General features: G+C 37.9%; 1 protein-coding gene across 5 annotated transcripts; it reads left to right on the forward strand.

The window, feature by feature from the left end:
- Window positions 1-2,586: 2,586 nt before the first annotated feature.
- RRAGB (Ras related GTP binding B) lies at window positions 2,587-53,396 on the forward strand. Of its 5 annotated transcripts, none has more exons than XM_082681663.1 (11): window positions 2,587-2,638; window positions 4,054-4,087; window positions 7,127-7,226; window positions 11,576-11,659; window positions 13,583-13,649; window positions 39,100-39,322; window positions 42,024-42,119; window positions 44,286-44,408; window positions 50,752-50,843; window positions 51,900-52,015; window positions 52,921-53,396. In XM_082681663.1, the coding sequence occupies exons 2-11, from the start codon at window positions 4,076-4,078 to the stop codon at window positions 53,016-53,018; spliced, it is 1,011 nt and encodes a 336-aa protein (XP_082537789.1). In that variant the 5' UTR covers window positions 2,587-2,638; window positions 4,054-4,075; the 3' UTR covers window positions 53,019-53,396. The 5 variants fall into 5 exon arrangements, with proteins under 5 accessions (XP_082537789.1, XP_082537786.1, XP_082537788.1 ...); XM_082681660.1 differs by having other exon boundaries at window positions 2,602-3,231; XM_082681662.1 differs by having other exon boundaries at window positions 2,602-2,748.
- The last annotated feature ends 18,693 nt before the right edge of the window (window positions 53,397-72,089 follow it).

A 72,089-nucleotide genomic window follows, 5' to 3' on the forward strand; every position in this document is an offset into this window, starting at 1 on the left:
CCACATCCTCTTTTTTCCTACATCAACCACTTCACCAAGCAAGAACTCTTGAAGTCATCATAAAATACTTCTATCCCTAGGCCAGAGACTTCCAATTGGTTACTGAGTCCTGCCAGTTCTATTGTTGACATGGCTCCATCTCCAGTGGTAATACCTCAGTAGGACCCTTGTTATTACCATGTAGACCAGCGTTCCCCAACCTTTTTGGCACCAGGGGTTGGGGACCCCTGATGTAGACCACTGCAGCTACCTTTGATGTCATCATCCTTTTTACCCATTTTACCCAGTCTTGAAACTCCTGCAGATTTATCTCTTTAATATGTGAATCTGATCATTGCTGTCTACTTAAAACCTTTTTGTGTTTTTCTATCCCCTTCAGTATTAAAATCTAATGTCAACAATATTTAGTGGGTTTCTGGCCCCTGACTTCTAGATATGTTACCATATTCCTATACACTATGCTCTACTAATACTAAATTATTTGCAACACCTAAATAATAGCATATTAATTTATGTTTCTTTGCTTTTGCAAATACTCCTTCTTTTGCTTGTAATATTCCTTTTTCTTTCTTAAATGGTTGATCCATATTTTCTTCAAAGAAGCCAATCACAGGAATCATCTATTTTCGAGAATCTTCCCAACTATTTTTTACGTTTCTCATGAAACCTCCTTTCCCCCTTTTCCATTCCTACCGTACTTATCACACTATAGTTTAATTTTCTTTTTATTTATTTTTTCCTATCTAGACTGAAAGCTCCTTGAAAGAAGGGATCATTGCTTGATCCCTGTGTTCACAGTGCCTAGCATATGCACTCAATGAAGATTTGTTGAATAAGTGACAAATGAATATAAAGTAGAATATGAAAGCATATGTACTAGTATACATATGTACACTCAAAATTTTGAAAGTGATTCTGTTTTGACTAAATATGAGATAATTTTTCCTTTTAGTACCCTCCTTAGTTTGTATTTCGAGAAATAATGTGTACATATGCAGTTCTTAAGGTAGAAAAATCATTAATATAAAAATTCACTGTTGAATGAGTTAAACAAACAAACTCAGCAAAAGAGATCAGATTTGTGGTTACAGAGGCCAGGCGAGGCGGGAAGTGGGGGGAGGAGGAATTGGATGAAGGCTGTCAAAATGTACAAACTTCCAGTTATAAGACAAGTAAGTACTAAGGATGTAATGTACAACATGATAAATATAATTGACACTGCTGTCATACTTGAAAGTTGTTAAGAGAGTAAATTTTAAGAGTTCTCATCAAAAGAAAAAATTTCTTTTCTATTTCTTTAATTTGGTATCTATATGAGATGAAGGATGTTCACTAAACTTATTGTGATAATCATTTCACGGTGTATGTAAGTCAAATCATTATGCTGTACACCTTAAACTTATACAGTGCTGTGTGCCAATTACATCTCAATAAAACGGGAAGAAAAAAAATAATAAAATGACTTCCTGGTTTGGGACTCAGGGTCTTTCACTACACAGGAAAAATTAGAACAGGAGCTGGTTTGGCATCGGGTGGTAGAGAGGAGGAAGAAGATTTAGCAAGTGATAGGGCTAAGGTATCATGGTCAGAATACAATGAATTTTTCTTGAGGCATATCAGTTGTGGTAAGAAAGGATCATATAGGAGGGTAAATGGGGACGTCTGGGGGCAAGACAGCACCCCATTTTTGTCCAGTTTCCCTTTCCTTCCTACTTTCCTTCCTTCTCTCCCTCCAGTCCTTCTTTCCTTTCTTTTCAAGGAATATGTACATGTGGTTTAAATACATAAATATATAAATATATATATGTGGTTTAAATATATATATATATCACAAAAGAGAATAAGATGAAAAGCAACAGTCCCCTCACTTCCTATCTTCTGCCCCTCTCCAGAAGCAACCCCTTTAAACTACTTCAGCCGTTTTTTCTTGTAGTCTCTGTATCTAAATACAGTATGTATATGCCTACCAGTAGTCCTTCAATCATCAACTCTAGATTTTGTCTATTGACTTTTACTATGGTGTATGATAATTCATTTCCCTTTCAGTTTTAAAGTGGGGAGATAAGTAAGTCCTAAATTTCCTGATGAATCCCTGATTCCAGCAATAATTACCTTTATTGAGCACTACGTGAAAGACAGTTGTAATCACTTTGGATATATTAACTCATTTAATTACAAGCTCAGTTACAAGGACGGGGCTAATAACAAAACCAGGAAAACAAAGATTTAAAAAACAGGGAGAAAAAAAGACAATGCTAGGCCTTCCCCACTGAAAAACGTTAAGGGTGAATGAAATAGCAGTTAGAAAAAAAAAAAAAAGGCCAGCTTTGAGGCACTAAAATTGCAACCGGCTCCTTTAATTCCCCGCGGCAGGCGGGGCGTGGCGCCAGGTGGCCTACAATGAATGCCTCTTCAAGCTGGCAGCGCCCTACCAAGCCTGTGGCTTTGTTAAGAGCCCGGGCCACGTGACGGAGACAGGCGGCGCTCTTTCTCCGCGCAATCTCTATGGTATTCTTCTCAGCCCACCCGCCCCTAGGGAAGCGGCAGTCACGTGACAAGCTCCGGGTTTACGGCAGGTGTCCACGTGACCCTGGCCTGCAGTAGGGTGGCTGCGGTGAGGTACCTGCGCTCGTGAAGGGTGGGTGGTTAGGTCGTAGCCACCGCAACCTCCGGCGGACTCTCCCGGGCGGCCAGGCTCGGGAAAAACGAGCCGACTGAGGCATTCATCGCTTAGTGCCTACGGCACGGGTCTGTTCTTTATGCCACCTCCGCCTTCCTCGTCCCCACCTCTTTTCGGGTGAAGTCCCCTTTGGGTTTCGAGACCTTGGGGCCTGAGGCCCAAACTCGAAACGAACCCCCCACCCATCCCTCTTTCCTTCTCATCCTCCATCTCTCCCTTTGCATCACCGAATCACTTAGCCGTTGAGCTGGCCAGCTCGGCGGTGCCTTGAGGCCAAGTTCGAGGCGGTAAAGGTAACGGTGGGGAAAGCAGCCCCCCAGTGGACAAAGGTGGAGGCAAGACTAGAGCAGGCCTAAGGGCCGCAGGCAAGGAGAATAGGCGGCTGAGGGGGTGAACAGGAAAAAAAAAAGAGAGAGAGTACTGCGGATTTAGAAGGGACTGGAAAGGACTTGTTGCACAATGGAAGAATCTGACTCTGAGAAAAAGATGGAGAAAGAGAATCTGGGGACGAGAATGGATCCTCCCATAGGGGAACCGGAAGGATCGCTTGGGTGGGTGAAGGGTATTAAGTCAAACCTGGAAGGGAGGGGGCAGGGGGGACGTTCTAACTGAAGAGAGTATTGTGAATTAGAATACCCCACCTATGATAAATTCTTTCGATTTACCAATAAGGTTGCTTTTGGTGATTGGATAAACTAGTAAGAGGTCTGGTTGCTAACTGGGGAGAAACAATCCTTAGGACAGGCCTGATATCACTCTGGGGAGGGGCAAGTGTTCTAATTGAGGAGGCAGTTCTGAATTGCTTTGAATTGTCAATAAAGGAGATTTTATGTCTTCATGTTGACGATAAGAAGACTAGGAAGAGGGTTGGCTTTTCCTGGGCAGAGATCAGTGGCTTGAGAGTGCTTTCTGTGCCAGTTTATACCTGAATTTGAGAATTTATATACTTTGTGCCTGTGATGAGTAAAATACTTGGAAGGACAGCTGAAGGACTTAAGATTTTTAGAAATATGCTGACTTTGAAAAACAGGATATTCAAATATGACAATATTGTTTGATTTATTAAAGCATTTGTAAATATTGCTTTGATAAATTTTTTAAGGAGGTAAAAAATTGAATCTTGAATTTTAATGGCTCATTTATATTCCTAAATAAATCTTCCTAGGAGCTATTTCCTGAGCACATAATTAGGCGAGAGGGAGCATAAGCCCAGTTTTATAATTTAGGAAAATGAGGGCCTCTACCTAACTGAGGTCCCCCACACAGCTGTACTCAGCTGTTGTACTAAATGTGCTCTTTTGCACCTCTACGTTAATTCCAATTTCTAAGGCAACTGGATCATGGAAACTCTGTCTTTTGGTTTATATCTGCAGGTGGGTGCTACCAAATACAGCCATGAAGAAAAAGGTAAGACATGTTAGGTACATCAAAAACATGAAGGTAAAGGTAAGAAGTTACTGTTCAGGAAGCATATTTGTGGTCATATCTGCCATCTTTCCTTGACTGTTGTAGGAACCTTCTACATGTTCTCCCTGACTCTTGTCCCCTTCTTTGCTATCAGATTTAATTTTTCTAATATAGAAATCTAAGTAAGTCATTCACATACTTAAGAACTTTTTGTAACTTCCTGAAGCCCATAGAATACAATCCAAAAGATTTCATCTCATAGAATGCCCTTTAAAAATCTATTCCTGGGAGGGGGAAGGGTGAGCTGTGACAGGGCGAGAGAGAGTCATGGGCATATACACACTAACAAACGTAGTAAGGTAGATAGCTAGTGGGAAGCAGCCGCATGGCACAGGGATATTGGCTCGGTGCTTTGTGACAGCCTGGAGGGGTGGGATAGGGAGGGTGGGAGGGAGGGAGACGCAAGAGGGAAGAGATATGGGAACATATGTATATGTATGACTGATTCACTTTGTTATAAAGCAGAAACTAACACACCATTGTAAAGCAATTATACCCCAATAAAGATGTTAAAAAAAAAATCTATTCCTGACTAAACCATCAGCCATACCTTTGCACCCTATCATAGCCATGCAGAATCTGTTTTTCTCCAAGTTTACAAATTAATTTGCATTTTGTGCAAGCCATACACACACACTACACAGGCCTCTGCTTGCACATTTATGTTGAACCCAACTCAAATGTTATCACTATTAGGTTTCATGTGAGTTCTCCAAATGGAATTGAACACTCCTTCCCTTGTGCTCTTATGGTACTGTGCCTCACCTTGGGGTTTAAGAAGAATCGATAAGGGCACAGTTCTAGAGTAAGTTTCTGAATCTTTTGGGCTTTCAGTTTCTCCATTTATAAAATGGTGATAATAAGGTTACCTGTCTCATAGAATTATTATGAAGTTTTTAAACAAGCAAATGCAGGTAGAGCACTTAGATTAGTACTTAATACAGTTAGCCTTGATAAGTCTTTCATAAGCTATTAAAGTAAGATTTCTTAAACAACAAAAGCTCATAAAAAAGAATGAAATATTGCCATTTGCAGCAATATGGATGGACCTAGAGAATGTTATGCTTGGTCAAGTCAGAGAAAGACAAATGCTATATGATATCACTTATATATGGAATCTAAAAAATAATACACATGAATCTATATACACAATAGAAACAGACTCACAGACATAGAAAACAAACTAGTGGTTACAAAGGGGAGAGAGACAAATTAGAGGTATGAGAGTAACAGACACAAACTACTATACACAAAATACATAAGCAACAAAGATTTACTGTATAGCACAGGCAATTATATCCAATATCTTGTAATAACCTATAATGGAATATAATCTGCAAAAAGAATGAATCACTGTGCTGTATACCTGAAACTAACACAATATTGTAAATCAACTATACTTCAATTAACAAAAAAAAGAAATACACTGTATTTAGCCTTAACTTTATCTAATAAGTCAGTTATGTAACTTCAGTTTGCTAAGGAAATGTTCTTGATGAGCCGGTCTAAAGTTACTATCAACAAGGATGCCTAAAAATACCAGAAATTTGTAAATGATAAAGAATAAAAGCAAAAGGTTTCTCTAACAACTTTAGACTATCTCCTCAGTAACGTTTCCTTAGTGAGATAAAGTTATCTAGCTAAATAGACTAAGCCTGAGTGCAGTACCCTTTTATTAATACTCCCTATATTTGTAATTAAAAATTTTTATAAAATGTCTTGGAATTGAAGTTAGAACATGTATCCTCTCATTTGAAAATCAAGGTAATTGGAATTATATTTCATAAATTTTGAGTTAGAAAAGACTCTTAAAAGTTACCTCACCAAAAAAAAAAAAAAAAGTTACCTCACCCAATTTCCCCCCTAGTGCAAGAATCTACAGCATCTTTGATAGGTGTTTTTCTGTCTTCGTTAAATGCTGTCATTGACAAGAAGGTGTTTACCTTCACCCTTTCCATTGTTAAAAAATTGCTTGTTTTATATCTTTGTTTTGATAGCTTGCTCATTCTTTTGATGAACATATTTTGAGCATCTGTTATATGTTAGGCACTGAAAACTCAAAGGGGATTTTCCCTGCCATTCAGGCGCTCAGAGTCTTGTGAGAGACCAAAAAACAAATTGGAAAACTGCAGTGCATTATGGTCTTAGCAGTGTCATAAGAGTGTCATGGGAAGACAGAGGTGAAATACATCTAAGCCAGCCTAGGGCATTGGGATCAGAGAAGTTCTTGAGACGATTACTGAACCAAGACTTGAAGGGTAAGTGGAGCTTAGCTGAAGGAAGAAAAGGGAGTGGAAAGTTACTGGCAGAGAGTTCAGCATGAAAAAAGACCTGGAGCAATCAAAGGGACTACAAGCAGTTCAGTTCAGTATGGCTGGACTCGACAAATTCCAGGCTAGGAGCGTCAGAAGATGAGGGCAGAGGAGTAGATAAGCCAGATCAAGGAGGGTCTTATATGTAGTTTAAAGACTTGATCCTGTAGGCAATGGGACGCTCTTGAAAAGAAAAGAGTAATTAATGGAACAAAATCATGAAGGTAAGTAAAAGGGATGAAATTAAGGGCAGAGGTGGTCAGGTTGATCCTGAGGAGGAGAAAGAGCTTTCAGTTATACTGAAATACCCTGCCAGATAGTTCAGTGCATAAAACATTACATTATGAGAGTTCCTCTCAAGTTGATATTTTGCTAACATAGTACTGAATGCATGATAGTATATATTAATAGCATAATAAATTCACTGTGATTCTATCACCAAGAGAATGTGTGACTCATGACAGGCAAGTGGCTGGCCTCTGGAATTCTCGGTACCTCTGCATTCACCACGGGTCAGAGAACTAGTCAGTTATAAGTATCCACTCTATGTTATTAGTACTGTCACTTCAGTGAAACACCAAGTGCAAGAGAGAAATAGATCCCTTTAGACTTGATTTGCTCTTGATCGCTGACTTCTTTCCTTTCTTTTTTTCCATTTTGTCCTTAGGTGCTGTTGATGGGTAAAAGTGGGTCTGGTAAGACCAGCATGAGGTCTATTATCTTTGCAAATTATATTGCAAGAGACACACGTCGCCTTGGTGCAACAAGTAAGATGTTTTATCTTATTGTAAAGTCAGGTGATCTTAATAATTCGCATAACACACTTGGTTGCAGTAACTTGGGGATGCAGAGATTGACAGATTTGTTTTTGAGCATGTTTCCTTTTTTTTCATTCCTTCTCAGAAGGATGTAACCTAATTCTGGTTACTACTGCTTGCTCTCTTGGGGAGGTTCTTTCCTTTCTAGGTTGCTTACCAAATGGGATAACCTTGTCCAACTTCGTTTTTATCCTGCTCTTTCTCAACAAGCATAGGGGTCCTTTTGTTTGTTCACTTTTTAGAAGGGGGAGGGTGTTTGTTTTTAACAGTTATTATATAAACAGAAATTAATTTATAGGCATTAACAAGCATAACATTAAAATCTAAGATTTTATAAAGCAGTAGTCCTAGTCTTCATTAAAAGGTAAATTGTTGGGTTTGGGAGGCTGTCAGAGGGAGGTTACCCAGATCTGTACTCTGCTACTTCTCTTCCTGGATACATATAGATGTTTTCTTTGGAGTTACAGCTTTGACTTGAGAAATGTTTCCTTGCCCTTTATGGTTTGAATGTTAAATCTGGTTTCTTAGTATAGGCTAGTTGGGCTGCCATGGCTGCCAGTTCAGTGGATCTATGCTCCTGGGAGACCCTTTCAGTCTTTAGGCTATAACGCCTTTTCATTTTGTAGCACCTAAGGATTTCTGGATTCTTCCTTGGTCCTTGGCCTCTAGGTGATGAAACCATTGCCCTACCTGGCTTTCAAATTTTCCTGATCTGGGTTGCTAGCATCTTGGACACTTTTAGGGACAAGCCACCCACTACTTCATAAGGTATCTCTGGTTTCAAGAACAACAAACATTTTTAAAACACCCTATGTTCCAGAACCTAGGATACAAAAGAGAAGGGAACCTCATTTCTGTTCTTAACGTGCTTGGAGTGTAGAATAGACTCATAATTAGGGAAGCTTTAATGATTAGAAAGTTATTTCTTAGAGCCCTGAATCTATTTCCATTTATTATTGTTAGCTGGTACCCTTTCTGTTCTCTTGAGCCTATGCAAATATTTTAGTATGATTAATGTCTCAATCTATCCTAGCCATTCCTTGCCTCCCAAATCTTATCTTCCTTAAGTTAAATATCTCCAGCTCCTTCATCTATTCCTCGTTTGACATCATTTTGAAGCATTTTTAAGGACTTGTTAGAATATGTCTATATTTTTTTAGTGATGAGACTTAAATGAAGATGTGGTCTAATCAGAGCAGAGTAGGACTGCTACATCTCTTGTTCTATAGGCATCACACTACTGTTAGCACAGTCTAGCCCCTACTCTCCTGTGGAGCAGCCTTCATCATACTGAGTCATACTAAAAAAAAGAAAATTCCTTTTCACATATATTTTTATTAAAACAACATATCCTCCTTCTGATTCTTGTGAAGTTAATATTTTGAACCTAAGAATAAATGCTTATCTCTATTAAGTTGTTCAGTTTTGATTGTTTTAGCCCATGAAAGGTTAACTTAATTCCAGAACAAGTTACTATCTCACTGGGCCTCAGTTTCCTTATCCATAGAAAAGGGGTTGGATCCTATTTTCATTTTAGCTACTTATTCTCTCATTTGATATGTTAGCTATCCTTCCTAGCTTTGTGCAGTTTGTACACTTGATAAGCATCTCATCTAGTTTTCATCTAAGTCATTTATCAAAAATTTTGGTCAGGACAGGGTCCTATGGCCTGTTGTGCCTCAAGAGACTTCCTTCTAGAAAGTACCTGTCCAAACTTCTCCCTGTTTTGTATTTTAATTTTTTTCTATTTTTCCAAGTTTAATATCTAGACCTAATAATCACATGGTTTCAGTAGATCAGAGGAAGCTAATGTTTATTGTATGGTGTTTTATTTACTTTAGTTCTCATATTAACTTCATTTTAATAGGTGAAGAAAGTATGACTTAGAAGTTAAGGTCACGCAACTCATAAGTGTTAGAGCTAGAATGTCAATCTATGCTCCTGCTTTATTCATTGTTCTACAGCCACAATTCCTGGCAGACTTCTTTCTGTTTATGTTTTAAATTCTGCACATTTCATTGATGTACTTTTTTCTAGTCCAATTAATATTTTTGTTTTTAGCTAATCAGCAGAGTGGATTGACTACCTAAGTCTGGTGAATAGTCTTAAAACCCAAATTTCAGAGCTAGTCAAGCTATTTAATAGTTTTGAAATAATCTAGCAGATTTGTTAAAAAGTTCTGAACAGAATGTTGCAAGTTATATGAACCCTGTACATGAAGCAGGCCATTTGTTTTAACAAGTGTTTTTCTGGAGCCTCCTGTGGATGGGACAAGGCTCTTGACCTTAAGAATATCTCAAGTGGACCTTTATCAATAATACTTTGTTAGCAAGTGCTGTATTTCTTAAAGGTGATAAAAGTATACTTCAAAATATTATGTTGGCCTGATGCTTTAGTGTATCACTAGCTAGTTTGTCATTGCTGAAGAAAGGTCTTGGTTCTACTTGCTAAACTTATAGACTAATTAAAAATACATATAGTGTATTGATTTTTACTTACTATTTTTGTGAAGTTGCTGATTTTCTTTAAAAGTAGTGAAAGAGTACTTATTCTAAAATATTATATCACCTTGAAGGTTTTAGTGTTTCTCTAGTTTGTCATTGCTGAAAAAAGTCCAGGTTCATTTTGTTAAACTTAGAGTGTACTGTGTTTTGAAATTTGAAGTAAGGATACAGAATGGTGGTATTCATTTATCAGGGGGCTGTTAAAATGTGTTTGTTGGAATAGTAAACTTGTCGATAAAAATGTGATTATGAAGTATTTTAGTCTCAAACACTGTTGACGGCTCCAAGATTTCCTGCCTTCTCAAAATTCTCTGATCCCTTGGCTTTTATTTAATGCTTTATTACCCTGGTTTTATTCCTTTATCTTTAACCATCCCTTCCTTTTAAAAAAATGAATATTTTCTTCTTTCTGCCCCGTAAGTGTATGTGATTTCCCAAAGCTCTGTTCTTGGTTCTTTTCAGTTGCTGTTGTGATAGCAGGGCAGGAAGATTAGGAGAGCCGGAGGGCCCTACAGGAGACCTGAGACTAAAGAGGGAGGCAGAAATTGGGGGTTAGATCATAAAATGCCCTGTAAGCCAAGTCAGGTTGTTTAAACTGAGGGTAGAAGGCAACCCTTAGAGAGTTTCAAACAGAAAAGTAATATGGTCAGATTTCAATATTTTTAATTTTCAATTTTAATTAGAAAAGTAATACTTGTGAAAGATTCAAACATTGCAGAAGTGTAGAAAGTCTACTCTGTCCCTCATTCTCAGGCCTACTTCCTAGGGACAACCACCATTAGTAATTTGAGGTTATCCTTTTGGCCTTATGTTTTCTGGGTATATACAGTAATATATAGACAGAGACATGTTATTTTTTTTTTCTTTTTAAAGAATGAAATAAAATCTGCACTGTGGAGAGATCATTATACCTGTAATATAGAGGATAGTTTGGAGGGAGGCAAGGGAAGAAACAGATTGACAGATTAGGGAACTGTTTTTAGTAGACCAGGTAAGAGATTATAGGGGCTTAACTTGGGTTAGGGTGGTAATAGTGGATGTGGTGAAAAGTAAATGGATTTGGGATATTTAAAAGGTAGAGTCAATATGACTTGCTGGTAGGTTTGGGGGGAATGATGGGGGAAAGACTGGACTCAAGGATGAAACTTAGTGTTTGGCTTAGGCATCTGGTTAAATTCACTGAGTTAAGGAGGACTGAAAGAGGAATAGATTTTGTGGGAAGAATGGGCAGATGATGAGTTATATTTGGATACACTGAGTTTGGGATACTTGTGGTTTATGCAAGTAAAGATGTCCAGTATATGATTCAGAAAGGGAAGAGAGAAATCTGTATTATAGATACATGTTTATGGATTATCAGTATCCAAATGGTAAATGAGATGATATGAATTGATTAGCTTGCCTGGCGGAAAGAATACATAGAAGAGTAGGTGGCCAAAGATGGAATCCTGAATAACTCCAGCATTTAAGGGACAGAAAGAAGAATAGGAGCCTGTGAAAGAGGACCTGCCAGAGAGGTTATAGGTAATGCTCTCAGAGGCCAGGAGAAGAGAATTTTTTGAGAAGAGAGTAGTCAACAGTGTCATGCTGCAGAAAGTAAGACAAGGACTAAAAAGTCCATTGGATTTGGTAATGGGGCCATTGGTCACTTGATGAGAGCAATTTCTATGATATGGGAGTAGAAACCAGATTTCTATCCCATGTGCTCCATATCTAAACAGTCGCTGAATCCTGTCACTTCTTTTATTATTGTCTTTCCCTTTCTCAGTAGCACTTCTTTCCATTTTTTTTTAGTACTAGACCGTTTACATAGTCTTCAAATTAATAGCAGTTTGAGCACCTACTCTCTCGTAGACTCTGTTGGAAATACAAAGACATGTAAGATATGATTCCTTTTCCAAGGAGGGGGAAGTAAAGGGGAGAAGGGAAGTAGTTTGGGCACCTACTACGTGCCAGGCACTTGATGTATAATAATTCCTGTAATCCTCACAGTAATGTGAGGTCAATAGTATGCCTCCCACCTTTTTTTTAACAGAAGAGGAAACTAATACTCAGAGGTTAAGTGACTTACCCAAGGTCACACAGAGAGGTAGAGCTGGTATTTGAACTAAGAACTGTTTGACTCCAATGTCCATGTTTTTTTTAAGTAATGCTTTTCTGCTTATGCTCTAGTTTATGAGAAGATAAAATTGCACAAAAGTTAGATAGCAGTCAATTTAAGCAACAGCTGCAAGGTAGTCGTAGAAGAAACACCACTGTGTGATGTTTAACTGTTACATAAATTGTAAAGATGATAATTGCTAGACTTTGAGAAATTTCCAGGATAAGAATTTTCATTATTGTTCCTTGTGATTTTTAGTGCCTGGCAGAGAGTAGATGCTTAATAAATGTTTAAATGAATTCAGAGGGAGTGATGATGGTAAGTGGGGGTGGCCAGGTAGGGCTTTTAGAGGAGGTGGGATTTAAGCTGGGTCGTAGAAGATGAATCTGACTTTGGAAGAAAGGTGGGGAGGACTTTCTAGGCAGATGGACACAGTAGGCAAAGTAAAGGGTGGGGAGGGAGGTGTAAGGCAGAGGTCGCAAACAGGCAGCCCGTATGCTGGATAAGGCCTGTAGATGTGTTTTGTTTGGCCTATGTAATGTTTTAGAAAAATTGGAATTAGTTATCAATATGTAAAAGTTTCCATAAAAAATCTGGATTTCCTACTACTATTGAAAAATTTAAAGATCTGGTAATCCTGAGCCCACGTTCCTGCATGGCAAATGAGCTAGAGCTGTGTAACTGCTACCCACTCCATCGTCCCCTTGGGTGGATATTTACTCTCCATACATGATCAACTTCATTCTTGTACGTTTACCGGCCTGGCTCCTATTAGCAAGTTTGCGACCCCTGATGTAAGGTATGTTGGAGGTTGGGGTGGTAGAGGGGTTTGGGAGGACTGTGAATAAACCAAATTGGACTGGAGCGAAAGGCTTCGTTAATGTGAATCATTGGGGAACATAAAGGTAGATTGGAAGCCAAATTCTGAAGGACCTTGAATGCCCCACGTGTAGGTATGGAGGAGCCATTGAAAGTTTTTTGAATGGGGAGTGACATGTTCAAAGTAGTGTTAAGAAGATGAATCTTGCAGTAGCCTATAGGATGAAGTAAAGTGAGTAAGGCTTCCTGGTGGGAGGTAATTATGGAGCTACTGTAGTTGTATAGGCTTGCGAAGGTAAGGGCCTTCCTTAATGTTAGTAGCAGGTTGTAAAACAAAGAGTGGAATTGAGAGAGATTGCAAAGGAATAGCAATGAATTGAATGTGGACAGAGGAGTCAAAAATGACCCCCTCAAAATGGGAAAATGGTAGGGTCATTAACCAAAATAGGAAATCAATAGAGGGAGCAAGTTTGGTTATGTTTTATGTTTGTTTTGTATTTGGTTTTTGTTGTCTTTTTCTAATTTTTAAATTTTTTGTGGGGGGTGTTTATGGGTCAGAAAAGAGCTATTAAATGGTATATGTCTCTGTCTTACATGTTGAAATTTTAACAGTATTATAATTGGAGATTGTTTCTGCTCTAAGCACTAAAACAACTAAAAAGTAAAACGACTTACGTGAGAGCCAGTTCTGTAGCTCAGGGTAGTTTAGGTGCCCACCTTGCCACTAAACCACACCACTAAGCTGAAAATCACCTTCTTGTTGTAGCTTTGAGCATTTCACTCCACTTTGGTCCTTCTAAATTTCATGGGTTAGCACGTTGCTTATTTTGAGTTTCATCGCGCATGCTACAATTACTAGATTTGTCATGTTTGTCTTCCAGTTGATGTAGAACATTCTCATGTTCGATTTCTGGGAAACCTGGTATTGAACCTGTGGGACTGTGGTGGGTAAGTACCATCCGCTTAATTCTTCATGAGGCAAATGTCAATAATCATGGCATGTAGTATAATCAGCACAGAGAATACATTAAAGTAACTATCATTTGTAATAGCTACATTAGATAGAAATTACTTCAGAATTGGCACTTGATTAAATAAAGATCTCTGACTTTCATGTCATTGTGAAAATGCCCTCTGTATGTGACATGTTTAAGCAGCACTCACACAAGCTGTATCTAGGTATCTGTAGTATGGGATCGAACATTCTTCTCTTTTTCTGGTGAAGAAATTAGGTTTCTATCTCAGGTGGCCTAACATCAGTCCTGAGCTCTTAGCCATCACGCCATACTGCCTCATTCTTTGTTATTTCAGTAATTATCTCCAGGCAGTCTAAGCACTGTTGATTGGACCTCAGTTCTCCAGCTGAGTTTCCCACTGTTGGAGGAATAGGAGACAGTTTTTCCTCTCATGTCCAGGACACTTCCAGAATATCCTATCATAAATACACATTCACTGTGCATATGGTGCTCCCTTGCATCTCTGTACTGAAGCAGCAATATGTAGTGCACAGTGGTTAGGAGCCTAAGCTATGGAGTTAGATTGGGGTTTGTATCTCAGCTCTGTTAGCTATGTTATCTTGGATAGATCATTTAAACTCTCTGAGCTACAGTTTCTTCATCTGTACAATAGGAATAATGATAGTACCAACTCGTATGGTGGTTTTGATGATTAAGATTATATATATGTGTGTGTATATAATATATACATTATATACATATATATATATATATATGTATGTATATAATCTCAAGAGTACCTACAAAATAAATGAATGTTATAATTAGCTCAGTGTCTCCCAGCTCCTCGTATAGAGCCAGCCATGGAGTAGGTGCTCAATGAATATTTGTTGAAAGAATAACAAATAAGAAAATGACTTCCTTATTGCTAGCAGATGGATAACACCCAAGTAGCTTTCTCCATGTAAATCCTTCCTCAGTATCATTGCTTCCAATTCTGTAATCTGTGTCAAGAGATTAGTTCAAGTCCTTTGCTTTTAGGCACTAACGTTATTGTCATTTTTACAGATAAGGCACAGCTACTTAATACCAAAGTATAGGACTAGAAGCTAGGTTCATGATTTTTTTTAAAAGAACTGCTGTTTATTGAGAGCATGCTATATGCCAGGTTTCATGCTAGATTCTTTCCTGTAGGAAAGAAAATCTATAGATTTTCAGGATAGCCTTCAGAAATGTAGAAAATTAAATTCACCAGAAACCCCCACCCCAGTTCACTGATTATTCTGGTTTTCTAGAAATCTATTCAACACTCATTCAGCAAACATCTATTGATCACCTACCACGTACCACACAGTGAGCAAAGCATTGAAAGTTACACCATAGTAGATTAACATACACAGTATTTGGTGGCTATGACAAAAACCTTCAAAGTAAATATAATCTTTTTTCTTTCCTTTATTTATTTAGTTGTTTTATTTTTGTCTAGTTTTTAAGATTTAACTTTTGTTGAGGTAACATTGGTTTATAACATAAGTTTCATGTGTACAACATTATATTTCTACTTCTGTATATTTTACAGCATGCTCACAACCAAAAATTTAGTTTCTATCCATTCATCAGCATACAATTGACCACCTTTACCCTTTCTTCCCTCCCCGCTGCCCCTTTCCCTCTGGTAACCACTACTCTGTTCTCTGTATCTATGGGTTTGTTTTTGTTTTATTTTATTTATTGTTTGTTTGTTTTTTTATATCATGGGTGAGATCATATGGTATTTGTCTTTGTCCATCTGACTTATTTCACTTAGCATAATACCCTCAAGATCCATCCATGTTGTTGCAAATGGCAAGTTTTCATTGTTTTTATGGCTGAGTAGTAGTACATTGTATATAGATACCACATCTTTTTTTTTTTCCTAGTACAGTACTTTACTTCTTTAGAGCAGTTTTGGATTCACAACAAAATTGAAAAAAAAGTATAGATACTTCCCATTACCCCCTGTCTCCACACGTGCATAGCCTCTCCCATTATTAACATTCCCCATCAGAGTGATACATTTGTTACAAGTGATGAGCCTACATTGACACATGATTATTACCCAAAGTCTATAGTTTACATTAGGGTTCATTCTTGGTATTGCACATTCTATGTGTTTGGACAAATATGTAATGACATGAATCCACCATCATAGTATCATACACAGTAGTTTCACTGCCCTAAAAATCATATGTGCTCTGCCTATGCATCCCTCCCTCCACCCTAACTCATGGCAACCATTAATCTTCTTAAAATCTCCATAGTTTTAACTTTTTCAGAATGTCATAAAGTTGGAATCACACAGTGTGTAGCCTTTTCATATTGGCGTCTTTTTTTTTTTTCCTTATTTTCTTTTTGGCTGCACCACGCAGCATGTGGGATCTTAGTTCTCTGACCATGGATTGAACCCATGTCTGCTGCATTGGAAGCATGGAGTCTTAACCAGTGGACCACAGGGAAATCCCCATATTGGCTTCTTTCACTTACTAATGTACATTTTTTAATATCTTTATTAGAATATAATTGCTTTACAATGATGTGTCAGTTTCTGCTTTATAACACAGTGAATCAGTTATACATATACATATGTCCGCATATCTCTTCCCTCTTGCGTCCCTCCCTCCCACTCTCCCTATCCCACCCCTCTTGGTGGTCACAAAGACTGAGCTGATCTCCCTGTGCTATGCGGCTGCTTCCCACTAGCTATCTGATTTATATTTGGTAGTGTATACATGTCCATGCCACTCTTTCACTTTGTCCCAGCTTGCCCTTTCTCCTCCCCATATCCTCAAGTCCATTCTCTGGTAGGTCTGTGTCTCTATTCCTGTCTTGCCCCTAGGTTCTTCATGACCATTTTTTCCCCTTAGATTCCATATATATGTGTTAGTATACAGTATTTGTTTTTCTCTTTCTGACTTACTTCACTCTGTATGACAGAATCTAGGTCAGTCCACCTCACTACAAATAACTCAATTTCGTTTCTTTTTATGGCTGAGTAATATTCCATTGTATATATGTGCCACATCTTCTTTATCCATTCATCTGTCGATGGACACTTAGGTTGCTTCTATGTCCTGGCTATTGTAAATAGAACTGCAGTGAACATTTTGTTACATGACTCTTTTGGAATTATGGTTTTCTCAGGGTATATGCCCAGTAGTGAGATCGCTGGGTCATATGGTAGTTCTATTTTTAGTTTTTTAAGTAACCTCCATACTGTTCTCCATATTGGCTGTACCAATTTACATTCCCACCAACAGTACAAGAGGGTTCCCTTTTCTCCACACCCTCTCCAGCATTTATTGTTTCTAGATTTTTTGATGATGGCCATTCTGACTGGCGTGAGATGATATCTCATTGTAGTTTTGATTTGCATTTCTCTAATGATTAATGATGTTGAGCATTCTTTCATGTGTTTGTTGGCAATCTGTATATCTTCTTTGGAGAAATGTCTGTTTAGGTCTTCTGTCCATTTCTGGATTGGGTTGTTTGATTTTTGATATTGAGGTGTATGAGCTGGAGATTAATCCTTTTTCAGTTGCTTCATTTGCAAAAATTTTCTCGCATTCTGAGGGTTGTCTTTTGGTCTTGTTTATGGTTTCCTTTGCTGTGCAAAAGCTTTTAAGTTTCATTAGGTCCCATTTGTTTATTTTTTTTTATTTCCATTTCGCTAGGAGGTGGGTCAAAAGCATCTTGATGTGATTTATATCATAGATTGTTCTGCCTATGTTTTCCTCTAAGAGTTTTATAGCATCTGGCCTTATATTTAGGTCTTTAATCCATTTTGAGTTTATTTTTGTGTATAGTGTTAGGGAGTATTCTAATTTCATTCTTTTACATGTAGCTGTCCAGTTTTCCCAGCACCACTTACTGAAGAGACTGTATTTTCTCCACTGTATATTCTTGCCTCCTTTATCAAAGATATGGTGACCATATGTGTGTGGAGTTTTCTCTGGGCTTTCTATCCTGTTCCACTGAACTATATTTCTGTATTTGTGCCAGTACCATACTGTTTTGATTACTGTAGCTTTTTAGTATAGTCTGAAGTCCAGGAGCCTGATTCCTCCAGCTCCATTTTTCTTTCCCAAGATTGCTTTGGGTATTCGGGGTCTTTTGTGTTTCCATATAAACTGTGAAATTCTTTGTTGTAGTTCAGTGAAAAATGCCACTAGTAGTTTGATATGGATTGCATGGAATCTGTAGATTGCTTTGGGTAGTAGAGTCATTTTCACAATGTTGGTTCTTCCAATCCAGGAACATGGTATATCTCTCCATCTATTTGTATCACCTTTAATTTCTTTCATCAGTGTCTTATAATTTTCTGCATACAGGTCTTTTGTCTCTTTAGGTAGGTTTATTCCTAGATATTTTATTCTTTTTGTTGCAGTGGTAAATGGGAGTGTTTTCTTAATTTCACTTTCAGATTTTTCATCATTAGTGTATAGGAATGGAAGAGATTTCTGTGCATTAATTTTGTATCCTACTACTTTACCAAATTCATTGATTAGCTCTAGTAGGTTTCTGGTAGCCTTTAGGATTCTCTATGTATAGTATCATGTCATCTGCAAACAGTGACAGTTTTACTTCTTCTTTTCCAATTTGGATTCTTTTATTTCTTTTTCTTCTCTGATTGCTGTGGCTAAAACTTCCAAAACTATGTTGAATAAGAGTGGTGAGAGTGGGCAACCGTGTCTTGTTCCTGATCTTAGTGGAAATGGTTTCAGTTTTTCACCATTGAGGACGCTGTTGGCTGTGGGTTTGTCATATATGGCCTTTATTATGTTGAGGAAAGTTACCTCTATGCCTACTTTCTACAGGGTTTTTATCATAAATGAGTGTTGAATTTTGTCAAAAGCTTTCTCTGCCTCTGTTGGATGATCATATGGTTTTTCTCCTTCAATTTGTTAATATGGTTTATCACATTGATTGATTTGCATATATTGAAGAATCCTTGCATTCCTGGGATAAACCCCACTTGATCATGGTGTATGTTCCTTTTAATGTGCTGTTTGATTCTATTTGCCAGTATGTTGTTGAGGATTTTTGCATGTATGTTCATCAGTGATATTGGCCTGTAGTTTTCCTTTTTTGTGACATCTTTGTCTGGTTTTGGTATGAGGGTGATGGTGGCCTCATACAATGAATTTGGGAGTGTTCCTCCCTCTGCTGTATTTTGGAAGCGTTTGAGAAGGGTAGGTTTTAGCTCTTCTCTAAATATTTGATAGAATTCACTTGTGAAGCCATCTGGTCCTGGACTTTTGTTTCTTGGAAGATTTTTAATCACACTTTCAGTTTCAGTGCTTGTGATTGGTCTGTTCATATTTTCTATTTCTTCCTGGTTCAGTCTCAGAAGGTTCTGCATTTCTAAGAATTTGTCCATTTCTTCCAGGTAGTCCATTTTATTGGCCTATAGTTGCTTGAAGTAATCTCTCATGATCCTTTGTATTTCTGCAGTGTCAGTTGTTACTTCTCCTTTTTCATTTCTAATTCTGTTGATTTGAGTCTTCTCCCATTTTTTCCTTGGTAATCTGGCTAATGGTTTATCTATTTTGTTTATCTTCTCAAAGAACCAGCTTTTAGTTTTATTGATCTTTGCTGTCATTTCCTTCATTTCTTTTTCATTTATTTGTGATCGGATCTTTATGATTTCTTTCCTTCTGCTATGTTTGGGGTTTTTTGTTCTTTTTTCTCTAATTGCTTTAGGTGTAAGATAACATTATTTATTTGAGCTGTTTCTTCTTTCTTGAGGTAGGAATATATTGCTATAAACTTACTTCTTAGAACTACTTCTGCTGCATCCCATAGGTTTTGGGTCATCGTGTTTTCATTGTCGCTTGTTTCTAGGTAGTTTTTGACTTCTTCTTTGATTTCTTCAGTGATCTATTGGTTATTTAGTAGTGTATTGTTTAGTCTCCATGTATTTGTATTTTTTACAGATTTTTTTCCTGTAATTGATATGTACTCTTATAGTGTTGTGGTTGGAAAAGATATTTGCTATGATTTCAATTTTCTTAAATTTACCAAGGCTTGATTTGTGACACAAGATATGATCTATCCTGGAGAATGTTCCATGAGCACTTGAGAAGAATGTGAATTCTGTTGTTTTTGGATGGAATGTCCTATAAATATCATTTAAGGCCATCTTGTTTAATGTATCATTTAAAGCTTGTGTTTCCTTATTTATTTTCATTTTGGATGATCTGTCCATTGGTGAAATGGGGTGTCGAATTCACCTACTAAGATCGTGTTACTGTCAGTTTCCCCTTTTATAGCTTTTCATAGTTGCCTTATGTATTGAGGTGCTCCTATGTTGGGTGCATAAATATTTACAATTGTTATATCTTCTTCTTGGATCGATCCCTTGATCATTATGTAGTGTCCTTCTTTGTTTCTTGTAATAGTCTTTGTTTTAAAGTCTTTTTTGTCTGATATGGGAATTGCTACTCCAGCTTTCTGTTGATGTCCACTTGCATGGAATATCATTTTCCATCCCCCGACTTTCAGTCTGTATGTGTCCCTATGTCTGACGTGGGTCTCTTGTAGACAGCATGTATATGGGTCTTGTGTTTGTATCCATTCAGCTAGTCTGTGTCTTTTGGTTGGAGCATTTAATCCATTTATATTTAAGGTAATTATTGATATGTATGTTCCTAATACCATTTTCTTAATTGTTTTGGGTTGGTTATTGTAGGTCTTTTCCTTCTCTTGTGTTTCCTGCCTAGAGAAGTTCCTTTAGCATTTGTTGTAAAGCTGGTTTGGTGGTTCAGAATTCTCTTGGCTTTTGCTTATCTGTAAAGATTTTAATTTCTCAATCAAATCTGAATGAGATCCTTGCTGGGTAGAGTAATCTTGGTTGTAGCTTTTTTCTCCTTCATCACTTTAAATATGTCCTGCCACTCCCTTCTGGCTTGGATAGTTTGTGCTGAAAGATCAGCTGTTAACCTTATGGGTATTCCTTTGTGTGTTACTTGTTGCTTTTCCCTTGCTGCTTTTATGGTGTTAGGGTCTAATTTCATTCTTTTACATGTAACTGTCCAACTTTCCTAGCACCACTTATTGAAGAGACTGTATTTCTCGATTGTGTATCCATGCCTCCTTTGTCATAGATTAGTTGACCACAGGTGCATGGGTTTATCTATGGGCATTCTATCTTGTTCCTTTTATCTATGTTTCTGTTTTTGTGCCAGTACCATATTGTCTTCATTACTTGTAGCTTTGTAGTATAGTCTGAAGTCAGGGACTCTGATTCTTCCAGCTCTGTTTTTTTCCCCACAAGACTGCTTTGGCTATTCGGGGTCTTTTCCGTCTGCATACAAATTTTAAGATTTTTTGTTCTGGTTAAGAAAAATGCCATTGGTAATTTGATAGGGATTGCATTGAACCTGTAGATTGCTATGGGTAGTAAAGTCACTTTCACAGGATTGATTCTTCCAATCCAAGAACGTGGTATATCTCTCTATCTGTTGGTATCATCTTTAATTTCTTTCATCAGTGTCTTATACTTTTCTGCATACAGGTCTTTTGTCTCCCTAGGTAGGTTTATTCCTAGGTATTTTATTCTTTTTGCAGCAGTGGTAAATGGGAGTGTTTTCTTACTTTCAATTTCAGACTTTTCATCATTAGTGGATAGGAATGCAAGAGATTTCTGTGTATTAATTTTGTATCCTGCAACTTTACCAGATTTATTGATTAGCTCTAGTAGTTTTCTGGTGGCATCTTTAGGATTCTCTATGTATACTATCATGTCATCGGCAAACAGTGACAGTTTTACTTCTTCTTTTCCAATTTGGATTCCTTTTATTTCTTTTTCTTCTCTAATTGCCGTGGCTAGGACTTCGAAAACTATGTTGAATAATAGTGGTGAGAGTGGACATGCTTGTCTTGTTCCTGATCTTAGAGGATACGCTTTCAGTTTTTCACCATTGAGAATGATATTCGCTGTAGGTTTGTCGTATATGGCCTTTGTTATGTTGAGGTAGGTTCCCTCTATGTCCAGTTTCTGGAGAGTTTTTATCATAAATGGGTGTTGAATTTTGTCAAAAGCTTTTTCTGCATCTATTGAGATGACTATATGGTTTTTCCTTCTTCAATTTGTTACTATGTTGTATATCAGTGATTGATTTGCATATATTGAAGGACCCTTGCTCCCTGGGATAAATCCCAGTTGATTATGGTGTATGATCCTTTTAACATTTTGTTTGATTCTGTTTGCTAGTATTTCATTAAGGATTTTTGCATCTATATTCATCAGTGATATTGGTCTGTAATTTTCTTTTTTTTGTAGTATCTTTGTTTGGTTTTGGTATCACGGTGATGGTTGCCTCATAGAATGAGTTTTGGAGTGTTCCTTCCTCCATAATTTTTTGGAAGTGTTTGAGAAGGATGTGTGTTATGTCATTTCTAAAAGTTTGATAGAATTCACCTGTGAAGCCATCTGGTCCTGGAGTTTTGTTTTTTGGAAGATTTTTAATCACAGTTTCAATTTCATTATTTGTGATTGGTCTGTTCATATTTTCTGTTTTTTCCTGGTTCAGTCTTGGAAGGTTATACCTTTCTAAGAATTTGTCCATTTCTTCCAGGTTGTCCATTTTATTTGCAAAGGGTTGCTTTTAGTAGTGTCAGGATGCTTTGTATTTCTGTGGTGTCTGTTGTAACTTGTCCTTTTACTTTTCTAATTTTATTGATTTGTGTCCTCTCCCTCATTCTCTTGATACATCTGGCTAATGGTTTATCAATTTTGTTTATCTTCTCAAGGAACCAGCTTTTAGTTTTATTGATTCTTGCTATTGTTTTCTTTGTTTCTATTTCATTTATTTCTGCGCTGATCTTTATGATTTCTTTCCCTCTGCTAACTTTGGGTTTTGTTTGTTCTTCTTTGTCTAGTTCCTTTAGGTGTAAGGTTAGATTGTTTATTTGAGATTTTTCTTATTTTTTGAGGTAGGCTTGTATAGATATAAACTTCATTCTTAGAACTGCTTTTGCTACATCCCATAGGTTTTGAATCATCGTGTTTTCATTGTCATATGTCTCTAGGTATTTTTAATTGCTCCTTTGATGTCTTCAGTGATCTCTTGTTTATTTAGTAACGTATTGTTTAGCCTCCATGTGTTTGTGTTTTTTACGTTTTTTCCCCTGTAATTCATTTCTAATCTCATAGCATTGTGGTCAGAAAAGATGCTTGCTATGCTTTCAGTTTTATTAAATTTACTGTGGCTTGATTTGTAACCCAAGTTGTGATCTGTCCTGGAGAATGTTTCGTGTGCACTTGAGAAGAAATTGTAATCTGCTGCTTCTGGATGGAATGTTCTATAACTGTCAATTAAATCTATCTTGTCTATTGTGTCATTTAAAGGTTTTGTTTCCTTATTTATTTTCATTTTGGTTGATCTGTCCATTGGTGTAAGTGAGGTGTTAAAGTCCCCCACTATTATTGTGTTACTGTCGATTTCCTCTTTTATAGCTGTTAGCAGTTGCCTTATGTATTGTTGTGCTCCTATGTTGGGAGCATATATATTTATAATTATCATCTCTTCTTGTTGGATTGATACCTTGATTATTATGTAGTGTCCTTCCTTGTCTGTTGTAACATCCTTTATTTTAAAGTCTATTTTATCTGATATGAGGATTGCTACTCCAGCTTTCCTTTGATTTCCATTGCATGGAATAACTTTTTTCCATCCCCTCACTTTCAGTCTGTATGTGTCCCTAGGTCTGAAGTGGTTCTCTTGTAGGCAGCATATATACGGGTCTTGTTTTTGTATCAATTCAGCCAGTCTGTGTCTTTTGGTTGGAGCATTTAATCCATTTACATTTAAGGTACTTATCGATATGTATGTTCCTGTTACCATTTTCTTAATTGTTTTGGGTTTTTTATTGTAGGTCTTTTCCTTCTCTTGTGTTTCTTGCCTAGAGAAGTTCCTTTAGCATTTGTTGTAAAGCTGGTTTGGTGGTGCTGAACTCTCTCAGCTTTTGCTTGTCTGTAAAGGTTTTAATTTCTCCATCAAATCTGAATGAGATCCTTGCTGGGTAGAGTAATCTTGTTTGCAGGTTTTTCTCCTTCATCACTTTAAATATGTCCTGCCAGTCCCTTCTGTCTTGCAGAGTTTCTGCTGAAAGATCAGCTGTGAACCTTTTGGGGATTCCCTTGTATGTTATTTGTTGTTTTTCCCTTGCTGCTTTTAATATGTTTTCTTTGGATTTAATTTTTGATAGTTTGATTAATATGTGTCTTGGCATGCTTCTCCTTGGATTTATCCTGTATGGGACTCTCTGTGTTTCCTGGACTTGATTAACTCTTCCCTTTCCCATATTAGGGAAGTTTTCAACTATAATCTCTTCAAATATTTCCTCAGTCCCTTTCTTTTTCTCTTCTTCTTCTGGGACCCCTATAATTCGAATGTTGGTACATTTAGTGGTGTTCCAGAGGTCTCTGAGACTGTCCTCAATTGTTTTCATTGTTTATTCTGCTCTGCTGTAGTTATTTCCCCTATTTTTTCTTCCAGGTCAGTTATCTGTTCTTCTGCCTCAGTTATTATGCTATTGATTCCTTCTAGAGAAATTTTAATTTCATTTATTGTGTAGTTCATCACTGTTTGTTTGCTCTTTACTTCTGGGTCCTTGTTACATATTTCTTTTATTTTCTCCTTTCTATTTCCAAGATTTTGGACCATCTTTACTATCATTACTCTGAATTCTTTTTCAGGCAGACTGTCTATTTCCTCTTCATTTGTTAAGTCTGGTGGGTTTTTGCCTTGCTCTTTCATCTGCTGTGTGTTTCTCTGTCTTCTCATTTTGCTTAAGTTACTTTGTTTGGAGTCTCCTTTTCACAGGCTGCAGGTTCGTATTTCCTGTTGTTTTTGGTGTCTGTCCCCAGTGGCTAAGGTTGGTTCAGTAGGTTGTGTAGGCTTCCTGGTCTAGGGGACTAGTGCCTGTGTTCTGGTGGATGAGGCTGGATCTTTTCTTTCTGGTGAATAGGCCTACATCTGGTGGTGTGTTTTGGGGTGTCTATGTCCTTATTATGATCTTAGGCCGCCTCTGTGCTAATAGATGGGGTTGTGTTCCTGTCTTTCTAGTTTTTTGGCATAGGGTGTCCAGCACTGTAGCTTGCTAGTCATTGAGTGGAGCTGGGTCTTGGCATTGAGATGGAGATCTCTGGAGATTTTTGCCGTTTGATATTACGTGGAGCTGGGAGGTCTCTTGTGTACCAGTGTCCTGAAGTTGGCTCTCCCACCTCAGAGGCACAGCACTGACTCCTGGCTGGAGCACCAAGAGCCTTTCATCCACACGGCTCAGAAGAAAAGGGAGAAAAAGCGGAAAGAAAAAAAGAAAGAGGATAAGGTAAAATAAAGTAAAGTAAAATAAAATAAAGTTATTAAAATAAAAAAATAATTATTAAGGAAACAATTTTGTAAAGTAAAAAAAAAATGGACGGACAGACACCTAGGACAATATCACATACAGAAGCATACAGATACACGCTCACAAAAAGTGAAAAAGGGAAAAAAATATATACATCGTTGATCCCAACGTCCACCTCCTCGATTTGGGATGATTCGTTGTGTATTCAGGTATTCCACAGATGCAGGGTACATCACGTTGATTGTGCAGATTTAATCTGCTGCTCCTGAAGCTGCTGGGAGAAATTTCTCTTTCTCTTCTTTGTTCGCACAGCTCCCAGGGTTCAGCTTTGTATTTGGACCTGCTTCTGCCTATAGGTCACCTGAAGGCCTCTGTTCTTCGCTGAGACAGGATGGGGTTAAAGGAGCAGCTGATTCGGGGTCTCTGGCTCACTGAGGCATGGGAGAGGGAGGGGAACGGAGTGCTGGTCGAGCCTGTGGCGGCAGAGGCCAGCATGACGTTGCACCAACCTAAGGCGCGCCATGTGTTCTCCTGGGATAGTTGTCCCTGCATCACGGGACCCTGGCTGTGGCAGGCTGCACAGGCTCCCAGGACGGGAGGTGAGGATAGTGACCTGTGCTTTCATGCAGGCTTCTTGGTGGCTGCAGCAGCAGCCTTAGCGTCCCATATCTGTCTCTGGGGTCCACGCTGTTAGCTGCGGCTCGCGCACATCTCTGGAGCTCCTTTAAACAGCACTCTTAATCCCCTCTCCTCGTGCACCAGGAAACAAAGAGGCAAGAAAAAGTCTCTTCCCTCTTTGGCAGCTCCAGACTTTTTCCTGGACTCCCTCCCGGCTAGCTGTGGCGCACTAGCCCCTTCAGGCTCTGTTCATGCAGCCAACCTGAGTCCTCTCCCTGGGTCCTGAGCTCTGAAGCCCAAGCCTCAGCTCCCAGCCCTCACCCGCTGGGGCGGGTGAGCAGGCAAGCCTCTCGGGCTGGTGAGTGCTGGTCAGCACCGATCCTCTGTGCGGGATCTCTCCACTTTGCCCTTCGCACCCCTGTTTCTGCGCTGTCCTCTGTGGCTCCAAAGCTTCCTCCCTCTGCTCCCCGCAGTCTCCGCCCACGAAGGGGCTTCCTAGTGTGTGGAAACCTTTCCTCCTTCACAGCTCCCTCCCATTGGTGCAGGTCCCATCTTTATTCTTTTGTCTGTTGTTTCTTTTTTTTTTTTTTTTTTTGCCCTACCCAGTTACATGGGGAGTTTCTTGCCTTTGGGGAGGTCTGAGGTCTTCTGCCAGAGTTCAGTAGGTGTTCTGTAGGAGTTGTTCCACATGTAGATGTATTTTTGATGTATTTGTGGGAAGGAAGGTGATCTCCGCATCTCACTCTTCTGCCATCTTGAAGCTCCTCCTCCGATACCGTATCTTTTTCATCCGTTCATCTCTTGATGGGCACTTAGGTGGTTTCCATATCTTGGCTATTATAAATAATGCCGCAGTGAACATAGGGGTGCATGTATCTTTTCAAATTAGTGTTTTCTTATTCTTTGGATAAATACCTGGAAGTGGGATAGCTGGATCATATGGTAGTTCTATTCTTGATGTATTTTTACATTTTATTTATGTATTTTTTTTCAGCTTTGTTGCTGCACACGGGCTTTCTCTAGTTGCATCAAGTGGGGGCTACTCTTCTTTGTGATCCATAGGCTTCTCGTTCCTGTAGCTTCTCTTGTTGCGGAACATGGGCTCTAGGCATGAGGTCTTCAGTAGTTGTGGCTCACAGGCTCTAGAGTGCAGGCTCAGTAGTTGTGGCACATGAGCTTAGTTGCTCCATGACATGTGGGATCTTCCTGTACCAGGGATCAAACCTTTGTCCCCTCCATTAGCAGGCAGATTCCTCACCACTGCACCACCAGGGAAGTCCATAATTTTTATTTTTGAGGATTCTCCATATTTCTTCCATAGTCGCTGCACCAATTTACATTCCCACAAACAACATATGAAGGTTCCCCTTTCTACACTTGTTGTTTCTACACTTGTTATTTCTTGCCTTTTTGATAATAGGCAATCTAAGGGGCGTAAGTCGGTATATTATTGTGGTTTAGATTTACATTTCCATACTAATCAGTGACATTTAACATCTTTTCATGTGCCTGTTGGCCATCTGTATATCTTTGGGAAAATTTCTATTTAGCTGCTCTTCCCAGTTTTTTTTTTTTTTTTTTTTTTTTTTTTTTTGGTACGTGGGCCTCTCACTGTTGTGGCCTCTCCTGTTGTGGAGCACAGGCTTCGGATGCGCAGGCTCAGCGGCCATGGCTCATATGCCTAGCCACTCCGCGGCGTGTGGGATCTTCCCAGACCGGGGCACAAACCCATGTCCCCTGCATCGGCAGGCGGACTCTCAACCACTGTGCCACCAGGGAAGCCCTGCTCTTCCCATTTTTTAATCAGGTTGCTTGTTTTGTTGTTGATGAGTTTGTATGAATTCTTTATGTATTTTGGATATTGACTGCTTATCAGATATATGATTTTCAAATACCTTTTTCCATTCAGTAGGTTGCCTTTTTGTTCTATTGATGGTTTCTTTTGCTATGCAGAAGCTTTTTATTTTGATGTAGTCCCATTTGTTTATTTTTGGTTTTGTTTCCTTTGTCTGAGGAGACATATCTAGAAAGACATTGCTAAGACTGATATCAAAGACCATACTGCCTATGTTTTCTTCTAGGAGTTTTATGGTTTCAAATCTTGTGTTGAAGTCCTTAAACCATTTTCAGTTATATTTTCTGTATGGTGTGATATTGGTCTAGTTTCACGTTTTTGCATGTCACTCTTCATTTTTTCCAACACCATTTATTGAAGAGACTATTCTTTCTCCACTGTGTGTTCTTGCTCCTTTGTTGTAAATTAATTGTCCATATATGCATGGGTTTATTTCTAGGCTCTCAATTCTGCTCCTTGCTCTGTGTGTGTTTTTCTGCCAATACCATTAAGTTTTGATTACTGTGGCTTTGTAGTATATTTTGAAATCAGGGAGTGATGTACCTCCAGCTTTGTTCTTTTTTTCAGGATTGCTTTGTCTGTTTGGGATCTTCTATGTTTCCATAAAAATTTCAAATTTTAGGATTATTTGATGTATTTCTGTGAAAAATGTTGTTAGAATTTTGATAGGGATTGCATTCAGTTTTTATGTTGCTTTGGGTAATAGAGACATTTTAACGATACTAATTCTTCGAATCCAAGAGCAGAGAATATCTTCTCATTTATTTGTTTCTTCAATTCCTTTCATCATTGGTTTATAGATTTCAGTGTACAGTTCTTTTTTACTTCCTTGGTTAAATTTATTCCTAGGTATTTTATTATTTTTGTCACAATTACAAATGGTATTGTTTACTTAATCTCTCTTTCTACTAGCTCATTATTGGTGTATAGAAATACAACAGATTTTTGTATATTGATTTCATATCCTGCAAATTTAATGTCTTTGTTTCTTATTTCTAATAGTTTTTTTTGGTGGAGACTTCAGGATTTTCTATATATAAAATCATGTCATCTACAAATAGTAACAGTTTTACTTCTTTCTTTCCAATTTGGATGTCTTTTATTTCCTTTTCTTGCCTAATTGCTCTGACTAGGACTTCCAATACTATGTTGAATAAAAGTGGCTAGGGTGGGCATTCTTGTCTTGTTCCTGATTTTAGAGGAATAGCTTTCAGTTTTTCACCATTGAGTATGATGTTAGCTCTGGGTTTTTCATATATGGCCTTTATTATGTTGAGGTACATTCTTTTTATAACTACTTTATTGAGAGTTTTATCATAAATGTGTGTTGAATCTTGTCAAATGATTTTTCTGCAATTACTCAGATAATCATATGATTTTTATACTTTATTTTGTTAATGTGATATATCACATGGCTTGATTTGCAGGTGTTGAACCATCCTTGTATAACTGGAATAAATCCCACCAGATCATGGTGCATGATGCTTTTAATGCATTGTATTTGGTTTGCTATTATTTTATTGAGGATTTTTGCATCTATGTGCATCAGAGATATTGGCTTGTAATTTTCTTTTTGTGTGTGTTGGCTTTGTCTGGTTTTGGTATCATGGTAATGTAGGCCTCATAAAATGAGTTAGGAAGTGTTCCCTTCTCTTCAGTTTTTTGGAGTAGTTTGGGAAGGATAGGTATTAAATCTTCCTTGAATGTTTGGTAGAATTCATCTGTGAAACCATGTGGTCCTGGACTTTTGTTTTTTGGTAGCTTTTTGATTACTGTTTTAATCTCTTTACTAGTGATCAGTCTATTCAAACTATTTCTTCATGGTTCTGTCATAGAAGGTTGTATGATTCTAAGAATTTGTCCATTTCTTCTAGGTTGTCCAATTTGTTGGAATATAGCTGTTCATAGTATTCTCTTATAATCCTTTGTATTTCTGTGGCATCTTTTGTTACTCTTCTCTTTTGTTTCTGATTTTTTAATCAGGATTTTCTCTCTTTTCTTCTTTGTGAGTCTAGCTAATGGTTTGTCAGGTTTTTTTATTCTTCAAAAGAACCCACTGTTAATTTCATTGACCTTTTCTCTAGTCCTTTTAGTCTCTATTTCATTTATATCTGCTCTGATCTTTGTTATTTACTTTCTTTTACTGATCTTGGGCTTTGTTCTTCTTTTTCTAGTTCCTTTAGGTATAAAGTTATTTATTTGAGATTTTTCTTGTTTCTTGAGGTAGACCTGTATTACTATAAACTTCCCTATTTGTGCCACTTTGCTGGATCACGTAGATTTTGATATGTCATATTTTCATTTGTCTTCAGGTAGTTTTTGATTTCTCCTTTGATTTCTTCATTGACCCAATATTGTTCAGTAACATGTTGTTCAGTCTCCACATATTTGTTATTTTTCCAGCTTTATTCTTGTGGTTGATTTGTTTCATACCATTGTCAGAAAAGATGCTTGATATGATTTCAGTCTTCTTAAATTTATTGAGCCTTGTTTTGTGTTACAACATATGGTCTATCTCTCAGAAAGTTCCATGTGCAGAAAAAGTTGTATTCTGCTGCATTTGGATGGAATGTTCTGTACAAATCTATCAAATCCATCTGGTCTGATATTTCATTTAAGGCCAGTGTTTTCTTCATTTAAGGCCATCTGTCTGGATGATCTGTCCATTGATGTAAGTGGGGTATTGGTGTTAAATTTCCCTGCTATTATCACATTGCTGTCAATTTGTTTTCTTCTGTTAATAATTGCTTTATATATTTTGGTGCTCCCATATTAATCACTGTTATATCATTTTTATCTCTTACTACCCTTTTTCGGCTTGAAGTCCATTTTGAGTGATATGAGTATGGCTACACCCACTTTCTTTTCACTGACATTTGCTTAGACAGTCACCTTCTGTCTGTTTACTTTTAGCCTATAGAGCTGAGGTGAATCTCATGGAGGCAGCACAGAGTTGAGTATTGTTTTATAACCTCTCCAGCTATTCTGTGTCTTTTGATTGGTGAATTCAGTTCATTTACATTTTGGGTGGTTATTAATGGATGAGTACTTAGTACTGCCATTTTATCTTCTGATTTCTGCTTGCTCTATATTATCATTGTTTCCTTTTTCTAACATCTTTATTGGAGTATAATTGCTTTACAATGTTGTGTTAATTTCTGCTGTACAAGATTTGATAGTGTATATATGTCAGTGCTACTCGCTCACTTCGTTCCAGCTTACCCATCACCCTCCCCATGTCCTCAAGTCCATTCTCTACGTCTGCGTCTTTATTCCTGTCCTGCCCCTAGGTTCATCAGAACCATTTTTTTAAGATCCCATATATATGTGTTAGCGTATGGTATTTGTTTTTCTCTTTCTGACTTCACTCTGTATGACAGACTAGGTCCATCCAGCTCACTAAAAATAACTCAGTTTCATTTCTTTTTATGGCTGAGTAATATTCCATTGTATATATATGCCACATCTACTCTATCCGTTAATCTGTTGATGGACACTTAGGTTGCTTCCATGTCCTGACTATTGTAAATAGTGCTGCAGTAAACATTGTGGTACGTCTCTTTTTGAATTATGGTTTTCTCCGTATATGCCCAGTAGTGGTATTGCTGGGTCATATGGTAGTTCTATTTTTAGCTTTTTAAGGAACGTCCATACTGTTCACCATAGTGGCTGTGTTAATTTACATTCCCACCACAAGTGCAAGAGGATTCCCTTTTCTCCACACCCTCGCCAGCATTTACTGTTTGTAGATTTTTTGATGTTGGCCATTCTGATGCATATGACATGATACCTCATTGTGGTTTTGATTTGCATTTCTCTAATGATTAGTGATTTAGAGCATCCTTCCATGTGTTTTTTGAAAATCTGTATATCTTTTTTGCAGAAATGTCTATTTAGGTCTTCTGCCTATTTTTGCATTCGGTTGTGTGTTTTTTCGATGTTGAGCTGCATGCACTACTTCTGTATTTTGGAGGTTAAACCTTTGTCAGCTGCTTTGTTTGCAAATATTTTCTCCCATTCGGAGTATTGTCTTTTCATCTTCTTTATGGTTTCATTTGATGTGCAAAAGCTTTTAAGTTTCATTAGGTCTCATTTGTTTATTTTTGTTTTTACTTCCACTTCTCTAGGAGGTGGGTCAAAAATGATCTTGCTGTGTTTTATGCCATAGAGTATTCTGCCTATGTTTTCCTCTAAGAGTTTTATAGTGTCTGGCCTTACATTTAGGTCTTTAATCCATTTTGAGTCTACTTTTGTGTTTGGTGTTAGGGAGTGTTCTAATTTCATTCTTTTACATGTAGCTGTCCAGTTTTCCCAGCACCACGTACTGAAGAGACTGTGTTTTCTCCACTGTATATTCGTGACTCCCTTATCAAAGATAAGGTGACCATATGTGTGTGGGTTTATCTCTGGACTTTCTGTCCTGTTCCATTGATCAGTATTTCTGTTTTTGTGCCAGTACCATACTGTCTTGATTACTGTAGCTTGGTAGTATAGTCTGAAGCTAGGGAGCCTGATTCCTCCAGCTCTGGTTTTCTTTCTCAAGAGTACTTTGGCTCTTCAGGGTCTTTTGTGTTTCCATACAAATTGTGAAATTTTTTGTTCTAACTCTGTGAAAGATGCCATTGGTAGTTTGATAGAGATTGCATTGAATTGTAGATTGCTTTGGGTAGTAAACTCATTTTCACAGTGTTGATTCTTCCAATCCAAGAACATGGTATATCTCTCCATCTCTTTGTATCATCTTTAATTTCTTTCATCAGTGTCTTATAGTTTTTTGCATACAGGTCTTTTGTCTCCTTAGATAGGTTTATTCCTAGGTATTTTATTCTTCTTGTTGCAGTGGTAAATGGGAGTATTTTTGTAATTTCTCTTTAAGATTTTTCGTTCTTAGTGTATAGGAATGCCAGAGATTTCAGTGCATTAATTTTGCATCCTGCAACTTGGCCAAATTCATTGATGAGGTCCAGCAGTTTTCTGGTAGCATCTTTAGGATTCTCTATGTATAGTATCATGCCATCTGCAAACAGTGGAAGTTTTATTTATTCTTTTCTGATTTGGATTCCTTTTATTTCCTTTTCTTCTCTGATTGCCGTGGCTAAAACTTCCAAAACAATGTTGAATAGTAGTGGTGCAGGTGGGCAGCCTTGTCTTGCTGCTGACCTTAGAGGAAATGGTTTCAGTTGTTCACCATTGAGAACGATGTTGGCTGTGGGTTTGTCATACATGGCCTTTATTATGTTGAGGTAAGTTCCCTCTATGCCTGCTTTCTGGAGAGCTTTTATAATATATGGGTGTTGAATTTTGTTGAAAGCTTTTTCTGCATCTTTTGAGATTATCATATGGTTTTTCTCCTTCAATTTGGTAATATGGTGTATCACGTTGATTGATTTGCGTATATTGAAGAATCCTTGCATTCCTGGGATAAACCCCACTTGATTATGGTGTATGGTCCTTTTAATGTGCTGTTGGATTCTGTTTGCTAGTATTTTGTTGGGAATTTTTGCATTTATGTTCATCGGTGATATTGGCCTGTAGTTTTCATTTTTTGTGACATCTTTGTCTGGTTTTGGTATCAGGGTGATGGTGGCCTCGTAGAATGAGTTTGGGAGTATTCCTCCCTCTGCTATATTTTGGAAGCATTTGAGAAGGTTAGGTGTTAGGTCTTCTCTAAATGTTTGGTAGAATTCACCTGTGAAGCCATCTGGTCCTGGACTTTTGTTTGTTGGAAGATTTTTAATCACAGTTTCAATTTCAGTGCTTGTGATTAGTCTGTTTATATCTTCTATTTCTTCCTGGTTCCATCTTGAAAGGTTGTGCATTTCTAAGAATTTGTCCATTTCTTCCAGGTTCTCCATTTTATTGGCATATAGTTGCTTGTAGTAATCAATCATGATCCTTTGTCTTTCTGCAGTGTCAGATGTTACTTCTTTTTCATTTCTAATCTTGTTGATTTGTGTCTTCTCCCTTTTTTCCGTGATGAGTCTGGCTAACGGTTTATCAATTTTGTTTATCTTCTCAACGAACCAGGCTTTAGTTTTATTGATCTTTGCTATCGTTTCCTTCATTTCTTTTTCATTTATTTCTGAGCTGATCTTTATGATTTCTTTCCTTCTGCTCACTTTGGGGTTTTTGTGTTCTTCTTTCTCTAATTGCTTTAGGTGTAACATTAGGTTCTCTATTTGAGATGTTTCTTGTTTCTTGAGGTAGGGTTGTATTGCTATAATCTTCCCTCTTAAAACTGCTTTTGCTGCATCCCATAGGTTTTGAGTCATTATGTTTTCATTGTCATTTGTTTCTAGGTATTTTTTGATTTCCTCTTTGATTTTTTTCAGTGATTTCTTGGTTATGAAGTAGTGTATTGTTTAGCCTCCATGTGTTTGTATTTTTTAGTTTCTTTTTTTTACTGTAATTGATACCTAGTCTCATAGCATTGTGGTTGGAAAAGATACTTGACACGGTTTCAATTTTTTTATATTTACCAATGCTTGATTTTTCCGAAGATATGAATCTATCCTGGAGAATGTTCCATGAGCACTTGAGAACAAAATATTCTGTTGTTTTTCGATGGAGTGTCCTATAAATATCAATTAAGTCCATCTTATCTAATGTGTCATTTAAGGCTTGTGTTTCCTAATTTATTTTCATTTTGGATGATCTGTTCATTGGTGAAAGTGTGGTGTTAAAGTCCCCTACTATTGTTGTGTTACTGTCAATTTCCCCTTCTATGCCTGTTAGTATTTGCCTTTTGTATTGAGGTGCTCTTATGTTGGGTACATAAATATTTACAGTTGTTTTCTCTTCTTCTTGGATTGATCCCTTGATCATCATGTAGTGTCCTTCTTTGTCTCTTGTCTGTATTTTAAAGTCTATTTTGTCTGACATGAGAATTCTTCCTCCAGCTTTCTTTTGATTTCCATTTGCGTGGAATATCTTTTTCCACCCCTTCAGTTTCAGTCTTTATGTGTCCCTTGGTCTGAAGTGGGTCTCTTGTAGGTAGCGTGTATATGGGTCTTGTTTTTGAATCCCTTCAGCCAGTCTCTGTGTTTTGGTTGGAGCATTGAATCCATTTACGTTTAAGGTAGCTATTGATATGTATGTTCCTATTACCATTTTCTTAATTGTTTTGGGTTTGTTATTGTAGGGCTTTTCCTTCTCTTGTCTTTCCTGCCTAGAGAAGTTCCTTTAGCATGTGTTGTAAAGCTGTTTCGGTGGTGTTGAATTCCCTTAGCTTTTGCTTATCAGTAAAGATTTTAATTTCTCCATTGAATCTGAATGAGTTCCTTACTGTGTAGAGTAATCTTGGTTGTAGGTTTTTCCCTTTCATCACTTTAAATATGTCCTACCACTCCCTTCTGGCTTGCAGAGTTTCTGCTGAAAGATCAGCTGTTAACCTTATGGGTATTCCGTTGTATTATTATTTGTGGCTTTACCCTTGCTGCTTTTAGCATTTTTTCTTTGTATTTAATTTTTGATAGTTTGATTAATATGTTTCTTTGCATGTTTCTCCTTGGATTTATCCTGTATGGGATTCTCTGTGCTTCCTGTACTTGATTGACTATTTCTTTTCCCATGTTAGAGAAGTTTTCAACTATAATCCCTTCAAATATTTTCTTAGACCCTTACTTTTTCTCTTCTTCTGGGACTCCTATAATTCGAATGTTCATGTGTTTAATGTTGTCTCAGAGGTCTGTGAGCCTGTCCTCAATTCTTTTCATTTTTTTTTCTTTATTCTGCTCTGTGGCAGTTATTTCCACTATTTTATCTTCCAGGTCACTTATCCATTTTCTGCCTCAGTTATTCTGCTGTTTATTCCTTCTAAAGAATTTTTAATTTCATTCATTGTGTTGTTGTTCATCATTGTTTGTTTGCTCTTTAATTCTTCTAGGTCCTTGTGAAAGGTTTTTTGTATTTTCTCCCTTCTGTTTCCAAGGTTTTGGATCATCTTTACTCTCATTACTTTGAATTGTTTTTCATGTAGACTGCTTATTTCCTCTTCATTTGTTTGGTCTGGTTTGTTTTTACATTGCTCCTTCATCTCATGCATTTTTCTCTGTCTTTTCATTTTTTTTTTTAACTTACTGTGTTTGGGGTCTCCTTTTTGCAGGTTGCCTGTTCGTAGTTCCCGTTGTTTTTGGTGTCTGCCCCCAGTGGGTGAGGTTGGTTCAGTGGCTTCTGTAGGCTTCCTGGTGGAGGGGACTGGTACCTGTGTTCTCGTGGGTGGGACTGGATCTTGTCTTTCTGCTGGGCAGGGCCATGCTCAGTGGTGTGGTTTGGGTTGTCTGTGAACTTTGTATGATTTTAGGCAGCCTCTCTGCTAATGGCTGTGTTTGTTTTCCTGACTTGCTTGTTGTTTAGCATAGGGTGTCCAGCACTGTATTTTGCTGGTTGTTCAGTGGAGCTGGGTCTTTGCGTTGAGATGGAGATCTCTGTGAGAGCTTTCACCGTTTGATATTAAATTGGGCTGGGAGGTCTCTGGTGGTCCAATGTCCTAGACTTGGCTCTCCCACCTCTGAGTCTCAGGCCTAACACCCAGGTGGAACACCAAGACCCTGTCAGCCACATGATCATTTCTGTGCTGCTTCCCTGCCAGGAGTGTCCCAATGTGGTGACCAACTCAGTCTCCAACTTCCCTTTCATAAGGACGGGCTCATTGTTTCTTTTTCCTTGCGTTTTTGTCTTCCATTTTTGTTTGGTGGTTTTCTATGGTATTTTTCTCAGTTTCCTCATTTTGTTTTGTGTCTCCGTTCTAGATTTATGTTTTGTACTTAACATGAAGTTTGTATCAAATGTCACATAGATAAATAGTTTTTTCTGTTGATAGCATCTTATCTTCATTTAACTGTATGGTTTTCCTCTTCCCCTTTTGTGTTTTTGTTGTCTCAAACGTTCCCTTTTTACATTGTAAGTTTGTTACCAAATTGAAATAGCTATAGTTATTTTTTTCTGCATTTTCTCCCTTTTTTAATCTTTATACTGTAATAAAGTGTTTAAGAACCTTTTCTGATAAATAGTTGCAATTTTCTGATCCTTTCTGTCTATCACCTTTCTCCAAGTTTTGTGTACTTTTGTCTTTGTTTCTGGTGTACGACCTCTGTTCAACATCTCTTGTAAGGCAGGTCTAGTGTTGATGAACTCCCTCAGTTTTTGTTTGTTTGTGAAAGTCTTTACTTCTCCTTCATATCTGAATGATAACTTTGGTGGATACAGTATTCTTGGGTGACAACTTTTATCTTTTAGTATTTTGATAATGTCATTCCATTCCCACCTGACCTATAGAGTTTCTGCTTAGAAATCTGCTGATAGCCTAATTTAGGTTCCTTTGTAGTTTACCGTTTTTTTCTCCCTGGCTGCCTACAAAATTGTTTGTCATAGACTTTTGGCAGTTTTAATATGTGTCTTGGAGAAGGTCTTTTTGCGTTGAGGTAATTACGTGTTCTTTTAGCTTCATGGAGTTGTCTATCCAGTTCCTTCCACAGTTTAGGAAATTCTCAGCTATTATTTGTTTAAATAAACTCTCTGCTCCCTTCTCCCTCTTTTCTCTTTCGGTGATGTCCATTATCCTAATGTTGCCCTACTTAAGAGTCAGATAGTTCTTGTAGAATTTCCTCATTTTTTTGCATCTTATTTTTCTTTCCTCTTCTACTTGTATCTTTTCTAGATTTCTGTCTTCACACTCACTGATTCTTCCATATGGTCTGCCTTATTTCCAGTGCTTTTTAATGCATTCTTTATCTCATTTATTGAGTTTTTCAGCTCCAGAATTTTAGTTCTTTTTTTTAGTTTCAACCTTTTTGGTAAAGCATTCCTGTTTATTAATTTTATTCTTGAGCTAATTGATGTGCCTTTCTGAGTTTTCATGTAGCTTGTTGAATTTCTTCATGACAGCTATTTTAAATTCTCTATCAGATCACATTATTATGTGACTTTAACTTTGGTTTCTGGAGAATTGTCATTTTCTTTTTGTGGTGCGGTGTTACTGTGCTTCTTCATGGTACTTCCTTCTGCCAGAGCATGTGAAGTGAGACAAGTTAGAAATTAGGGGTCTTTTCTTTTTCCATAGGTGGTACGATAGCACAAGTTTTTGGTTTCTCTTACCTGAGCTGCCTCTGTCAGAGGTGTGCCCCCTGTCCCAACTCTCATTATCACTTCTGGTGTTTTCTTGGTCATTGGCACCTTGCTTCTGCCTTTGTCACTGGCAGAAGCTGCCTGGTTCACCTGGATGGTGGGTTCTTCCCTTGCTTCCAGGATCCTCTGAGTCACAGGCTCACAGGCTCAGGCACCGCAGGGGGAAGGGGTGGGGGAAGCCAGGGTCATACCAGTGCCTCTTCCCTATCTGGTTTTCTAAGGTTCTTAGGCTCTGCCACTGCTGGTGGGAGAGCATAGGAACGGGAGACTTGGGCACCTCAGTGGCTGGAGGGACAGGGCCGCAGGCCCCATTCCCACGGATGTACAGTTAGATGTGGCCATGGGTGCCACTGCAGCCAGGAGGCTGGTGTTGTGTGTGCTGTCTGCTCTGCTGCTACCAGGTTCTCTGGGGCTACAGGCTTAGCTGCCATGGCCAGAGGGCCAGGATTATAGGCACTACCTCTACTGTTCCTTCAGTTCTGCCTCCTCTGTCTGTTCCAGTCCATCCATCTTTAGATGTACAGGTGTGTGGAATTCTCTAGCATCCTGGTGTGTTGGACAAAAGTACCTTTGTTGAGTTGTGAATGTTTTACTGGTTGTAGATTGAAGGGGAGAGACAGAGGTAGCTTTTCATTCCACCATGTTGTTGATGCCACCCCTTGATTTTTTTGTTTAGGACAGAACACTACTGTATTCATCTATCCAGCTGGCAATTGAGAATTTCTTGGGAAGCAGCACACAGCCTAAGGAGCAAAGAGCAACATTCTGCTAAAATGTTAACTTGGAGCCATTTTCATATAGTTTAGAGTGTTTGACTAGTTTTTTATTCAGTAAATATTCATTGAGCAACTACTCTGTGGCAAGCTCTGTGCTAAAAGCTGGGAAACAATGTCAAACTGTAACAGACATGGTCCTTACCTTCATGGAGCTTGCCATCTAGGGGATTGAATGCCATTAATTAAAAACTCACACAAATATGTATAATATCACACTTGTGGTGAGTGTTAAAAATAAAACCAATGTGTTAGTATAATTGCCTATGGTGACTAGATTTGCCCAAGTCAGTGAGGTCAGGGATAGTTTCTGTGAGGAAGTATGAATTGAACTGAAATCCAGTGGAACAAGTAGGAGTTAATTATGTATAAAAGTAAGGGGATAGCATGTGAGACAGAGTGAAAAGCATGTGTAAAGGCCCCTCGGTGGATAGACCATGGGCCACTAGAACTGAGGGAAGGTCAAAGTATATTTGGAACACAAGGAGAGGAGCAAAAGGTGGCACTAGATGTGCTTAAGAAGTAAGAAGGTGAGGCCATCCTAATTTGCTATCATTTTCCCTTTAATTTGAAGCTTTAGGATTATCTTTCACACTGATTAAGCCAACAAAAATAGATCGTAAATAGGAGTGATTAAGTGATGACTTGCTTATTACCTAGATTTTTTTTCCTACTAGACAGGACACCTTCATGGAAAATTATTTCACCAGCCAACGAGACAACATCTTCCGTAATGTGGAGGTTCTGATTTATGTCTTTGATGTGGAAAGCCGCGAACTGGAAAAGGACATGCACTATTACCAGTCATGCCTGGAGGCCATTCTACAGAATTCTCCAGATGCCAAAATCTTTTGCTTGGTGCATAAAATGGATCTGGTACAGGAGGATCAACGAGACCTGGTAAGAAATAGAATGGGTGGTGCACCAAATAATTGACATACTTTGTAGACTTCTGTAGAGATATAGGTAAATTTGTACTATTCTTTTTTAGGAAAAAAAAATCTCAGCATAAGCTTTCAAAATAAAGTTGACATTTGTTTTTAAAAACACTTATAAACAGGGCTTCCCTGGTGGCGCAGTGGTTAAGAGTCCGCCTGCCGATGCAGGGGACGCGGGTTCGTGCCCCGGTCCGGGAGGATCCCACATGCCGTGGAGCGGCTGGGCCTGTGAGCCATGGCCGCTGAGCCTGCGCGTCCGGAGCCTGTGCTCTGCAACGGGAGAGGCCACAGCAGTGAGAGGCCCGCGTACCGCAAAAAAAACAAAAACAAAAACAAACAAAAAAACACTTATAAACAAATGTTCCATGGTAAGGGAAATATAATGTTCATTTAGCAAATAATTTTCAAATTTAGGAAAGGATCCTGACTGTGTTATCACTAAGCAGCTTTATGTACTTTTAAAATATATTTGATACCACTGTTTTACTGTCCTTCAGAGCAGGCAGTTATTTTCAAGGCTAGAAGACCCACCGGGGTGAGATAAAGAAAGGTCATAGCTGTCACTAGGTTGACCTAGAAAACTGGTATGCACCAATTCAAATGCCAACTATACTGTTAGGCACAATGCCAAGGCCCTCATAATTGCACTGATATGGTATATTTATCTTCCTTTCTAGCATGGGAGTTAGTACACATAAATTTAAACAAGAAAAGACACAGTAGAAAGGGCAAACCCCTAGCTAGCTATGATACCCCAGGACTGGCAAGTCACAAATAGAGTCTAGCTTTAGTTTGCTCCATATAAAATAAGAGGATTGGATTTTAAAGTCTAAGCTGAAAGAGAAGATCCTCTATTTCCAAGGGTAAAGTTGAGGAAAGCAGTTTTAGAATATACTGGTGATGTAGAAGAATACAGTTCCTCTTTGGGTTGGAACCTAGGAGTCTAAGGATCCCCTGTAACTTAAGAATTTTTTGGTAATAACTGTGGGCAGGAATACTTTTTTTTCCCGTAATTAGTTACAGGATTGCCTTCAGTGTTCCAGTATTTGAGTATGTTTTGGTGTTTCTAGGTTAGCTTACAGGCTTTCAGAAACCACTTGACAGGGTTCCGTATTTGACTCTGAAAAGGACTTTTGAGTATTCTTTTTAATTCCTTCTCCCTCTCACTAAATATCAATTCTGTTTTAATTCAGCAGAAAATTCTTTATGTAGCTTGATCTTGAGCTTGTGAGGGGTTTGTTATTATTACTGTTTTTTGTTTTGTTTCCCTGGCCCAATTTGCAACAGAAAAACTTAGAGCATTCCAATAAATGACCTCCTTATGGATTTTTAAATTACTTGTCATTTTTAGTGATCGACATATTGTTTTCTAAATGCTTATGTAAATATCCCCAAAGATACATTAATGTTCTTTGTGGGATTTTAAGCTTAATTAAGAAAAGTATACTCTATTTCATTAAACTTTCAGACTTGGAGGTTTTGGAATAAAATGGCTAGGGTGCTTCCCTGAATATCAGTTTCAAGCAAGATAGGTGTTTCCCTCTATGTGTGTGTATTAGTCAGGGTTCCTCAGAGAAACAGAACCAATAAGAAGTGTGTGTTTGTGTGTGTGTGTGTGTATGTGTGTGTGTGTGTGTGTGTGTGTGTGGAGAGAGAGAGAGAGAGAGAGTGAGAATAAGAGAGAGACTGATTAATTTTAAGGAATTGACTCATATGATTGTGGAGGCTGGCAAGTCTGAAATCTGCAGGGCAGACTGATAGGCTAGATACCCTTGTTGCAGCTTGAGTCAGAAGGCAGTCTGGAAGGCAGAATTCCCTCTTCCTGGGGAATGGCAGTCTTTTTCTCTTAAGGCCTTCAACTGGTTATATAAAGCTTACCCATATTATGGAGGGGGATCTGCTTTACTAAAAATCCACTGACTTAAATATTAATCTCATCTAAAAAATACCTTCATAGCAACATCTAAATTGGTGTTTAACCAAATGGGTATTGTGGCCTAACCTAGTTGTTGCATAAAATTATCCATCACAGTGTGAACAGTGCATTCACTATAAGCCCACCCAGTCCTGGAAAATATCTGTGTATGTGTTTATATTTGTATAAATAGATATTTTTCCATGTATATATGGGCATATATATAGATAGATACATAGCCAAGAAGAATAGATATTTGTGTGTAAGGGGTTGTTATCTCTATGTAGCCAAATAAATACAGTCCATACAGAAATAATATATGTGTATGCATGTGTGTATGAGAGTAAGATATCTACAAAAAGTTGAAGTATTTTGATTTATAAAATCTTGATATTGGTATGCATATCTTAAAAATGACCCAGATTGGATTATTTGGAATGTTAGATATATTTTATTAAGATTCCTCTGTACGGTAAATTTTATTTTTCAGCATAGTATTCTCAGTGAGTACTCAAAACAAGCAGCACAGTCCTTAAGAATTCTAGTAGCCATTGTACTTTGTAGACCTGACTTGAAATCATTTCTGCCATCCTAGTCTGTAAAGTAACGTACACATTTAAAAATTCCCCTGAGGAAAAACGAAATGCCCCTGTTTAAAATATGCTAAAATATTACACCTCAGATCTTGCAGTGAGAGAGGAGAACTGTTAGTTATATGCTGATCAGTATGTTGGTCTATTTACTTCAGATTTTTAAAGAGCGAGAAGAAGATCTGAGGCGTTTGTCTCGCCCATTGGAATGTTCTTGCTTCCGAACATCTATCTGGGATGAAACTCTCTATAAGGTGTGTATGTTTCCCTGAGTTCTGTCATTTAAAGAGCATGAAAAAAAAAGCTAGAAGGGTATTATCAAAACTAAAAGATTTTAAACTCTTTCATAGCCATCTAGATGTGTTGAACCAAAAGAAGAAATAATCTACAATAAATTGTTTGAAAAATACCCAATTTAACCTTAAGAAATTTTGGTTTTGATCTTAGATTGTGTCGACATACCTACCAGATCACACTGAATTAACCCAGTTTGGTCCTGATTAATTTGATACAGATCTTCATGACAGTAGAGGTTTCACTGACCATCATCCATTTTGACCTGTTGTGGTCTCAGTGCTGACTGGAATTGTATCTAATATTCAGGTACCTCTACAGGATATAAGCTAGTCTGCCTAAGTTTGGATGGCAATAGAAGAACAATATTTAGGGGAGACATTGGAGAAGGGAGCCTTAGAATGGGATATGTTATTTCTAGAGTATGATAGCTTCAACTTTCATGCCAAATTAGAGACTAGCATTCTTTCAACCAGAGAGATTGTTCCCATTGATGGAATGGATGCCACACTGCTTGTAGTAGTTGTAGAGGTTACAAACAATAGCTGTGTTATGGATGAAGCTGAAATTACCTTATTGGTACATAGGCTCCTTATCCTGCTTCCTCCCTTTCTCCCACTGATTTAGTGATTTGAAAGACTGGCTCCTTTTGGGTCCTCCTGTGGTCAGACTGCTTCTGGTATCCATTGACAAGTCTGGGAAGGAAAGCATCCTTCTCTGTGACTTGTAGCTACAGCCTCAGTATCAACTCCATCTGACAAGTATCAACAACCAAAAGCACAGAAACCTGATTTGCCAAGGAGAAAAACAATTGGACTTTAAACATAGCCACTGATTTATTTTTTTAACTAATTCATTTTTTCCCCAATATGTTGACCCAGCCTCGCTCTAATAACAGATTATTTTGAGATACCTATCTAGGAAATACTGTTCTAGATTAATTTGGGCCGAATTTCTCTCAAAGCCTTATTCCCATAGAACAGGTAACCGTGAATAAGGATGGACATGACGCACTGATAAGAACCAACTGCGGTGTGAAGGATGGCAATACATAACACGACCAAAGACAATTGGCTAATCACAACACTGCTGTGAGTGACAATGTCTCTGCTGTGGTTAGCTTTGGTGCCTTCTCCAAGGTAAATTCAGCAGTGACATTAACACCGACCTGGGAACTTGGAACCTGAACCCCCATGCCTAAGTAATAAAACTAATTGGAACAGAGACATGGCTCTACTCTCTCTTACATCAATATTGCATAGAGCTGACATAAATTTTTATATTAAGTTTTATTCTAAAAGCACTCATTGCAATCTGCTTGATGCTGTTGGACGCACAGATGGCTAAGACCAGGTTCCTGCCCTCTAGTAGGGGAGAGAAGAACATTGTACACCTTACCAGACAAATTGGAGCAAAATTGAAAGAAATATTATAATGAAAATTCAAATAAAAGAGCCTTAAGAGAATAGAGGGAGGGTGTGGTTAATTTCAACTCCTTATTTTAGTCATACTCCTCTGGATGAAGTCAGTTTTAGGCAAACACGCAGTGGACTGTTTTTAATTCAATTGGATCAATAATTTATAAAGCTGACAATAAGCCTTTTGGAATGATAATGCCACTAATTTCTCTTGTAATTTCTATTGTATGTTATCCCATTGAGGGGAGGGGCCATTTTTCTACGTGGCTCTGATATTTTCATAAAATTGATTGTTAGATGTATGTTAAATATAGCATTATTAGGTTCTGATCTTTAGAGCAATCTACACTATTGGACTTACATATCTGTTTGAATGGCTGGATTAGAAGTTCTTTAGCCCAGTATATCAGAGTTTTCAACTTCCCTAAGGTAATATGATGGAATTAAATATTTGTTTATTTTTAATTATCAATGGAAAGAAGTATTTTACAAAAGTGTTTGAAACTTTAAAAAATCCAACTGAAGGATAAAAATCAAATATTATCTTCATTTTCTCACTTCGTTTGTGTTATACTTGTTGCCAGAATTTGTTTGGGACTCAATTATCACCATATTTTGCTGTCTGTATGTTATAGTATACTTACTCATTTGCAAAGATCTGGACTGGCTACCTGTTAGTAATATTACACTGTGCTTCTGTTCTGTTAGGCTTGGTCCAGCATTGTTTATCAGCTGATTCCCAATGTTCAGCAGCTGGAAATGAACCTAAGGAATTTTGCTGAAATTATTGAGGCTGATGAAGTGCTTCTATTTGAGAGAGCCACTTTTCTGGTGAGAACTTTCTGCTCTGCAGATGTACTTCACACTCACCTTCTTCTATTCAGCAATGGAGAATATGTTGCCACTTTGAGAAAGAACCTTTTTCCCTCTTGTCATTACTTCACCATGCATAGCCTTATTTGTAAAGTAGTATTGTCAGCAAGTAACTTGAAAGAAGTTCGTTGGTGCGTGGATCTTTAGTAATTAGTAAAACTTAGATGTTTGCAGGTAAGCCTTACTATAGAGTTTAGATTATTTTTGTGAATAATTGTTCATTTGTGTTAAAGAATTCCTATTTCCTATTGACTTTTATTATGAAATGATGGGTATTTTTCTTTGAGTTTAAAGCTTTTAACATGGAAGAGATGTAATGGTCAACTCAGTGACGTAGCTAAGAGTTCAGATGGGGAGGTGAAAGGGCAAAGAGGTATGTTGGTATTTTTATTTTTCTTATAAATTCGGCTTAACGATGATAATAGCACCTACTGTGTATTTGGCCATGAGGGGGTAGGCAAAACCCAATATTATATTTATAAGTAAAATTTTTAAATAACTAATAAAAATTGGCTTGAGCTGTCACAAAGCACCACTTAAGTAATTGCTGATCAGCTTAATAAATATAGCTCTAAGAGCAGCTCACAGTAAGTAATTTTGGTTTCTGAGCTCTACCAGTGCTTCATGATTTTAGACACATTTATTGCTTTTTTTGTTTTTTACATACACATGTATCCTTTTTCAAATTCTTTTCTCATTTAGGTTATTAGAGAATATTGAACAGAGTTCCCCATGCCGTACAGTAGGTCCCTGTTGGCCATCTATTCTAAATATAGAAGTGTGTACATCTCAATCCCAAACTCCCAATCTATCCCTACCCCCACCCTTCGCCCCTGGCAACCACAAGTTCCTTCTCTAAGTCTGTGAGTCTGTTTCTGTCTTGTAAACAAGTTCATTTGTATCATTTCTCTTGGATTCTACATATAAGCAATATCATATGATATTTGTCTTTCTTTGTCTGACTTCACTTAGTATGATAATCCCCAGGTCCATCCATGTTGCTGCAAATGGCATTATTTCATTCTTTTTAATGGCTGAGTAATATTCCATTGTATATATGTACCACATCTTTATCCATTCATCTGTTGATGGACATTTAGGTTGCTTCCATGTCTTGGCTATTGTAAACGGGGCTGAAATGAACATTGGGGTGCATGTATCCTTTCAAGCCATGTTTTTCTCTGGATATATGCCCAGGAGTGGGATTCCTGGATCATATGGTAGCTCTAATTTTAGTTTTTTAAGGCACCTCCATACTGTTCTCCACAGTGGCTGTACCAATTTACATTCCCACCAACAGTGCAAGAGGGTTCCCTTTTCTCCACACCCTCTCCAGTATTTATTGTTTGTAGACTTTTTGATGATGGCCGTTCTGACTGGTGTGAGGTAGTACCTCATTGTAGTTTTGATTTGCATTTCTATAATAATTACTAATGTTGAGCATCTTTTCACATGCCTCCTGGCCATCTGTATGTTTTCTTTCGAGAAATGTCTATTTAGGTCTTCTGCCCATTTTTTTATTGGGTTGTTTGGTTTTTTTCATACTGAGCCACATGAGTTGTTTGTAAATTTTGGAGATTAATCCCTTGTCTGCTACATCATTTGCAAATATTTTCTCCAATTTTATGGGTTGTCTTTGCACTTTCTTTGCTGTGCAAAAGCTTTTGAGTTTAATTAAGTCCCATTTGTTTCTTGTTTTTTTGTTTTTTAATTTCCATTACTCTAGACGTGGATTGAAAAAGATCATGCTGCAATTTATGTCAGAGTGTTCTGCCTATGTTTTCCTCTAAGAGTTTAGAGTATCCAGTCTTACATTTAGGTCTTTAATCCATTTTGAGTTTACTTTTGTGTATGGTATTAAAGAATGTTCATATTTTCTACATGTAGCTGTCCAGTTTTCCCAGCACTATTTATTGAAGAGACTGTCTTTTCTCCATCATATAGTCTTGCCTTCATTGTCATAGGTTAATTGACCATGGTGCGTGGGTTTATTTCTGGGCTTTCTATCCTATTCCATTGATCTATATTTCTGTTTTTGTGCCAGTTCCATACTGTTTTGATGACTTTAGCTTTGTAGTATAGTCTGAAGTCACGGAGCCTGATTCCTCCAGTTCCGTTTTTCTTTCTCAAGATTGCTTTGGCTATTCAGGGTCTTTTGTGTCTCCATACAAATTTTAAGATTTTTTGTTCTAGTTCTGTGAAAAATGCCCTTGGTAATTTGATAGGTATTGCATTGAATATGTAGATTGTCTTGGGTAGTATAGTCATTTTGACAATATTGATTCTTCTAATCCAAAAACATGGTATTTCTTTCTGTCTGTTTTTGTCATCTTTGATTTCTTTCATCAGCATCTTATAGTTTTTTGAAGTACAGGTCTTTTGCCTCCTTAGGTAGGTTTATTTCTAGGTATTTTATTCTTTTTGCTGCACTGGTAAATGGGATTGTTTCTTTAATTTCTCTTTCTGATCTTTCATTGTTAGTGTATAGAAATGCAAGAGATTTCTGTGTATTAATTTTGTATCCTACAACTTTACCAAATTCATTGATGAGCTCTAGTAGTTTTCTGGTAGCATCTTTAGGATTTTCTGCGTATAGTAGTATCATGTCATCTGCAGACAGAGACTGTTTTGCTTCTTTTCCAATTTGGATTCCTTTTATTTCTTTTTCTTTTCTGATTGCCATGGCTAGGACTTCCAAAACTATGTTCAGTAAAAGTGGTGAGAGTGGATATCCTTGTCTTGTTCCTGATCTTAGAGGAAATGCTTTCAGCTTTTCACCATTGAGTATGATGTTAGGTGTAGGTTTGTCATTTATGGCCTTTATTATGTTGAGGTAAATTTTCTCTGTGCCCACTTTCTGGAGAGCTTTTATCATACATGGGTGTTGAATTTTTTTAAGAGCTTTTTCTGCATCTATTGAGGTGATCATATGGTTTTTATTCTTCAGTTTGTTGCTGTGGTGTATCACACCGATTGATTTGGGGATATTGAAAAGTCCTTTCATCCCTGGGATAAATCCCACTTGATCATTGGGTCTGATCCTTTCAATGTATTGTTGGATTCAGTTTACTAGTGTTTTGTTGAGGACTATTTTTGCATCTATGTTCACCAGTGACATTGGCCTGTAATTTTCTTTTTTGGTGGTATCTTTGTCTGGTTTTGGTTATCAGGGTGATGGTGACCTCATAGAATGAGTTTGCAAGTGTTCCTTCCTCTGCAATTTTTTGGAATAGTTTCAGAAGGATAGGTGTTATCTAAATGTTTGATAGAATTCATGTGTGAAGCCATCAGGTCCTGGACTTTGGTTTGTTGGGAGTTTTTTAATCCCAGTTTCAATTTCATTCTTGTAATTGATCTGTTCATATTTTTTGTTTCTTTCTGGTTCAGTCTTGGGAGATTGTACCTTTCTAAGAATTTGTCCATTTCTTCTAGGTTGTCCATTTTATTGGCATATAGTTGCTTGTAGTAATCTCTCATGATCCTTTGTATTTCTGTGGTGTCTGTTGTAGCATCTCCTTTTTCATTCCTAATTGTATTGATTTGAGTCCTCTCCCTTTTTTCCTTGATGAGTCTGTCTAAAGGTTTATCCATTTTGTTTATCTTTTCAAAGGACCAGCTTTTAGTTTCATTCATCATTTCTGTTGTTTTCTTTCTCTCTATTTCATTTATTTCTGCTCAGATCTTTATGGTTTCTTTCCTTCCATTAACTTTGTGTTTTGTTTGTTCTTCTTCTTTTAGTTGCTTTAGGTGTAAGTTTAGGTTGTTTATTTGAGATTTTTCTTGTTTCCTGAGGCAAGATTGTGTTGCTGTAAATTTCCCTCCTAGAACTGCTTTTGGGGTATCGCATAGGTTTTGGATCCTCATGCTTCCATTTTCATTTGTCTCTATGTACTTTCTGATTTCTTTGATTTCTTCAGTGATCCATTGGTTGTTAAGTAGCATATTGTTTAGCCTCCATATGTTTGTGTATTTTACAGCTTTTTCCTTGTAGTTGATTTCTAATCTCATAGCGTTGTGTTTGGGAAAGATGCTTGATATGATTTCAGTTTTCTTAAATTTACTGAGGCTTGCTATGTGGCCCAGCATGTGATCAATTCTGGAGAATGTTCCATGTGTACTTGAGAAGAATGTATATTCTGCTGCTCTTGGATGAAATGCTCTAAATATCAATTAAGTCCATCTAGCCTAATGTGTCATTTAAGGCCTGTGTTTCCTTACTGATTTTCTGTCTGAATGATCTTTCCATTGATGAACATTGGGTGTTAAAGTCCCCCAGTATGATTGTGTTACTGTCGACTTTTCTTTCTATGGCTGTTAGTATTTGCCTTATATATTGTGGTGCTCCTATGTTGAGTTCATATATATTTACAATTGTTATGTCTTCTTCTTGGACTGATCCCTTGATTATTATGTAGTGTCCTTTTTTGTCTCTTGTAACATTCTTTAAACTATTTTGTCTAATATGAGTATTGCTACTCTAGCTTTCTTTTGATTTCTGTTTGCATGGAATGCATTTTTCCATCCTCTTACTTTCAGTCTGTATGTGGCCCTAGATCTGAAGTTGGTCTCTTGTAGACAGCATATATATGGTAGACACATATCTTAATCTCTCTGAGTTTGGTTCCCCTTTTATAAAATGGAGATAATAATATCTATATCATAGGTTTATTGTGTGGATTAAAATGGGACAAGGTAGCATTAAGCCCTAGCACAAAGTTTAGCATACAGTTGGCAAACTGTTTAACATTGATTTCTTTTGCTATTGCAGCCAACAGAGGGCAGAGAATTCAAAGTGCAATTTTTTTCTCCTTCCTTTGTGGAAACATTATTTTTAATGGTAGCATATTTGGGAGTCATCCTTCCTGCTAACTGGTACAGCTGAGGCAAGGAGTCCTAACTAGAGTGTCTTTCTGCCTCAGCCCATAGGCAGGGATCACTTGCTTGGAAGTTCACTACCCTGAGCCCTGTCTTTCCTGCTAGTGGTAATAGCAACAAGCAGGTGAGCTCTTCTGTCTATCTTGAGACATGTGGCATGGTAGAATCCTGCTTCAGCAGTATTCTCCTGCCACATCTACCGCACATGATCATAGAGGTTAACCTAATATAAACTCTGTTTTTCACTGGCAGTGACAAGTAGCTTTTGCTTTCTCTTGAGGACTAAGTTTCGTTGTGATTGACCATTTTCACTATAGCTCTTGAAGTCAATCAACAGGAACCTATTCCACCATTGGTCTAGGAATTATGTTTTGAAATTTTCACATGGTTTCAGGGAATTGCCCTGTGAATTTTCTTCTGGCAAATGACTCAGTTTTGCTTCCTACTAGAAACTTTACATCAGCCTATGGGAAATACTTTTGTGGTTTTATTAATCTGAAAGTGTGAGGGGAAGTATTTTCAGCTGGCATTGGTGTCCATCATGAATAGGTTCATTTATAAATAGTAAATCCTCAGAGGTCAGAATCGTTCAGTTAAGATTTTTAAATATGATACCAAAAACCACTTGGTTATAGACTTCATTAAAATTAAATACATTAAGTACACCTCAGCAACAGCTAAGAGGGACTTCCCTGGTGGTCCAGTGGTAAAGAATCCACCTTCCAGTGCAGGGGATGCAGGTTCAGTCCCTGGTCGGGGAACTAAGATCCCACGTGCCACGGGACAACTAAGCCTGTGCACCACAACTACTGAGCTTGCACACCTCAACTAGAGAGCCCGCATGCTGCAAACTGCAGAGCCCACACGCCCTGGAGCCCACGTGCCACAAATAGAGAGAAGCCTGAGTGCCGCAACGAAGAGCCTGCATGCCACAGCGAAAAGATCCCACATGCCTTAACGAAGATCCTGTGTGCCTGCAATTAAAACCCGACACAACCAAAATAAATAAACAAATAAATAAAATATTTTTAAAAAAACAGCTAAGAATTTTTATTTTTCCTTTTTGATTTGTACTTTTTTTGAATCAAAAAATAGAAATAATTTGAAAAAATTGAAATAAGATGAATATTTAATGATTAAAGTAAGTGAGAAAGGACAGCAATGAACCAAAATAGATAATACAATACTTAAATGATCTAATAAATTTATAACCAAACAGTACTGGATGGGTCATCCGTAGGGATGTTGAAATTATGCAGATGTTAACAGGATATGGGACAGAGGAATAGAGGCAGTAAAGCCAGGTGCCAAGTCTACCCTGAAAATCAGGGTGACCAAGAGACTGACAAATGTATTGCCTTGAAGAGTAGTAGAGGGTGATATGACAATGCTGCATGAATTTAAAGGGCATTGCTCTTTTTCATAGGTGATTTCTCACTATCAATGTAAAGAACAGCGTGATGTCCACAGATTTGAGAAAATCAGCAACATTATTAAGCAATTTAAGCTGAGCTGCAGGTAAGAGATCTTATGTGATGTATTTATCTCTGGAACAAATTGTCATTTTTTGAGAGATTCAAATAACTATAGTAGACTGTACTTCTATATTCTTCTTTATATTAAAAATAAAGCTAAACTCTAAGGGAGCCTACAGTTGACAGAAGTGAAAGACATCTTTAATGCAAAGTCAACTGATGCAGAAGAAGCATATGAAAAATATCTAAGCAGAGTACCCCTTCAAGATGTTTGATACTATTTGGGAAAAAAATAAACAGAAAATGTCCAAGAGAGTTTTGAAAAACAAGAAAGGAGAATTTACCCTACCAAATACCAAGATTTACTATAAAACTACGGTAATTAAAATAGTGAGGGACTGATTCAAGAATGGTACAAAGTAGAGAGTCTAGAAATATCTGATCATATTGTCTCAGCTTTGTTTAAATACAATTTGAATCTTAGCATTGTGAATATAGGAAGAAGGAATGGCTGAACATCATAATCTAGTAAAGATTTAATAATCAAAATTCTTATCCTGGTAAAACTTTGATGCCCAGACAATAGAATAAGTGTAATTTTTTCCCTTTTATGTCATAGCACACTTTGAGACTTTCTGGCATGTTTATTCTAACATTTTTAAGAAGAAATAGCAAATGGCATATAAATATCATTACCCTTTTTGTTTTCAAAGAAATGGGATCATTTCTAGAATTTCAGCATAACTAACATTCAAAAGATACAGTTATTAATCTCAATGATAGGGAAATTTCAACTGAATAAACTTAAATATTAGAGAAATCTTTGGTAACATGATTTTTAATATGAATCTAGGTCTAAGCCCACTTTTCATTTCACAGTCAGTATCAAGTCCTAATCCACTTTCTAAGTCACTTTCCAGCACGTGTTAAATTTGTCATTAGAGTTTCCTTGGAAAGCAAAGTGGATTAGTGATTAACTGTCTTAATGAGGTGGTGGATTGAGATATAATGCTATGAAAATATTTAACGTGAAAAATAAGAATGTCTTATGTTGCTATTATTTTACGTTCTTTACTCACTTTTCTCCTTTCTCCTATAGCAAGCTGGCTGCCTCTTTCCAGAGCATGGAAGTCAGGAACTCTAACTTTGCTGCTTTCATTGACATCTTTACATCCAACACTTATGTGATGGTCGTGATGTCTGATCCATCCATTCGTAAGTTTAAACTTAGCCGACATAGGTTCAAAGCCACGTATTTTTTAAACTAATTTCCCTAGAGGTAGTACATTATTAAAGATACTGAAAAGCTATTTAGTAGTGCACAACACTGTGAATGTACTTAATGCCGCTGACCTATACATTTGAAAATGGTTAAAATGGTAAATTTCATTTTGTGTGCATTTTACCACAGTGAAAAAAAAATTTAGTACTAGTGGTAAATACTTTTTATTTAATAGACATATTTTGAAACTTAAAGATAATTTAGACTCTAGGGTATTATATCTTCTTCATGGGAACTTTAAAAATTACTTACGTATAGTTATTACATCTAAGGATTTTAAAGAAAAAGAACCCAAATGTATGACTTATGCTCCATGTGGGGTAGATTTTTAAAAGACCAGTCAATCTAAGCTCTGAACTATTAAATGTTGAACCATTTTATATGTCATTGTATATTCCTAAGTACCATACTCCCATATTTCTGTTATGAGCATAAAGAGAGATATTTGGTGCTTCCATGCCATAATAGCCATATCCATCACAACCATTGAAATAAAGGTTCTAGCAGTATTTCCAGGATGCTCCCAGAAGTTTAAATTATCTCTTAAGTTATCTATCTTAGGTTAATATTAGAATACAATATAAGATAATGTTCTTTTTTTACTATTAGCTCCAAACCAAAAGAGTTTGAAAATTTATTTTGAAAATACTGTGTTTAGAATATAAACAAATCTTTTATTTATTCAGAAAAATTAAACTCTGGTTAACTTGGGACTTATGTTCTCTGTGACATACATTGAGGGATTTGGCTCTCTTTTGTTTATTTGTTTTTACTAGTCAATTATTCCTTTGGCTGCTTGTACTTAGTCTGTTGGTTATCTTCCCTACCCCACCCTCAGCTTCTGCAGCTACTCTGATCAATATCCGCAATGCCAGGAAACACTTTGAAAAGCTGGAAAGAGTGGATGGACCAAAGCAGTGTCTCCTTATGCGCTAAAACATTGCCAAATACTGTTTCAGAAAAAAATTGGAATACTGTTTCTTAATCTTAATGTTGTATTAGTATATATAGGCTCTGAAATGTTGTGATGCTTATCACTTCTGTATTTCTTCCCTACTCCCCAGTCTTAATGTTTAACCTTGAATGCTATTTACTCAAATAGCCAGTGAGGAGTTAGAAGATGAGCTGTTTATGAAGTTGGTGTGACATATAAATAGGTGATATATAAGTGTTCTGATAACAACGTTCTAATAGTGCAGGTGTTCTGTTAACCTGGTTCCAGTTGTTGTGTATGCCAAAGCCTTTCCCAGCGTCATCTTGTATTCCTTACCAGAGAGTAACCTATACGTTTGGAATATTACTGTTTTCTCAGCATGCATTAAAAATATTCCTTAACTACAATTGTAAATAAACTTTTGCTGTTAGGGATGTCAGTGTCTGTTTTTCTTTTCCTTGTTTCTTCAACTTTTCCCTAAGAAAGAGCAAATGAATTTCAGTTATCCTAGGGGAAGGGGACCTTCTATTTGGGAAATAGTACAAAATAAAGTTGGATAGGAAGGATGAGCCAAATGATAGCCTTAAAGCTAGGCAGAAGAGTTTTGGTACAATGTGATAGGAAACGACAAAGGAATGTTGAAAGAAAGTTAACCTATAGGCTGACTGATGGCAGTCGGAGAAACTGTGGTAGTAATCCAGGCCTGAGGTGTACTGAAAGTCTATTTCAGGATGCAACTGGAGAAGGAATGAATAAAAAGTTGAGGGAAAATAGTGTCTATGAGATGTAAGTCTTCTTTCTATGAGGTCCAGGAATGGTTAATTTTATATATTCCGTAACACCTGGTGGGATGTGCCTTCATTATACTAGTTAAGTAGTATTAAAACCTCTTTCAGGGCTTCCCTGGTGGCCCAGTGGTTGAGAGTCCGCCTGCCGATGCAGGGGACACGGGTTCGTGCCCCGGTCTGGGAAGATCCCACATGCCGCGGAGCAGCTAGGCCCGTGAGACATGGCCGCTGAGCCTGCGCGTCCAGAGCCTGTGCTCCGAACGGGAGAGGCCACAACAGTGAGAGGCCCGCGTACCGCCAAAAACAAAAAAAACACACAACAAACAAACAAAAACCTCTTTCAGGCTGGGAGTTTATTTGACTTCATCCCCTAAGGAAAAGATGAGGCATTGTGAACTAGGAGGAATGGAGCTTGACAACACTGACTAGAACTACTCAAAGCCCTTTTTCAGTTTCCATAGAACTGAAACAGAGCACAAAAGCATTTAGGGAATCTACAGCAGAGTAGACTCATCTCAATTTTCTTGTCTCTATGTCATAAAGAAACTTCTTCCAGACTGCCAGAACCTCACCTTTCCCCATCTTATTGTCCCCAATTGAGATAGAGGTTTTACTGAGCAACAAAGAACATGTTGTTTTTTAGGCAGTTTAACATTATGTAGATTAAAAATATCAATTCTTAAAAGAATCTCATTGGACTAATTTTATCAACAGTTGTATTAATCTTCTACAGAAGGAGAGTTTTTTAAGTAGGTGTTCCAGATTCTTTATCCTAGTAACATATAGGAAAATGAAAAGAGCAAATGAACTGGGCGGGTGTGGGGGGGGGCGGTCTGTTCTGTGACTAATGGTTTGGCATGTTCTCCTTATCCTCTATCTGGGGTGAGGTTTGAAGGAAAACACCCGAAAGTGTTTTTTTTGTATTTTGGAAGGTGGATAGATATAGATAATATATTCAATTAGATAAGCACAAAAAAATAAAAGTTATATAATTACTCTGTTTACTCTTGGTCCAGCCCTTTCTCAGATTCTAGTTATAACTTGGACTTAGAGGACGTATAAAAGTATGAAAGGTTAGAAAAATAAGGTTATGATTTGACTTAATCCTTATGGTAATGAGCAGCCGGTCATCTTTGCCACTGAAGACAAAAAAAAAAAAAAACTATTTTGAGATAGATATTTGTCCAAAGATGGAGCTGCTTAGAAACTGAAGTAAACACAAGTGGACAGTGAAGGCATGTACACGGAAAGAGTTAGAAGAAATCAAAACCAGAGGTGTAGAAATTACGAGATCAGTGATACAATGAACTGATTCTTTTTACAGGTCATGTTAGCTGTGTCAGTAGGATAGGGCAATGGTTCTCAAACTTGAGCATGCATAAGAACCACTTGGAGGGTTATTGTTAAAACACACATTGTTGGGCTTCCCTGGTGGTGCAGTGGTTGAGAGTCCGCCTGCTGATGCAGGGGACACGGGTTCGTGCCCCGGTCCGGGAAGATCCCACTTGCCGCGGAGCAGCTGGGCCCGTGAGCCATGGCCGCTGAGCCTGTGCGTCCGGAGCCTGTGCTCCGCAACGGGAGAGGCCACAACAGTGAGAGGCCCGCGTACTGCAAAAAAAAAAAATAGTAATAATAACACACACTGCTGTCCCACCTGCTACCACTGAGAGTTTCAGATTCAGTAGATCTCGGGTGGGGTCCATGAATCTACATTTCTAACAAGTTCCCAGGTGTTGCTGATACTGATCCTGCTGGTCCACAGACTATATTTTGGGAACCACTGCTTTAAGGAAAAGAAGACGAAATGTAGACCTGGAAGCAGGAGTGGGAAAACATGTGCTCACCAGGTTTGTAAGGATAAGTTGAAGGCATTATACCAAATAAGATATATGTAGTTTATACCAAATGTAAAATAGATAGCTAGTGGGAAGCAGCCACATAGCACAGGGAGATCAGTTCGTGCTTTGTGACCACCTAGAGGGTGGGATAGGGAGGGTGGGAGGAAGACACAAGAGGGAGGAGATATGGGGATATATGTATACATACTGATTCACTTTGTTATAAAGCAGAAACTAACACACCATTATAAAGCAATTATACTCCAATAAAGATGTTAAAAAAATAAACACGTTAAGAGGTTAAAAAAAGATACATATAAAAAAGAGGTAAAAAAAGATATATATAAATCAGACCACTGATTCTCAAAGTAATCTAAAAGCTTGTAAAACACTGTCTTAGATAAAAGCAATGACTAGGTAGCTCCTATTTCATAAGTAATGTGTTGCAAATGGAAACCATTGCTAGCATAGAGTATGGTTAGTGATTTGTGTAGGGACCTAACTTTTTCCAGTTTCAACCAGCTTTATTTGCTAACTTAATAGTATATCATGAAAATGTAGGTGGGTTACAAATGAAAACAGTGCTACCTTTTGTTCAGTATTTACTAAGTGTCATGTTGTAAATGCTTTATAAGGATTGTCTCATTAGTCTTTACAAGAACCCCATTAGGTAAGTACTATCACTATCCCACTTTTTAGATGGGGGAATTGGGCCCAGAGAAGTAAGAAACTTGCCCACATTTAAACAGTAGTGGTAGAGCTGGGATTTGAATTCAGGTATTCTAACTCCAGAGCTTGTGCACTTAAACTTAACCTTGAAATTGTATGGCCTTCCTGAATTTAAGGGCCTTCTCAGGATGGAGAGTTTGAGGTGCATCCAGGTATGGTACCTAGCTGTGAGACTACCACTGTGTTGGCTACTATGGAAATAGTAAGCCAAATGCTTGTGAACCTGTATTACTCTTGTTTTCATTGGGGCTTTGCCACATGGAATAAGAAGCTTTACCACAGTTGGCAGTGAAAAGCAGAGTCGAATAGGAGGGGGAAGAAAACAAATCTCTAGCTTGAAGGATTTAGGTCAAATCTAAGTAGTTTTTCAGTATTTGTGGGTTTTCCCCAAGAATTGGACTACTGTGAGCAGTTAGTTATAGCCTCTACTTCTCTGAGGCCTTTTAAAAATAGGAGGGAAAAAGTTTGTAACTCTTTTGGATCTCCCACAGCAATATTTTGCAAAGGCCAGCTTATGATTTCCCACTTAAATTCCTGACTTCCTTATAAAGCAGGAAATCAGTCAGGGTCTTCCTGCAGTCTTCACTAACAAAATTTCCAGCCTCATTGCATGTAAATGTCCTCACTGCATGTGATTTAGTGGAACATAATCAGCATTTTTTTCCAGCTTTATTGAGGTATGATTGACAAATAAAAATTGTATATGTGTAGGTTGTACAATGTGATGTTTTTTTAAGGTGTACAACATTATGATTTAATATACAAATACATTGTGAAACGATTACCACAATCAAGTTAATTAACACATCCATCACCCTACACAGTTACCTTTTATTTTTCTGGTAAAGAACACTTAAGATCTACTCTCTTAGCAAGTTTTAAGTATACAATACAGTATTCTTAACTATAGCCACCATGCTGTAATTAGATCCCGAGAACTTATTCATCTTATCACTGGAAATTTGTTCTATTTGACTAAAATCTCCCCATTTCCCACACCCCTCAGCCCCTGGCATCCATCATGCTATTCTGCTTCTATGAGTTCGACATTTTTAGATTCCACATATAAGTGAGATGATACAGAATTTGTCTTTCTCTAACATCTTGCATAGCATTATGTCCTCAAGGTCAGTCTGTGTTGTCACAAGTGGTTACATTGGAGTGAAGGAGGCAGAAACCATACTCACTGGGCCTGAAGAGTATGTGGATGGTGATGAAGCAAAGCAGTGACAACTGCTTCAAGAAGTATAGTTATGTAGGGAAGAAAAGAGGATGGCAGCAATGTCCAGGGAAGTATTTTTTCATAACTCCTGAAGAATTTCTTCCTTAGGCTGGTCTCATCCCAAAAGAAATTTCTCAAAGTCTGACCAGCAGCTTCTGAGTGAAAGATTGCCTCATTTATAATCTATTTTCAACACCACATATATGCTCCTCTTGAGCACTTCTTGAAACTGGAAAGACCAAACTCAGTGTAGAAGAGAAAGTAGCCAAATTCTCACCCCATAAAAAACAGGAAACTGAATTTCTTTGGAGTAGCTCAATTGAAAACAACTAACTTTTGGTAGCTCCCTTCATTGTAGCTCCAGAACAACAATTATGCTTTCCAACATTTATTGATTGCTTACCATATATTATGCACTCTTCTAAATATTTATATTAATTATTTAATCAATTATTTAAGTATATTAATTATATTGTTAATATATATTAATTCATTTTGTCCTTAAAATTCCACTAATTCGGTACTGTTATATATGATAAAACTGAGACACAGAGAGGTTAGGTTACTGGCCTACAACTCACATGGTTTGTGAGTGACAGAGCCTGGACTTGAATCTAGGCATCTAGTGTGTGCCACTAACCTCTCCTGCTGTACTGCCTGAGTAGCAGAACAGATTTTAGAGAAGGAGATATCTGCAACTTGTATTACTCAGGAACTTCAGAATAAGGTAGATAGAACTGGACAGACACACTATCTCTAGATGAGATTTAATCTAAATAGCCCCATAGGGTATCAGTTCCAATTTCCCTTCATATGCTAGTAAGCATTGACTGAGAAGCCCTGTATATTCAGCTGTTTTAGACGTGGTTAAGAAGACAGACAGTCTGCTCGCAAAAACAGGTTTTCCCACAATACTGGAAACTCCTTGAGGGCATAAACATGTCTATTTTCCTTCCACACTGACTCCACAATATAGGACAATTCCTGACATGTCATAAGCATTCGATAAATAGTTGATGAATGAATGAATAAAGCTTCCATTCTAGACAGCCCCTAGAGAAGGAGCAAGCAATGCTGGCTGGATTAATTGAGGTCAAGAATAAATCTAGCTCTAGTTACTAGCTTTTAGATTGTTGTATAGTCAGACTTTTTTTTTAGGTTTTCCTTTGGAGGCAGGGTTCAAATTCCTGAGCAAGCTGCTTGGTGTTTTTCTGAGCCAGACTGCTAAAATACATCCTGAAACTTTGGGCAACATAAAGGCATTCTGCTGCTGTGGACCTTTGAGAATAAGATCAGTTCTTTTCACACTTTGTGACATAATCTGAGGTAAGGAGACATCGTCTTACTTTGAGGCTATTCTCATTGGTATCTACGAGGAAAAGGATGGCCAAGATCATGCATACTTTATACTTTTCCACTCCAGACACTTTCTCTGCCTCCAGCCATGCTTTCTTAGGTAGAACTCTCAGGGACTGGGGTCTGAAAACCCCAAGAGCAGATGTCTTGTCTTCCTTCTTCCACCGACTCAAGGGGATAGGTGGGGTGCAATTTTCAGTGGCTCAGGTTGCCAAGAACTACCTAGATGTCCGAATATGAAAGACAGTGACTTTTCTCTAAGGTATCCTGGTGTAGAAGTAAACGACTGGGCATTAAATTCAGACCAGGTGTTTACTTCCTAGGTGGATTATTTTGGATAGTCTCTTAGCCTCTCCCAGCCTCAATTTCCTCATCAATAAAATGGTAGTAATAACATCAGCTTCACAAGGCTGTATGTAGAATGAGAGGAGATGAGATAATGTACCTAAAGATCCCTAACAATGCCTGGTGTATATTTGGTACTCAACAATAGTAAATAATAATAATAACAGCAATAATAAAAGTTCATTCAGTTGGTAGATCCATAGTGAGATGAAGCTGGAATACCTGACTCAGGAGGATGTTAAGGGGGAGATGACTTGATTAACTCCCCATAAACTGGAGTTCTGTACCACTGAAATGTCATGAGGCATTGGAGTCCCTACAAATCTCCGGCAATATTGAGCCTGGACAGGGCCACTAGCCTTCTTAAGGCTTCACATGAGCAGAGATACTACTTGTGGTAGTGAGAGAGCTTAGCTCAGAGGTGTGCCTGACTCTCTGTGGCTCTCTACAGACCTGGCTCTGATTTGATAGCCATGCTGGCAATAGCTCCTTTACCTTATCCATATCCATCCTTATTCTACCATACCTTGCTCCTGGCTGGCTTCCCCCCCCCCCCAATCTGATCCTCAGTTCTGTCTCCACTCTTCTTGGTCATTCTGGTCTCAATCTCATTCAAGATTGCAACTTCATCAGCATCCTGCCAGAGTAATAGTGATAATAACTGCTATTTTGAGAGCACCTACTATGTAATGGGCTCTTTACTTATATGATTTTGTTTCATCCCCAAAGTAATCTTCCTTACTTAACACTCCCCTGTATAAAACTTCCAGATGGTCCTTACCTTTCAGACATAAATGCCAAATGATAGTAAGTGTGAAATTTGCTTCAAAATTATCTGAAGTTGTGTGGGGAGTAGGTAGGTGTATAGATAAAACAAGAGAAGCCATGACTTGATGACTTGATAATTATTAAAGCTGGGTGATGAGTGTAAGGGGTTCATTATATTATTCTCTCTACTTTTGTATATATTTGAAACTTTCCATAATAAATATATTTTAATTAAAGAGAAAAGTAAAACAGACACACATATGCAAAACAAAAATAAACAAAAATTCTCTCAGATGGCCTGTCATCACACAGTACAAATACTGCTTAATAAGACTTACAGGGACTTACATGACATGTTTTGATCTCATTTCGTACCACTCTCTCCTTGGCCTGCTGAATTCCATCCATACTGTTCTCCTTGCTGTTCTTTGAATATGCTAAGCCTGCCTATGTATCAGGGCTTTGCACTTGTTCCCTCTGCCTGGACCACTCCTTTTTCAAATATTCTCTTACCTTCCTCCTTCTTTTCATTCAGGTCTCTGCTCAAATGTCACTTCCTCAGAGAAATCTTTTCTGACTTTGAAAGATAACTCCACTCCCATTTGTTACTCTCTAGCATTTTACCCTGTTTTTCAGCTTTTAAAATGTACGTATCACTATCTGAAATGGTAATAAACATTTTTTGTTTACTTGTTTATGTTTTGTCTGTCCCACTAAATTGTGACTTTTCTGAGGACAGGGACTTTGTCTTGTTCCCTGTTATATCCTAAAACACCTAAAGCAGTCCATGGGGAATGATAGTTCTCAAATGTTCATTAAGAGAACTTAATTGAAGTATAAGTAATTGTCATGGCTCTTAAATGAAGTCCCAGGAAATGTTACTGCCATACTTAAGTCAGACACGTGTGTAACACAGGCAAGGTAATTACTTAGTTCCCCACCAAAACCAATAGTCTTCAAACACTAATTCAGCATTTTTGAAATTATAATCAGTTTTTCTACTAATATACTTTTACATCTCTTTATTTCAAAATAGAGGATTTGGTATGTATTCATTACATATAATGTTCTAAAATCAGACAACTTCTTGGAATACATTTTAAGGAGACATAATATTCAGCTAATAAAACAACTCTCTTTTTTCCAGTGAACAATATACATCAAGTACTATTTGGTTTCACAATTCCATCTGACTTAGACTACCAACTTTAGACAACTCTCAGTTGATTGGTCTCAGGTTGGTGATCCAACCTTATAACTTCACAATGCAGTTTGCAAGTGTGTGTTGCAAAATTATTCATCTGGGGATTAATTAATTGGTGCTAATGAGTGAGATTTTTTTTTAATTTCAATTTCCATTTGAATGTTCTTTCTACTTCAGCAGTAGGCAGTAGAGATACACATTCATATTTCCATAGTTAAATTAAAAATATTATGCTGAGACCTAAGTTATCTAAAGTGCTTATAAAGATCTGGATAATAAACAACATGCAGTTAATGAGGCCTAAAACTCTGGTAGATCCCTAAAAAGAACTGTTGATAAAAGAGATAAAAGATGAGGTAAGGAAGGGCTTACATTGTACCTTTAAAACTGAGGAACTGCCCTAGGCCTCAACTTTTCCCCTCCACTCTCATTCTGAGTTAATATGATCAACAGCTATTTCTAAAGAGAAAAATATATAAAGACTTTATTATCACACTGATACCACACTTACCTGTTTTACCACCTGGACACTGCTTTCTTGTCGATAGCAATATTTCTATAGACACAAGGGAAAAAAATGGACTATATTTGTAGTCAAAACACCTGGGCCCTAGTGCACTGCTCAGTCATGCCACTGAGAGGTAAAGGGCAAGTCACTTAACCTCTTCAAGCCTCAATTTCCTCATATGATAATCTGGGCTAATAACATCTATCTCATTAACTCGTTGAACCTATCCTTTTATGGGAATTCCCACAGCACCTGCTACATGTCTCTAGCATTGTGCTTCCCAAGTTATACTGAAATGAGATATTTATATCTTTCCCACCAGAACTTCAGCTGCTCATTGGTGGAAACTGTGCCTTACTTATTTATGTAACCCCAAATACTTAGGATTAGGGTCTTAAAGAAATGATGTGCAACTAAACAAAACACTTGTAAAGCAAAAAAGGCATTGAGAGTAGTTGAGAACAATTTTTCAATCAATATTGCTAGCACCTGATTAATATAACATAAATTACAGGGACATTCAAGGTGGCAGAGGAGTAAGACGTGGAGATCACCTTCCTCCCCACAAACACATCAAAAGTATATCTACATGTGGAACAACTCTTACAGAACACCTACTGAATGCTGGCAGAAGACCTCAGACTTCTCCAAAGGCAAGAAACTCCCCACATACCTGGGTAGGGCAAAAGAAAAAAGGAAAAACAGAGACAAAAGAATAGGGATGGGACCTGCACCTCTGGGAGGGAGCTGTGAAGGAGGAAAAGTTTCCACACACTAGGAAGCCACCTCACTGGTGGAAACGGGGGTGGCAGGGGGAAAGCTTCAGAGCCACGGAGGAGAGCACAGCAGCAAAGGTGCGGAGGGCAAAGCGGAGAGATTCCCACACAGAGGATCGCTGCTGATCAGCACTCACCAACCTGAGAGGCTTGTATGTTCACCCACCAGGGTGGGTGAGGGCTGGAAGCTGAGGCTGGGGTTTCAGAGGTCAGATCTCAGGGAAAGAACTGGGCTTGGCTGCACGAAGACAGCCTGAAGGGAGCTAGTGTGCCACAGTTAGCTAGAGGGAGTCCGGGAAAAGTCTGGACCTGCCTAAGAGGCAAGAGACCATTGTTTTGAGGTACTAGAGGAGAGGGGATTCAGAGCACTGCCTAAACAAGCTCCAGAGATGGGCGTGAGCCACAGCTATCAGCATGGAAACCAAACACAGACATGAAATGCTAAGGCTGCTGCTGCAGCCACCAAGAAGCCTGTGTGCAAGCAAAGGTCACTATCCACACACCCCCAGCAGCTTGTGCAGCATGCCACTGCCAGGGTCCTGTGATCCACGGACAACTTCCCCGGGAGAACACATGGCATGCCTCAGGCTGTTGCAATGTCACGCCAGCCTCTGCTGCCACAGGCTCACCCTGCATTACAAACCCCTCCCTCCCCACGGCCTGAGTAAGCTGGAGACCCCTAATCAGCTGCTACTTTAACCCCATCCTGCCTGAGAAAGAACAGGCGACCTACATGCAGAGGCGGGGCCAAATCCAAACCTGAACCCCAGGAGCTGTACAAAGAGAAAGGGAAATTTCTCCAAGCAGCCTCAGGAGCAGAAGATTAAATCTCCACAATCAACTTGATGTACCCTGCATCTCTGGAATACCGGAATAGACAACAAATCATCCCAAAATTGAGGTGGTGGACTTTGGAAGCAACTGCAGACTTGGGGTTTGCTTTCTGCATCTAATTTGTTTCTGCTTTTATGTTTCTTTTAGTTTAGTATTTAGAGCTTATTATCATTGGTAGATTTGTTTATTGATTTGGTTGCTTTATTCCTTTATTTTTAAAATGTACATTTTTTCCTTTTTCTTTCTGTGTGTATGTGTATGCTTCTTTGTGTGATTTTGCCTGTATAGCTTTGCTTTTACCATTTGTCCTAGGGTTCTGTCTGTCTGTTTCTTTTCTGGTTTGTTTGTATAGTTTTTAGAGCTTGTTATCATTGGTGGATTTATTTTTTGGTTTGGTTGTTCTCTTCTTTCCTTTTTCTAATTATTATTTTATTTTTAATAATTTTTTTATTTTAATAACTTTTTAAATTTTATTATTATTTTCTTTCTTTCTTTCTTTTTTTTCTCCCTTTTATTCTGAGCCAAGTGGCTGACAGGGTCTTGGTACTCTGGCCGAGTGTCAGGTCTGAGCCTCTTAAGTGGAAGAGCCAAGTTCAGGACATTAGTCTGCCAGAGATCTCCCAGCCCCTTATAATATCAAATGGTGAAAGCTCTCCCAGAGATCTCCATCTCAACGTTAAGACCCAGATCCACTCAACGACCAGCAAGCTACAGTGCTGGACACCCTATGCCAAACAACTAGCAAGGCAGGAACACAACCCCACTCATTAGCAGAGAGGCTGCCTAAAATCATAATAAGTTCAGAGACACCCCAAAACACACCACCGGACATGGTCCTGCCCACCAGGAAGACAAGATCCACTCTCAGCCACCAGAACACAGGCACGAGTCCCCTCCACCAGGAGGCCTACACAACCCACTGAACCAACCCACTAGGGGCAGACACCAAAAACAATGGGAAATATGAACTTGCAGCCAGCGAAAAGGAGACCCCAAGCCCAGTAAGTTAAGCAAAATGAGAAGACAGAGAAATGCATAGCAGATGAAGGAGCAAGGTAAAAACCCACCACAACAAACAAATGAAGAGGAAATAGGAAGCCTACCTGAAAAAGAACTCAGAGTAATGATAGTAAAGATGATCCAAAATCTTGGAAAAAGAATGGGGAAAATACAAGAAACGTTTAACAAGGGCCTAGAAGAGCTAAAGAGCAAACAAACAATGATGAACAACACAATAAATGAAATTTAAAATTCTTTAGAAGGAATCAGCAGCAGTATAACTGAGGCAGAAGAATGGATAAGTGACCTGGAAGATAAAATACTGGAAATAACTACTGCAGAGCAGAATAAAGAAAAAAGAATTAAAAGAATTGAGGACAGTCTCAGAGACTTCTGGGACAACGTTAAATGCACCAACATTCGAATTATAGCGGTCCCAGAAGAAGAGCAAAAAAAGGGACTAAGAAAATATTTGAAGAGATTATAGTTGAAAACTTCCCTAATATGGGAAAGAAAATAGTCAAGTCAAGGAAGCACAAAAAGTCCCATACAGGATAAATCCAAGGAGAAACAAGCCAAGACACATATTAATCAAACTATCAAAAATTAAATACAAAGGAAAAATATTAAAAGAGCAAGGGAAAAGCAACAAATAACATACAACAGAATCCCAATAAGGTTAACAGCTGATCTTTCAGCAGAAACTCTGCAAGCCAGAAGGGAGTGGCAGGACATATTTAAAGCGATGAAAGGGGAAGACCTACAACCAAGATTACTCTACCCAGAAAGTATCTCATTCAGATTTGATGGAGAAATTAAAACCTTTACAGACAAGCAAAAGCTAAGAGAATTCAGTACCACCAAACCAGCTATACAAAAAATGCTAAAGGAACTTCTCTAGGCAGGAAACACAAGAGAAGGAAAAGACCTACAATAACAAACCCAAAACAATTTAAGAAAATGGTAATAGGAACATACATATCAATAATTACCTTAAATGTAAATGGATTAAATGCTCCAACCAAAATACGTAGACTGGCTGAATGGATACAAAAACAGGACCCATATATATGCTGTCTACAAGAGACCCTCTTCAGACCTAGGGACAAATGAAGACTGAAAGTGAGGGGATGGAAAATGATATCACATGCAAATGGAAATCAAAAGAAAGCTGGTGTAGCAATTATCATATCAGACAAAATAGACTTTAAAACAAAGACTATTACAAGAGACAAAGTAGGACACTACCTAATGATCAAGGGATCAATCCAAGAAGAAGATATAACAGTTGTAAATATTTATGCACCCAACATAGGACACCTCAATAACTAAGACAAATGCTAACAACCATGAAAGGGGAAATTGACAGTAACACAATCATAGTAGGGGACTTTAACACCCCACTTTCACCAATGGACAGATCATCCAAAATGAAAATAAGCAAGGAAACACAAGCTTTAAATGATACATTAAACAGGATGGACTTTTTTGATATTTATAGGATAGTCCATCCAAAAACAAGAGAATACACTTTCTTCTCAAGTGCTCATGGAACATTCACCAGGATAGATTATATCTTGGGTCACAAATCAAGCGTTGGTAAATTTAAGAAAATTGAAACTGTATCAAGTATTTTTTCCGACCATAATGCTATGAGACTAGATATCAATTACAGGAAAAAAGACTGTAAAAAATACAGACACATGGAGGCTAAACAATACACTGCTAAATAACCAAGAGATCACTGAAGAAATCAAAGTGGAAATCAAAAAATACCTAGAAACAAATGACAATGAAAACACGACGTCCCAAAACCCATGGGATGCAGCAAGCAGTTTTAAGAGGGAAGTTTATAGCAATACAATCCTACCTCAAGAAACAAGAAACATCTCAAATAAACAACCTAAATTTACACCTAAAGCAAGTAGAGAAAGAAGAACAACAAAAAACCCAACGTTAGCAGAAGGAAAGAAATCATAAAGATCATATCATGTATAAATGAAGAAGATGTGACACAAATATACAGTGAAATATTACTCAACCATAACAAGAAACGAAACTGAGTTATTTGTAATGAGTTTGATGGGCCTAGAGTCTGTCATACAGAGTGAAGTAAGTCAGAAAGAGAAAAACAAATGCCATATGCTAACACATATATATGGCACCTAAAATATATATATATATGGTTCTGAATAACCTAGGGGCAGGACAGGAATAAAGATGCAGATGTAGAGAATGGACTTGACACGGGGATTTGGAAGGGTAAGCTGGGACGAAGTGAGAGAGTGGCATGGACATATATACACTACAAAATGGAACATAGATAGCTAGTGGGAAGCAGCCGAATAGCACAGGGAGATCAGCTAGGTGCTTTATGACCACCTAGAAGGGTGGGTTGGGGGGGTGGGTGAGAGGGAGATGCAGGAGGGAGGGGATATGGGTATATATGTATATGTATAGCTGATTCACTTTGTTCTACAGCAACAACTAACTCAACAATGTAAAGCAATTATACTCCAATAAAGATGTTAAAAGAAAAAATCTTTCCTCCAAAATGTGGAATCCTTTCTTCCAAACTCCACTCCATTACTGCTGTTGTACCTCGCCACCTTGCCCTTTCCCTAGATGTGCGATCATTAATATTTTGGAGTCATGACTCCCTTAGATGATCTGATGAAAGTCATGGACTCTCTGCCTAGAAAAAGGTACACAAATAAAAAGTATTTTTTCAGTTTCATGGGATCTGTAATTTCCTAAAGCCCAATCATGGATTCCAGGTTAAGGATCCCCACTCAAGAAGAAATATGAACTCTTAGCCTTGCATCTCACACTGCTGTGGGCCTCAGGTCTAGGTCTGAAAGCAGCTTATGTTCAGAGGAGGACTATACCTGCCAAGAAGGTCATGCAGTCTTGAGGAGCAAGTGCCAGGAAAACTCAGTGCTGTTTATGCTACTGCTTTGGCCTTAAGCAGAGGATTGGCCTATGTGTCCCCAGAGGAGCAGGAGAGGCATAAAGCCCTTGTAAAGTGTTCTCAAAGGTTGGCAGAGGAACCTATAGGTTCAGCACCCATGATTTGCTCAGGCGATTGTGATATGAGGAAAGGTTTTTTCTCCTTCTCCAGCCTCAGCCTGAATCTGAGTGAGTTGAGCTCGTAAAACATACATGCCCCTCTGAGCACTCTGTTTCATTGACCCAGGTTTTGATAAGGAAGTAGTAGCAACCATAACGAGCTGTTAACCAACAAGAAAAAGACAAAAGTAGACCAAGAAATGCCCAGCAACAAGACAGAGGTGCAGACACATGCACTCACACAACACACACACATCTCAAAAAAGGAAAAGGGTAACCTCAAGAGCTTCACCCATGATTCAGAGCAATTAACCCCATCCTCTCTCCCTCTCCAAGATTAATTTAAGTTTAAGTGAAGGTAAGTCCCAATCATCCACTATATATATACCCAGCATCAGGCCAAACCTTTCACTAACTAGAGTAAACTCTTTAAAAATCATTAAGAAGTTAAATTGAATTGACTTCTGATAAGCTATGGGCATCCGCTTCAATTTAGTAGAAAGGGAATATCAAAGCAACATAAATAAAAGTGAGTTCTCTGACTGGGAGGGTTTTTGCTAACATGAACAAGTAAAATCTTCTAACCTATCTTGAAGAATTACTAATCCTGGGAGCACCAATCTCCAGAAAATATTGTTTTATTTTTTGAAATTCTCTATAATAACTTCACCTTTAACATATCTAAATCTTCTCTCTTGGCATCAGTATGTACTCAGTGAATTCTGTCCAGGTCTAGAAATATTTTTCTGGAAAGTAGGAAGTATGACAATACACGCCAGACAAGAGTACCTTTTCTTCATGTTCCATACATTTATCACTCACTAATTTGGGATAACAGCCAGTCTGGGTCTATGGTGATTCTGATGTGTTTTGACTCCTGAATCAGCACATGTAAGAACAATGATCCTACCATAGTGGAGAAAGAGAGTTTCTCATTCACCTGAGCCCTTAAGAAAAAGAAGCATGTTTTATTGACTCAATCAATTGCACAATTAATAAGCACTCTTGGAGAGTCTATTCTGTGTGATGCCCTGTGCTGGACACTAAGGGTAATCATTTATTTGCGCAAAAAACACTATTGAGTGCCTGCTCTATGCCATATACTCTTCTAGGTTCCATGGATACAGTGATGATTAAGACAAGCCTCTGGCTTCAAGTAGCTCACAGTGAGTTACTGGAGGAGGCATACATTTTAACAGATAATGTGAAAAAAATGCAAACAAGTAACAGTTTTAGTCTTATCTTACAAGATATCTTCATAATATGTAACAGAATTTATAAATCTATATGTTTTGATTATATATGTCAAACAAGAAAGAAAATATAGAAAATAAGGTAACAGACATCCACGGACCCACCCCCTAGCTTTACCACATGCATTTGGAAATTATCTTGTTTCCAGATTATAAAATATCTTCTTGTTTATCTTAGACCTCTTTCATCATTTTTCTGTTTATTTCATTCATTCATTAATGTATTCATTCATTCACCAAATATTTATTTACTCATTTATTCCACTTCCACTACCAATTGCCTTAATATCCGCTTTTTTCAAGGTTTCATCCTCAGCTCATTGGTCTTCTTGAAATGCAAATTATCCTTGGAAGAATTCTTCCACTTGCACAGCTTTAATGACCATCAATAAGTTCAGGGCTGCCACTAATGTTTATGGCACCTTCGTGAGAATATGAAAAAAGGTCCCCCCTCTTGTGGACCCATTGCTGTGGGCACAATGCTTGGACAGTGAATAACAATATTGTGCCAATTTTTAAAAAATCACATCTTCCTCTAGGCAGTTAGTTTTTTGTTGGAGTGCACAGGTTAGTGTGCAGCATGTGGACTGAACTTCAGCCTCAAGTGAGCCCCTCAACCAAGCACCATGCATAGTACACAACCTGCACAACTATATGTGCTTATGTATTTGATGATGATTCACAAATTTATATGTCCAGCCCTCATTTCTCCTATGAGATCCAGACTAAGATATCAAACTTCTATTGGACATTTCTGCCTGGACATACCACAGCTTAAATTCAACATGTCCAGAACTGAAACTTCCAACTCCTACTCCTGCTTTCCCTCTCTCAGTTAGCAGGTTAACCATCGATTTAGGAATGCCAAAAAAGAAAAAAACATGAAGGCATTTCTATTTTGTTTCTCCTATTCCCACATGCAATCACTAAACCATCCCATTTGGATTTCCTAATATTTCTCTCTTCCTACTATTGCTATCTTGCTTGAGACCTTCATAATCCTTCACCTGCCCTACTACATTAGCCTCCTAACTTGTAACCCAGCTTCCAGGCTTGATTTTCCTCTCCAAGTATAGCCCTCCAAAATACTTTTTTTTTTCATTCTGCTACTTATTTTTTAAAAATTCTGCAATGTCTTCCCATTACCTGGTAGATAAAGTTCAAGCTTTTTCTCATGGCATATTATGCCCCTTCATACTTCTCTTGCTTTATTTATTTGCATTTATTGCTTCCCAGTTTACACTCCAGCAATACTGGATAGCTTGCACTTTCATAAACACAGCATGATCTTCCATGCCTTATAACTCACCTTTTCCTGAAACTCCCTTTCCCTCAGTCTTCATCTGGCTTTACCTCCTGCTTTTCCTTCATGGCTCAGCTCAGGTGTCACCCTGCTCTATGAAGGTTTCCCTGATCACACCTTCAAAGTAAACAGATGTGCTTACTTTTGTGTATTGAAATCATCTATTGTATTTGCCCTATTTTTTTCTTGACTCTAAACCTTTCAAAGGGAAGGGGCTTGGAGTAAAAGTATTATTAGAACACTTCCAAGAGGAGGTGACACTTGAACTAAGTCTGAAAGGATGATGAGTTACTGGATGGATGGATTAGCTGGGGAGGGTGTTATGGTCAGTAGGGCAGAACATTTAAGGCAGAGAGAATAGTATAAATAAAGGAGAGCAGCAGAGCTTATGAGTGGATTTCCCTTGGACAGAATTCAGACTGTAAATGTGTTTTACTTGGCCTTCACCACTTTAAAAAATGAATTAGTTGCCAACATAAAATAAATCAGGAGACCTAACATAAAAATTGGATTTCTGACTTCTCTTCAATAACTAGAAGATCTGGAGACACTAGACAAGTAATTCCACATGACAACAACTGGTTGGAGGGAAATAGTGGTTACCATCTTTAGAGTAAAATTTCAGTACTTTGGTCTATCATTGTCTCCGTCTTTTCCACTTGCTTATACTTGGCCTGCTTTCCTCATATATGTTGCTCACTTTATCACTGTAGGATTTTGAGTTTGTGAACCTTTACAAAGAGTCATAAAGGAGTATGACAGGTTTGGGAATCTGTAATTAAGTCAGCATGTCACATAAAAGAGAAAAAAACATTGTCCTCTGCCTTTCAGGAGCTTAATTGGAATATAAGACAAAATCAGATAAAGGACTAATTGTAAATATTAAAATTATTGGTATACTGTAGTGTTCTAAACCAGTAGTTGTCAAAATATTTAAAAGCAATGGAACTTTTTCAAGTGAAATCTATGGAAATTCTAGTTCTAGTTACCATCAACTCTCCACTGTAGCTTTTGCCCTTGCCCTTCTACAAATAGAGCCACAAGGTAAAAAAAAGTGATCAAGCCAATCCTTTGCTCAAAATTCTTTATTATCTTCCTATTTTTCTCATAGTAAATACCAAAATTTTTACAATAGCCTTCAAAACTCTTCAAGGTCTTGTCCCTGAATACCTCTGTAACTTCATCTCCTACAATTCTATCCCCCACTCACTTCACGCCAGCCCCGTGAGTCTGCTTTGTTGTTCCCTGAACGCGTCAGGAAACTTTGAGTTTGCCATTCCTCTGCTTGGACTGCTTTTCCCACAAATAACTGTATGGCTCACTCCCTCATTCAGGCCATCTCGTCATACATCTCGTTGTCAGAGAGGCCTTCCCTGACCACCCTATATAAAATAGTAGCACTTTCATGCTTTATCATTTTATTCTGGTTTATTTGGTTTTCATAGCACTTATCGCTAAACAACTTTATCATCATACACTTATTTACTTGGTGTGTATGTATGTATGCATTATATGTATTGTATGTATGCATATCTTATTGGGATATAACTTCCATGTGGCAGGATTCACATTTTTTGTTCATTTATGTGTCTCTAGCATTGCTAGAATAGTTGGCATACTGTAGACAGTGCATATTTGCTCAATAAAGGAACTAAGGAAAGGAAAAAGGAAGATGGAAGATAATTTCTGAAAGATGCTGAAAATCAGGCCCAGGAGTTTGTTTTATAGATAATGATGAGCCATTGAAAGTTTATGAAAAGAAATTTGTATCTTCAAAGCAACATTGTAGGAAGATTAAAGTGACATCAGGTTGTCAGAGCAGATAATGACTACTTGTAGAACCCCATGCATATTATCTTTCCAACTAAAAAATCTCCCTTTCTCCTTTAACAGTCCTAGGAATCTCCAAATAAGGTTATTTGAATCCTCCTGAAATGGACATCTATGTGCTATGGGCCAAGATTTGAGCCTTTGTCCAAGAGCTGATTTGCATCTCTCATTTTCCCGTTCTATATCCACTTTATCAATGGAAATCAACATTAAAATGAGAAAGGACATTAATTGTTACCCCTACCCCAAAA

The sequence above is a fragment of the Grampus griseus genome (genome assembly GCF_964374135.1).
Source record: "Grampus griseus genome assembly, chromosome: X".
Classification (NCBI taxonomy): Eukaryota; Metazoa; Chordata; class Mammalia; order Artiodactyla; family Delphinidae; genus Grampus; species Grampus griseus.

Coding starts and splice junctions, on each gene's coding strand:
- RRAGB (XM_082681660.1), top strand. CDS start 3,140: ATGGAAGAATCTGACTCTGAGAAAAAGATGGAGAAAGAGAATCTGGGG. Junction 39,323..42,023: donor AGGAGGATCAACGAGACCTG/GTAAGAAATAGA, acceptor TATTTACTTCAG/ATTTTTAAAGAGCGAGAAGA. Junction 52,016..52,920: donor GATGTCTGATCCATCCATTC/GTAAGTTTAAAC, acceptor CCCCACCCTCAG/CTTCTGCAGCTACTCTGATC.